Source organism: Conger conger, chromosome 19, assembly GCF_963514075.1.
Source record: "Conger conger chromosome 19, fConCon1.1, whole genome shotgun sequence".
Classification (NCBI taxonomy): Eukaryota; Metazoa; Chordata; class Actinopteri; order Anguilliformes; family Congridae; genus Conger; species Conger conger.
Window position 1 is genome coordinate 1,789,173 of NC_083778.1, and position 72,089 is coordinate 1,861,261.

Sequence of the window (72,089 nt, forward strand, 5' to 3'; positions counted from 1 at the left end):
TCTGTGTGGGTTTCCTCCGGTTTCCTCCCACAGTCCAAAGACATGCAGGTTAGGCTGATTGGAGAGTCTAAATTGCCCGTAGGTATGAGTGTGTGAGTGAATGGTGTGTGTGCCCTGCGATGGACTGGTGACCTGTCCAGGGTGTATTCCTGCCTTTCGCCCAATGTATTCTGGGATAGGCTCCAGCCCCCTTGCGACCCTGTTCAGGATAAGCGGGTTCAGATAATGGATGGATGGATGGACATGGAGTGTGAGAGTGGCGAGAAAACTGTATGTATGCACTGAGGAGCCCACATTGGCTGTGTACGTATGCACTGTATGTATGCACTGAGGAGCCCACATTGGCTGTGTACGTATGCACTGTATGTATGCACTGAGGAGGGCAGATTGGCTGTGTACATATGCACTGTATGTATGCACTGAGGAGCGCACATTGGCTGTGTACGTATGCACTGTATGTAAGCACTGAGGAGCGCACATTGGCTGTGTACGTATGCACTGTATGTATGCACTGAGGAGCCCACATTGGCTGTGTACGTATGCACTGTATGTATGCACTGAGGAGCCCACATTGGCTGTGTACGTATGCACTGTTCTGTTCCATTATATGCAAGCCCTGATCATCTGCAGTGTGAATCAGACCCATTCTGTAGCTGTTTCTGAGAGGGGTTCTCTCTCCCCCTCCACACATGTGCCATGGCAAAGAGCTCTTTTTATATACAGGTAGTCGTCAACTTACAACCGTAATTTGTTCCGACCGACCGGTCGTAAGTGGAACTGGTCGTAAGTCGGCCTATTTTAGAATTACCTTACATATATTATACTGTGTAATGATATTATAATCATCTTTAAGTCAAATTTTATCAATATTTTCTTTGTTCATTATTGTTATAACCATTGTATCACCAGTCTTAGTACTGTTATCATCTTTTTATGCCATTTCATATTTCTGTGAAATGGCACCTCCATCCTCATTCTAAATAGATTAAAAAACTAAACCATGCACCATACGACGAGCTGTAAAGAGCCAAAAGTACCACTGTCAGATCTGTGGGTCCTGTTGGAAAACTTGAAACACAAAGTAGATGTATTCCGCCATCTGGTGGCCTTGTGGCGCTATTGCAAGTGACTGAACTCGAGGTTGAGGTTCCTGGCAGAAGCTGAAGGTTCTCAAGAATTCACTGAACAGATCAAGAAAATAACAGGGCTGTATTGATTTATAGATTAGATACTCTATTGAGTTATAGATTAGATACTCAAAAAAAGTTTGCTCTGGCGGTGCACTTACATGCAGCAGCTCAGCGCTCTAGATACCGATACTTTTTGATCAGTTTACTGTTCGTTTTCCTTCTATTAAAGGCCATGTATGTACAGGCATATGTAAAATACAGCCGGCACGAACTGCTTGACATCGGTTTGCCGCCTAGAAGCTGTATTCTAAATCAGGACGACATTCCATCGGAGCTCGTCAGACCACCGGGACTTGGAGTATTTATCAGTGAGATGTCGCCCCTTCTATCTGCCACGAGAGTTTACTGTCGTCATAATAACTGCTGATTACATAGCTCCTGATGCTAACACCACAACAGCCTTGGGCTACTTGCTAACTGCCATTAGCAAACAACAGCGGGCCCATCCTGACGGAGTTTTTGTGATAGCAGGTGATTTTAATAAAGCCAACTTAAAGTCTGTCCTCCCCAAATTTTACCAGCATGTCCAGTGTCCCACGAGAGGTAAAAATACACTTGACCATGTTTACAGTAACATCAAGCATGGTTTTAAAGCATCACCTTTCCCCCATCTGGGCCAGTCTGACCACATCTCCTTGTTCCTGACTCCAGCATACAGACCACTTATCAACACGGTCAAACCAACTGCTAGAGAAATACAAGTGTGGCCAGAGGGGGCTTCGGAGCAGCTACAGGACTGTTTTAGTTGCACTGATTGGACTATATTTGAGGATGACAATATTGACACATACACCTCTTCTGTGTTATTCTACATAAAATGCTGCATGGACAATGTGACTACCACAAAACGGATCCGTGTGTTTTCTAACAACAAGCCGTGGATGACTAAGGCCCGCAACACTGCTTTCCGTTCTGGTGACACGCTACAGTACAGCACGGCCAGGGCGAACCTGAAGAAGGGTATCAAGGACGCCAAAGCAGCCTATAAGCGGAAGATTGAGGACCACTTTGACAACGCGGACCCCGCAGGGCATGGCAGGGGATACGTCACATCACCAGGCAGGACAACACCAGCAGCCTAACCAGCACCAGTGCCGTAATGGCGGAGCAGCTCAATCAGTTCTTTGGCCGCTTCGAGGTGGAAAGAACAGCGACGACCATCGACCCAGCTCTAGCCACCAACAGCCAGGCACTCGTCATCCAGCCTGCTGATGTGATACGCACACTCCGCAAAACCAACACACGGAAGGCAGCTGGCCCAGATGGCATCTCAGGGCGGGTCCTCAGAGACTGTGCTGCAGAGCTAGGTGAAGTACTCATTACATTACATTATTGGCATTTGGCAGACGCTCTTATCCAGAGCGACGTACAACAAAGTGCATACCCATAACCAGGGATAAGTTCGCTGAAAGACCCTAGAGGGAAGTACAATTTCAACTGCTACCTGTACAACGAAGATAAGGACCAGGGCCTTTTTTTTTTTTGAACAAAGAAACAAACAACAGAGCAAAAGTGACCAAACTTAACTATCCAAATACTGCTTACCTAGCCAACTAAAAATACCGATACACAAAGCAAATCACAAAGACAACAATTAAGGTTCACAGGGAGGTAGGGAGGGATGGGGAGAGGTGCTGCTTGAAGAGGTACGTCTTCAGTTTGCGCTTGAAGGTGGGGAGAGATTCTACAGTTCTGACCTCAACGGGGAGTTCGTTCCACCACCGTGGAGCCAGAACAGAATTACTTATGATTGTGAGTTGAGTTTGTATAGCACTATCTGACCCTCATTTCTGATACAAACATACAGAAATGATATCACTGGCACTGTGAGTGGAGCCTTGAAGTGCTGCCATAACACTGGGTGCTACGGTTGGGGAGGCCCTCTGACACTGATCATGTATCTGACAGAAGTGACCTCTTACTTACCTGAGCTTTGAGTTTGACTAGATTTAGTCAGGATGATTGCCAGCTTGAGAGAGGCTTTGTCTCCTCACCCATAGGGTGAGACGCCATACCAAACCCACACAACAGAATAAACCTCCTCACACTGTCGTCTACTATACAGAACAAATTACTGCACCAGAAAAAAGGAGAAAACACCCTCTCACACACCCAACTCCCAGCATGCAGAGAGAGAGAGAGAGAGAGAGAGAGAGAGAGAGAGAGAGGGAGAGAGAGAGAGAGAGTGGGAGACAGGGAGAGAGGAAGGGAGAGAGAGGGAGAAGGAGAGAGACAGAGAGATAGAAGGAGAGAGGGGGGGAGAGAGGGAGACCGAGAGAGAGAGAGAGAGAGAAGATGAGCTCCCTAAAAATTTCTTCAATTTTCAATATTCTTCACGGAAAAATCTTTGATTTGCAATCAAAAATGTACATCAATGTTTATAAATAATCAAAGAATAAAATGAAGCATATTTTGTCCACCAGATGTCAGTCATTCTCTAAATTATCTACTCTTATCTAAATCTCTAAATTATCTAAATCTCTACCCTTGTATGTTAGTTCACTTACCTGGCACGATTTGCTCCACACCTATCTGAGGTCACTGCACCACACCTATCTGAGGTCACTGCACCACACCTATCTGAGGTCACTGCACCACACCTATCTGAGGTTACTGCACCACACCTATCTGAGGTCACTGCACCACACCTATCTGAGGTCACTGCACCACACCTATCTGAGGTCACTGCACCACACCTATCTGAGGTCACTGCACCACACCTATCTGAGGTCACTGCACCACTGCGACAGCTGCTAAAAGCGCACAGTGACTTTGTTTGGGACGCTATCCATGATAGAGCGTTGCAGAAAATAAAAGATTTGATAACACAACAACCAGGCCCAGTACTCGTTTACCTCGACCCCCTGAAAGAGCGAACACTCCAAGTGGACGCTTCAGAAAGCGGCCTCAGGGCAGTTATGCTCCAAGACGGCAAACCAGTTGCCTGTGCCTCAAAAGCACTGACAGCACGGAGGAAACTATGCACAGATAGAGAAAGAGCTCTATGCTGTACTGTTTGGTTGCAGGCGTTTCCATGAGTACCCCTACGGCCGCAAGGTGACCGTAGAATCAGACCATAAGCCACTAGAATCAATTCTAAAAACCCACTAGCATCAGCCCCACCACGGCTGCAGCGAATGATATTGCAGTTGTAAAGGTACGACATCAGCATTATCCACCGACCCGGAAAAGACATTCCAGTCGCCGACACACTATCTGGGAAGTGCGTAGAGCACCATGACAGAGCTCCAGATGAAGGAATGGAAGCCCAGGTGCACACGGTCATCAGCAGTGTTCCTGTGAGCGACCAGAGGCTGACGGAGATCAGAGAGGCAACAAGCCAGGATCCCCAGCCCACCGCCCTGAAAAAGGCAGCCCAAGAAGGCTGGCCTGAGTCAAGATCACAATGCCCCCCCAGCATCCAAGAGCACTGGAACCACAGGGACCGGATTGCCCAAATTGATGGCATTCTTTTTAAAGGTGAGAAAATGATAATTCCTCAAAAGCTCAGAGAGAACATGATTGAGCGCATACATTCTAGCCATATGGGTGTAGAAAAGAGCAAAAACAGAGCTAGAGACCTTCTATTCTGGCCGGGGATGGGGAAACAGATTGAGGCAGCAGTAGAAGCCTGCAGCGTATGCCAGGAGCGCAGCAGTGCAGACCCCAAAGAAGCCCTGCTATCACATGCCATACCGAAGAGACCATGGCAAGTGACAGGCACAGATCTATTTACATGGAGCTCCAGAGATGACATGGTTGTAGTGGATTACTACAGCCGTTTGTTTGAGCTGGAGAGGCTATACAGTTGTGCTGCCACAGCCGTTATCACCAAACTCAAGTCAACCATGGAGAGGCATGGCATCCCCGAAACCATCATCAGCGATAACGGACCGTGCTACCGTGCACGCGAGTTTCAATCCTTTGCACAGTCATGGGGATTCACACACATCACCACTAGCCCCCATTACCCACAGAGCAATGGCCTCGCAGAGAAGACTGTCCAAACAGCTCAGCCAATGTCAGACAAAGCCAAAGCTGAAAGCAAGGGCGCTTACATCAGTCTCCTAGGATACCGCAACACCCCGATAGACAACCTAAAGTCACCAGCACAGCTTCTCATGAGTCGCAGGCTGCCATCCATCCTTCCATCCACAGCTAAGCAGCTGCAGCCACAAGTCGCCTGTCAGCAGAGCGTACGTGAGAGAAGAGAGGCCTGTCAGCACAACAAACGTACTGCAACAGGTCTGCCAGACCTCTGCCACCCCTGCCTGCAGGTACCCCCATCCGCTTTGGGCAGGAGGACGGCTCCTGGAGACCTGCGACAGTAACCCGTCCTGCAGACACTGGAGCTACCGCATCACAACCAGCGAAGGTCAGGCGTATCGGCCAAACCGCTCCCCCTCGGAGAAAGACTCTCTGAAGACAGCAGAGAGGACGTAAGCACAGCAGACGTCCAGCAGTCCGAGTCCAGCACCAACAACACACAGGGCCGTCAGTCTGAACTTGTGGATCCTCCAGGCTTGGACACTCGGTCAAATGACCACCAACAATCCGGTTACACGTTCAGGAATACACCCTGGACAGGTCGCCAGTCCATCGCACACGCACCATTCACTCACACACTCATACCTATGGGCAATTTAGACTCTCCAAATCAGCCTAAGCTGCATGTCTTTTGACTGTGGGAGGAAACTGGAGTACCCGGAGGAAACCCACACAGACACGGGGAGAACACGCAAACTCCACACAGAGAGGCCCCGGCCGACGGGGATTCGAACCCAGGACCTCCTTGCTGTGAGGCAGCAGTGCTACCCACTGCACCATCCATGCCGTTATTTGTAATGGATGTTTAAATTAATTAATTAATTTTAAAAAAATAATAATAAATTTAAAAAAAAACATTAAACATTTTAAAATGACTTCCTATACAACATACGGAGAATCCGCGCCTTTCTTACCCCCTACTTGACCCAGCTCCTGGTCCAAGCAATGGTTCTGTCCCGCCTGGACTACTGCAATTCCCTCTTGGCTGGCCTCCCAGCATCCGCCATCAGACCCCTCCAACTCATCCAGAATGAAGCAGCTCGTCTGGTCTTCAACTTTCCCAAATACTCACACGTCACCCCCCTGCTTACTTCCCTCCACTGGCTGCCTGTCATGGCTCGCATCAAATTCAAAACATTGTTGCTAGCCTTCCAAGCAGTTAAAGGGTCTTCCCCAGCTTATCTGCAAAAAATCATCAGACCCTACACCCCCCTGCCAGACCTCTTCGTTCAGCCTCCACAGGCCGCTTGGCACCTCCCCCTCTCCGAACCTCCACCTCACGCTCACGACTACTGTCTGTTCTGGCTCCACGGTGGTGGAACGAACTCCCCGTTGAGGTCAGAACTATAGAATCTCTCCCCACCTTCAAACGCAAGCTGAAGACACACCTCTTCAAGCAGCACCTCTCCCCATCCCTCCCTACCTCCCTGTGAACCTTAATTGTTGTCTCTGTGACTTGCTTTGTGTATCGGTATTTTTAGTTGGCTAGGTAAGCAGTGTTTGGATAGTTAACTTTGGTCACTTTTGCTCTGTTTGTTTGTTTCTTTGTTCTCAAAAAAAAAAAAAAAAAAAGGGCCCTCGTCCTTATCTTTGTTGTACAGGTAGCAGTTGAAATTGTACTTCCCTCTAGGGTCTTTCAGCGAACTTATCCCTAGTTATGGGTATGCACTTTGTTGTACGTCGCTCTGGATAAGAGCGTCTGCCAAATGCCAATAATGTAAAACCACGATGGTTCAGCTAAACCAACAGAAACACAAACTAAATGACACACAAAATCCACAGGATGAACAGAGATGGGACAGGTAGAGTGAGAGGAGGATGAACAGAGAGATGACAGGTAGAGAGAGAGGGTGAACACAGAGATGGGACAGGTAGGGAGAGAGGATGAACAAAGAGGTCTCATGTACTCATGGCCTGTATGTAGGAAGGAGCAGTTGCCTTCACAGCTAGCTATGGCAGGGTTAGGTGAGTGCATTCCCAGAATGCACCAGTTGTGTGCGTGACACGGACTGGGTTTAATTCCCCTTTAACCGTCCCTCGAGGGAGAGATTTCCCTACTAACTTTGTGACATGCAACAAGCAAAGTAAACAGGCGATCTGCAAGGGAGGATAGACGAAAAAAAACAGAACCGCCCAAACTATACAGGAAGCAGCCTCGGCTCTGAGTGCAAGCTTTTTCTTTTTCCGTCTGATATCTTATCTTTAATTTATTTCAGATTTTTTCTCCCAATTTGGAAGCCAAATGTACACCATCTAATCCAATTAGTCTTAGCTGGTGGATACACTGCCCACAACCCCGTCTCGTCTCATGCTCGTGACCGTGATACCGAGGCGCCGGGGGTGCTGTTGTATGCGGCGATCCACTGACCCTGCCAAGCCCCTCCCTCTGGAACAGCGAGCCAATAATGCCGCTCCACGAGAGCCGGCCAAATGAGGAATTTACTTTTAAATAATGAATAATAACCACCCCATCTCATTTTTAGTGACGACAAAAACACACCAAGAGGGTTTGAGGTTCTCTTAAACCCGACTCAAAAACAGGAACAAAGGCTGTTGGCTGAAGTATCAGACAAAGTTCAATTCTCGGTTCAAACATTTCAGCCCGAAAAAGCGCTTGAAAGGGAAGGGATTCGCTCCCCTCTTCCACGCATGGAACATTGCATTCTGGGATTTCTGGTAAATGGTTGGCATTTATATAGCGCCTATATCCAAAGCGCTGTACAATTGATGCTTCTCATTCACCCATTCATACACACGCTCACACACCGACGGCGATTGGCTGCCATGCAAGGCGCCGACCAGCTCGTCAGGAGCATTTGGGGGTTAGGCGTCTTGCTCAGGGACACTTCGACACAGCCCGGGCGGGGGATCGATCCGGCAACCCTCCGACTGCCAGACGACTGCTCTTACTGCCTGAGCCATGTCACCCCTTTTCTCCGGAAGCCTGCATTAGCCTTAGCGGGAGGGAGGGAATAAGGGAATATATTTGCTCTCCTTATGCAATTCGGAAGTGAACCCCACTTGGCGTGCGCTCCAAATTTCATCCTGGTATTCCTGGAAAGGGAAAAGACAGGAAGAAAGCTTACAAACTGGATTGAAATCCAGCCCCGGGCCTCAACCCTGCTGCTCACCAGCATTTCCCCTCCGCACAGGGCGGGGGCGCTAGTCATCCTGTAGTAATACAATTTGTCCATCTATTGGACTATATATTGTGTCATTCCAGTATAAAAATGAGATAAGAAGCATGCAAAATCCCTTTGTCAAACAGCAGCATTGGAAAAGCCAGTTCTGTAAATTCAGGAGACACAGACGGTAGATGACCAACAAAAAAATAAAATAAGAATTAAACATGCCACTAAGTCGTGTAATAAAAGTTCTTATTGGCATATCACCTGAATAAAAATTATAGGAAAAGACTCCTGGCAGTCATCTTGGCACAAAATATTAAACCAGGGGTGTCAATAATTGTGGAACCTGTTTTTTTTTTGGGAAATACATTTTCTATTTGAAAATTGTAAGATGCATCCACGTGTGCGTATGTGGGCATATATTCACTGAGCACTTTAGATAATCACATAAGTAGGTGTTCCTAATAATCAGCCAATCATGGCAACAGTGCAATACATAAAATCATGCAGATATGGGTCAGGAGCTTCAGATAATGTTCACACCAACCATCAAAATTGGGGGAAAAAATGTTGTCTCATAATTTTGACCGTGGCATGATAGTGTGTGCGTCTGTGTGTGCGCATGCACTTGTATGTGTGTATGTGGGTTTGCATGGGCATGCGTGTGTGCGTGTGTGTGTATGCATGTCAGCGCGCACTTTTGTGCACGTATGTGTGCGAGAGCTTTTCTGGAGCGCTTGAGCGTGCAAGTGTGTGCATGCGGGAGTAAGCAGGTCTGCATTGGTGCATGCGTGTGTGTGTGCGCGTGTGCGTGTGTGTGTGTGCGTGTGCGTGTGCGCGTGCGCGTGCGCGTGCGTGTGTGCGTGCGGGTGTACCGTGGCAGGCTGGGGTGAGGAAGGGGCTGAGGTCATAGTAACCCGGCTGACACACGCAGGTGAAGGAGTCCAGGGTGTTGATGCAGAGGGAGTGTGAGCCACACTCGTCAGGGTCTGTGGGGGTCAGAGGAGAAAAGCCCACCATGTACTCCCGCTCCACTGCATCACACCAGACACAATGAGCACACACAAACCTGCATGTGCATGCACAGACAGATCTCCCAGCACGCCTCACGCCTACCCTGCCAGTACAAGACCTCCACAGTGACCGTGATGTTGGGGTGGTTGAGCGAGGTAAAGTACTGCAGTTGCTCCTTTGGGAGGAGGCTCACCACCCCATTCTGGAGGGGGCCCTCAAGCCTGCCCTGCTGGATGACCGGCTGGCCTCTCTCAGAGAGCCGGTATGAGAGCGCCAGGCCCGCCCCAGAACTGCTGCTCCACAAGGCCATCGAGTCCTTCTGCCGAAACCAGAGATCCAGCACATCGCCAGGGCCTGAATGCACAACAAACCAACATGAACACACACACACACACCAGGCCTGAATGCACAACAAACCAGCATGAACACACACACACCAGGGCCTGAATGCACAACAAACCAGCATGAACACACACACACACACCAGGGCCTGAATGCACAACAAACCAGCATGAACACACACACACCACACCAGGGCCTGAATGCACAACAAACCAGCATGAACACACACACACACACGCACCCGCATGTTCAAATATTCAGGCAAATATGCGCAGACACAGGCCCCCCCTCCTCCCAGCCTCCAGGCCTACCTGTGCTGGTGGGGATGGTGGTGGCGCTCACGACCGTGCTGGCCCCACACAAAGCCTCCACCCTGCAGCTGAGCCCCGGAGCTCCCCCTGGTGGTACACCCGAAAGCTGGAGACGGACGAGAAGTTCCACACAGACCAGCGCACCGTGTAGCTGTGCGGCCCGGAGGTGGACTGGCGCAGGTTTATGATTTCAGAGTTTGCTAGGGGACAAGAAAAAATCTAAAATCAAATGCTTTGTTTTGGTTAAGCTTCCACAAAAGAATATCAAAGGCAAATAACAGAGAAAGGGTACCTCCACACAAACTCAGTCCGGCATATTCCATTAGGAGTCAGACATTTACAAATCACACGTGATTTCCTTTGGCTTTGAAATCCAATGATCCCAACATCAAGTTCAACAACAAGCGTGTGTGTGCGTGCATGCGTGTATGTTCCAGACCTGGTGTGTGTGCGTGTGTGTGTGTTCCAGGTATGGCTTGTATGTGTATGCGTGTGTTCCAGGTATGGTGTGTGTGTGTCCCAGATATGGCGTGTGTGTGTGTGTGTGTGTGCGCATGCGTGCTCCAGGTATAGTGTGCATGTTTCCAGGTACAGTGTGAGTGTGTATGCATGTGTGCGTGCGTGTGTTCCAGGTATGGTGCATGCGCATGTTCCAGGTATGGTGCATGCGTGTGTTCCAGGTATGGTGTGCGTGTGTGGGCGTGGGTGCATGTGCGCGTGTGTTCCAGGTATAGTGTGCATGTGCGCGTGTGTTCCAGGTATAGTGTGCATGTGTGTGTGTGTTCCAGACACAGGGGCCATGTGGCTGTACCAGAGTTTCCGTCGCTGAGGGCCATGGTGCTGGGGCAGGCGGGGCTCCTGCCTGTACCTCCTCTCCTCCAGGACGTGGCCGGAGCCATTTGTGTGGAAGACGGTGACCAGGAAGGAGGCCAGCCGGTCGCTCGGGGGATAGTCCCACCCCACCGTCAGGATGCTGCTGTCCCACGCCGTCACCCGGAAGTTTGCGGGCACGTTGGGATCTAGGCGTTCACACAAGGAGCTTAACACAGAGCTCCGAGCAGGCAACTCACAGAGCCAAGCTTAACCAAGTAATAATCCACACAAAGAGGCCGACCTGCTACGAGCTTGTGTGTATACAGTAGCTAAAGAACGTGTATGAAACAACCGCTGCTCATATGAACCTCCTGGTATCCGGGTTCATATCTGGGTGGTAAAGCCTAAATAACGGAGACTGATAAGAGTTATTGACACCTGAGTCTGAATTACAATTTTACATATGGTAAGTTCAAGATGTATATCCATACTATATGGTAGATATGCAGGGGTGTTATCCGGCCATCTTTTGTTTGTTGGTCTTATTTACTTCTTTTTCCATAATGAACTCAATAAAAACTTGAAATAAATAAGGCACGAGACCTGAGGAGTTAGGAGAGAGGCGTACCAAGCGCGATGATGAAGCTCTCCTTCTGATGGAAATACTCTGTGCCGTTTTCACAGGGAAACACTTCCTCTGTCCGGAAAGTCTTGAGCGCTTCCTGTGTGTGAGCGAGAGATGGAGGAACAGGCAGAGATACCCAAAGAAATAAAAAAAAAAAAAAAAAAAAAAAATGCATCAAATCTCAGTGAGATAGAAAAATAAAACAAATATTTAAAAGGTACAGTAGGTAAGATGTTGTGCTAAAACATTGTTACAAGACAAGTAAATCCCTTCCCATCATTGAAAAAGGCTCACTGACATGTTGACTCATGCTCTGCCTGCATTTATAGTCCTTAGATTCGGGTTTCAAAAGATGCAATTGACGGGCCGACACTCATTGTATAGCAGCACAATAATTCAGCGTCAGCGCGTTCACAGGAATGTTCAATTTTGGAATTTCTGACCAACTTCAGCTCTTGTAATTACTTAGTTATACCAAACATTTGGTCAGTGTGGATGATTGGCTGCAGCAGATGGTGATGTAATTGTGACTGTTGTAAGGGTAATTTTCTTAATTGACAATGTGTGTCACCATAAAGACAATCACATGATTACAAATAACCTTTTAGTGATAATCCTTAGGGAAAGACCCACCTCAACCAACACGCAGGACCAGCTACTTTAATATTAAGGAGCACATGATGGTAATCTCGTGTCACTGTATTGATTGACACATTGATGGTCTTTAGAGGAAGTTACGGAAGAACCAAGACCCGACATGCACACTGCTCTCCTCAGGACAGGAGCCCAGAATCCCGCTCTTGAGCAAGAACACTCGGCCCGACTTGTGCCGACTAGTGCCGACTTCTGCCGACTTCTGCCGACTTCTGCAGCCAATCACGCTTGCTCAAATGCAGTTTCGGCCCATAAAGCTCCGCCCCATTAACACCATGCACGATCGGCCCACTGTCCTTTGCTTTGTCTCCGAATTCTCCATTCTTGAATATAAAATGGTTTTAGCGGCTAGATGTCCATACTTAGCAGCAGATTGCTGATTCACCTCAGTCTTTCATTTGATCAGTTAAAAGCACAATGGGTCATTTCAGACTTCTCATGGTCAAGAGAGGAATTGCAGCAACAAACACATTCAAACCACAACACCGTTTATGCCTCCCCCTTCTCTGTGAATGTGCTGACGTTGAAACGCCATTGGCTGTTATTGTACGGCTATACAATGTTTTGGTATATACTGTACTTGTATATTTGAATAAATACATATGCATTCAAAAGCACTTATTGCACATTCTCTTATCCAGAGTGATCCATCCATCCATCCATTATCTTAACCTGCTTATCCTAAACAGGGTCACAGGGGGGCTGGAGCCTATCCCAGCATACATTGGGCGAAAGGCAGGAATACACCCTGGACAGGTCGCCAGTCCATCGCAGGGCGCACACACCATTCACTCACACACTCACACCTATGGGCAATTTAGACTCTCCAATCAGCCTAACCTGCATGTCTTTGGACTGTGGGAGGAAACCGGAGTACCCGGAGGAAACCCACACAGACACAGGGAGAACTTGCAAACTCCGCACAGAGAGGCCCCAGCCGACGGGGATTCGAACCCAGGACCTCCTTGCTGTGAGGTGGCAGTGCTCCTTCCGTGCCGCCTTATCTAGAGTGATGTACAACCATTTACACATAGTATCCATTTTTACAGCTCAGTATACACTCGGTGAGCACTTTCAGGTAGACCTGTACTACAGCTTGTTCATGCAAATATTTAAATCAGCCAATCAAGTTGGCAGCAACTAAATGCATAACCGTAAGCAGATATGGTCAAAATGTTCAGCAGTTTCAGACCAAATGCCAGAATGGGAAAGAAGTGTGATCCAAGTTACTTTGACCATGGAATGATTGTTGGTGCCAGACAGGGTGGTTTGAGTATCTCAGAAGCTGCTGATCTCCTGGGATTCTCACACAACAGCCCCTAGAGTTTACAGGGAATGGTGTGAAAAACAAAAACCATCCAGTGAGCTGCAGTTCTGTGGGCCGTGTTAATGAGAATTCAGAGGAGAATGGCCAGACTGGTCAAAGCTGCCATAAGTCTAATAAATAGCTAATGAAGAGCTCAGTGAGTGTATACGGAAGCAATCCAGGTCAATGCCTCACTCAAGGGTACAACATCAGTACCCTACCCGATAATCGAACCTGCGATCTTTGCGTTACATACCCAGTTCCCGTCTTTATGCAAGTATCGGTTCACATTCAGTGGCCTGCAATACTAATTTAAGTGATTCAATCTGTCAAAAAAAACCGAGGCATGGACCGCATTTTGGAAAACACGTCCAGCAGTTTCTTGACAGTGGCAACAACTGTCGGCCAGATTTAAATGTCAGCAATACTCACCGCAGTTCCGCTGGAGGGAAGATGCGCCGTTCTCTGTGTGCCACTCACATTTATGGAATCTGACAATAAAAAAATGGATAGCATTGGATCTGGGAGACAGGCGACTGGCACGCAATCTGGCGTGTTACACCTAGAATATTGAGCACTCGCTCACCTCTATCGCCATTGCCTTTCACCGAGTTAAAATGGTATTTGTATAGAAAATGAGAAACGTTAGCATTTCACAATTCAGTCATGCCAAACTTTACACTGAAACAGCTACGCCATTTATCTTTTTAAAGGGAAATTACACTTTAGTGAAACATTTTAATCCATGCCATTATTTCAACATTTATGAAATCTAATTTTGCCGTAAACTGGTTGAGAATAAACATTCAAGTTTAAAAAAGGTCTGTACGAACATCGTATACATGTGGACCAGGGTAATTTAGTGATTAAATAAGATTTTTTCCTAATTGCGATGATTGCGAGTCCTCCCCTGGAGCAATGTGTTAGTGTTACTGCTTATTAATACACAGCAGGGCCGATCCGCTTCAGGATATTGTGCCGTTACTCTTATTTAATTCGCTAAATAATGTCTTGAGCAGACATTTGTATATGGACCACGCTACAGCTGCAGACTGCAATTGCATCCTAAAGATTATACTGTGCTAGTAGAGGCACAGTATATAGAAGTAGAGGAGTGAACCAACATAATTTATAGGATCTGTCAGAAAAATTAATTAAGTTGGAATATTTAACATTTAACATCCAACAATTAACATTTGTTGGAACAAAATCCAGCTCTCAGACCAGCCCTCCAGGACCGGAGTTCTGCACCCCTACTTTAAAGGCTTCCCCAGTTTTCAGCTCACCCACCGCCACTGTGTATTCAATCACAAATGTTTTATGGATTAGAAATTAGTGATTTTATCAAATTCAATAATGGCTTTCAGGTTTTCAGCCTCTTGAATTCAACCAAGAAGTACTGAGGTTGAATGACCAACTTCACCGCAGTCCTGTCGCAAGTTAAGTGTAGCCTGCAATTGAATTCCGCACTTACCCGAAACAATCGAGAAGTTCCACACTTGTGCGATTCCTTCATATTCGGTGCGTAATTCATGTACATCGAATGGCGTTACCGACAAAGACACAAATTTGCCTTGACTTCCTATGGCTGTCAGCTCAGTGTTGTCCAGCCATACATTGACATCTGGTCTAATTGAGAACAAAGTCACCGTTCAAACAAAGAGATGGATATGCTTCAAGTTGCACATGCATTTTGAGCCGCGTAATACCTGTTCTCGTGGGCTCTGATATTTACAACCCAACAGACCGAGAAGACTAGACTGCTGCAGCTTCCTGAAAATTAAAAAGTTGGCCGTACTAACGTGGTGATTCCGGAATAGCCTAAGTGGATATGCAAACCAATTAAGGAATTGTAAAAACAAAGGGTATACGTAACAGACATTAAAGCCTGCGCAATGTAGAGCCGAAACGATTTTTCATTTACGTGTTACCAACACCAGTGTTTCAGTCCACTAATTCTTTCAAATCTACATACGTAGATTACAATTCTAATTGTAGGCTACTTCCACTGTGAATCACAAACTGGCTCATGCAACAACAACAAAAATAACATAGGCCTACTCGCCCGAAGAGGACGAAAGCAGCAGTGATATCGCAAGTGAGAGAACAAACGCGGATCCAAACCGCGTAGACCGCATTGGAGTCTGTATTATGAGGACGTATTTGACACAAAAATTTAGCTCAGTGTCTCAGTGAATATTTGAACTTCTGTCCCTCTGTGAGAAAGCGATAGCTTATGCGCGATCAAAAACAAAACATTCAGCTGTCGACATCATTTCGTTACACATAAGGTTAATAGCGATACCTGCAGATTGTTTGGTTCTAAAATCAGACCGAGAGTGGGGTAGACTAATTAGACAATTAGCTACACCTTACGATCCAAATCTTGATCACCCTTTTTCACTCAGTGAAAAAAGTAATGCCAGTGAAATGCAAGATTTCCGCACTTCAAATCTTGATGCTCATCTACATTGCGCAATATAAACATCAAACAAAAAGTTCGGAAATTTGTGTTTGGTAGATTATTTCTCTGTTGTAACAATGCTTCTTGGCAATACATTTTATACGGTTGGAAAGCCTGTCTATTTCCCTTTGAAATGGTGCCCCATTTGTAAGGAACATGCATTTGTGGGATGAGCAGCATAGCTGAGTATGTGGGTAGCGCTCATGTAAAATTAGCCAAATCTCCAGTGCCAAACAGCTTATTCTGCTGTTGCTATTGACTCTTGTTTGGTGTTGTTTGGTGGATTGGATGATTGAAGTCTATCAGTTAGAAGGAAGAAACAAGACATATTGGCAATTTTACAAGTTATTCATTGAACAAACAGTGAGGAGCCTCAGTAGCATGTGGAAGAACCATACACAGCCACAACAGCCTGGCACCTCCTCATGCTGGTCAGCAGCCTGGTCACACACTGCTGTGGGACGGCATTCCACTCCTCAACCAGGATTTGTCGCAAGTCAGCCAACGTGGTTGTGTTGGTCACTCTAGCATGAACAGCCCCGGCTGATCCCACAAGTTTTCAATTGGTTTGAGGTTTCCACAGTCTGGGTCCGAACTCCATCCTCCAAGATGACAACGCTCACAGAGCGGGGTTTATCAGAGACTACCTCCAGAACTTGGGAGTAGAGAGAATGGATTGGCCTGCCAACAGTCCTGACCTCAACCCAATTGAACACTTGTTGGATCAGTGACGTGCTGTATTGAATGCAATCAAAAATCAAATCAAAAACATGTATACTTGATATTATGGTCTTCAAGCTCTACCTGGTATTTCCTGAAAACAGTTTTTTATTTTAACAATTGATTTTTGAAAAGTGCCATGTATTGAATATGTCTACCATTTTGGAAGGTTTTGCAATCCCATAATTCTCAATTCCTACTATAAAAAGTTGCGCAATCAATGCCATATATACTTGATCATTTGCTTTCCAAAATATATGTGGTATTTCCTGAAAGTGAATACTTTTGCAATTCTATAATCCTACATTCGTACAGTAAAAAATCAAAAACATGTATACTTGATATTATGGTCTTCAAGCTCTACCTGGTATTTCCTGAAAACAGTTTTTTATTTTAACAATTGATTTTTGAAAAGTGCCATGTATTGAATATGTCTACCATTTTGGGGGATTTTGCAATCCCATAATTCCAAATTCCTACTGTAAAAATTCACAAAATCAGTAGCATGTATACCTGGCATGGTGCTGTTCAAAGTGTATATTGAATATCCAGGAAACAGTTTGATTTAAAACATTTTCTTTTTCTTTTGAGAAAAGTGCCATCTATTGAATACGTCTACCATTTTGCAGGATTTTGTAATGCCATAATTCCAAATTCCTACAGTAAAATTTCACTAAATCAATAGCCTTCTGATTTCGCCTGGGGAGTCAAATTTCCTAATCCATTATAACATTTCACTCCCCAGGTTAATCAGAAGTAACAAGCCTCGGTGTAATTTTAGACTCTGATCTAAGTTTACAGCCATTTTCATCAAGTCAGGATTCTGGGAAATTAGTCCATGCTTTTATTTCAAGTAGGCTGGACTTCTGCAATGCTCTTTACTGGTCTCCAAAAAAATAATTTGAAAGACTAGAATCAATTCAGAACTCTGCTGTGAGACTGAACAAAAATATGGAAGCGAGAGCATATCACTCCTGTTTTAGCTGCACTGCATTGGCTCCCTGTATCTTTTACAATAGATTAAGATCCTTTTACTTGTCTGCAAAGCACTGAATGGTTTGGCTCCTCCTCCTTTCAGACTCATTGTTGTTTCATGTCCCTTCATGAGCCCTCAGGTCATGTCAGTCAGTTCCCTGGGGTTCACAAAAGAAAATTGGGCTTTCTGCTTTTAATGATTACGCCCCTAAATTATACAACAGCCTGCCAATTAATATCAGACCAGCTAGCTAGTGCTATGTCTAGCAGGTCTTTAGAACTTTTGGTGGTCTTTAAAGTCATTATAGTATGTATTCCCAGGATCAGTGTCGTCTCACTTGAGGGAGGCATAGGGGAAAGGTGCCAAAGTGTTTGTCTTGTTTGTTATGTGGATATATTTCCACAGTGTTTGTTATTTTAATTTGTGTTGTGTCTGTAATTCTTTGTAATTGGCTTAATGTAAAGTAGGCCGGCAGAAGTTGCATCAGACTGAATGCTCCTTCCTTCTTCAGATTCAGATCTCGGAAAGGAAGAGTGAAGATGAAATCAACGTCCTGATTGGCTTTTCCTTCTGCACAGTCCAGAATGAACTTCTGCACAGAGACGGTTTTCCCAATGCCAACGATGCCCTCTGTAAGTACAGTTCTGATGCGTTTCTCTTGTACAGGTAAAGTCTTAAAGGTGTCATTGCAGAGGATTGGAGTCTCCTGGGTGGTTTGTCTCTTGGATGCTGTCTCAATCTGTCTGACCTCGTGCTCATTATTGACCCACTTCCCCCCTCTGTGATGTAGATCTCTGTATAGATCTCATTGAGGAGAGTTGTGTGGCCCTGCACTGCTAAACCTTCAAATATGTATTCAAACTTCTTCTTCAGATGGGTTTTCAGTTCCTTTTAATGGATTCATCTGAAGAGAGGAAATATAAGAAATAATTATTTTTTTTAAATAAGATTAACATTTCCCATTCAATAACAGATTAAGAAGAAAAAAAAGTTTATGCAGTCAGGTCACAGTATTTTACACATCACAGTGCTGCATTCCTTTAACAGTTGTGAGGGGAAAAATTCCCTTCTTAACATGCACAAATAAGATATCACAGGTGAGCATCGTCTGATGAAACAGATCCAGTAAAAACACAACAATAGCTATTCTACTATTTAACCTTCGTATTTATTTGCAAATAAATTACAGAAAGTGAGAAAGCTTACCGGCTTTCTGATTTGAATCAAACATAGTAAGACTCTTATACACACTTTTCCTGAAGGGGGGGCTCCAGCCAATAGCTGAGTGTAAATCATCCGCCATTAATCATTAATTTTCTTTCGGTATTGACATCCCTTCCGTTTTCCTTATTTTTGTTTTTCTTTAGCCAGGCATTGTGCCCCTCCCCTGTAGGGTTGGGGTATTCTCAGTCAGAACTTTAACCTTGCTCCTTAAAACCCTAAATCTAAGTCCCCCGACTTCAGACTCCTCTACTGACAAGCATGGCTGCTCATTCTCTGAACCACATATTTTTCTTCTTACGGGCGTTCTTACTACCACCTCGATGGCGTGTGCGAGGGGTTAACAATGCATTCCTTTCTAACCCATCCCCCGTCAATCTCTCATCAGGGGGGCCTAGGGCCGGGTCCTCGACAGGGCTTTACCAAAAAATTAAGAAAATTACCCTTACACAGTGTAACACACCTCTCTCACAGTATTACAGACCTCTCAATGATAAACAATCACAAATAAAACTAATGAGCAAAAAGTACATACTACTGCACTAATACAATAAAAATGAAGGAAAAAACATCTTAAAAACATGAAAACTCATTTCAGGTTTATGCTGTGGATCCTTGTGGTAAATACCATCTTCAAAGGTCACATATTCATTTTTAAATCTATTCTGTCTGATGGGACAGTGCTTTAGTTACTGCACAAACTCAGGACAGTCTGTCTGATGGGACAGTGCTTTAGTTACTGACTTTTGAGCACAAAGTCCCTGCATTGAATCCCATTCAGAGACATTTTATCTTCTGTGCAATCACTACTTGAGGTTATAATTTCATTTAAATGCCATTTTGTTGTTCATGATGTTTTCTAGATGTAAGATTATCAAGGTAAAGCATTATCATGAAAGTGTGAATTATATGAATCAGAACATTGCACTGTGAGATCTGTTTGCTCAACTCATGTCAGTACTCTAATGGACACACAGTAGTAATGAGAGAGAACTTACTGTGCTGCTCATCTCTCCAGTGAGTCAGTGAGATCCTTGAAATAAACACATGAAGAGGTGTGCTGTATCAGTGTGAAATAAACACATGAAGAGGTGTGCTGTATCAGTGTGAAATAAACACATGAAGAGGTGTGCTGTATCAGTGTGAAATAAACACATGAAAAGGTGTGCTGTATCAGTGTGTGAAATAAACACAGGAAGAGGTGTGCTGTATCAGTGTGAAATAAACACATGAAGAGGTGTGCTGTATCAGTGTGAAATAAACACATGAAGAGGTGTGCTGTATCAGTGTGAAATAAACACATGAAGAGGTGTGCTGTATCAGTGTGAAATAAACACATGAAGAGGTGTGCTGGATCAGAACCACTGAAACGATCAGATCCTTGCTTTATGGGATCCATGATCCTGTTCTGTAGAGATATAAATTATAAATTATGTTATAAATTATGAACTCTCTTGGAAAAGTTGAGTTCCTCTGCGCAAGACATACGGTTAATGCTAACTATGAACTGAGTGCTTAACATGCAGTTTGGAGTCAGGAATCTGGTCCTTCTGTGAGCCAGAGAGGGCAGGTAACACAATTAGTGGCAAGTCCAGCGTTATGGATGTAACATTTGGACACAAAATGACAAACAAAATCCCTCAGATTTAGCCTTCTCACAAGATAAAACATGTAAATTAATGTTATCAGAGCACCCACTTTGCTTAGGGGAAGGGGAATTTTTAATATTGTTAAGCCAGAAAAAAGACAGGTATTCTAAAAACTGAATTTTAAATTCAAAGGCAGAAGGTTTGATATCCATGTAATGCTATTATCTTTGTCTTGGCAATACCAGCATTATGGATGTAACACAACTGTGTTACGGATGTGACAATGCACATTGTCAAACAATCTCCTTCCCAATCAAATTAAAAAATCATAACACATTTGTTGGCATCTGAAATGGTTCTGAATATCAATTTTGACATTGAGAAAACCATCTGAAATGGTTTTGAATGTTTTAAAGATGGATGTCCATATTGTAGGCAGTGCACAAAGTGCTCCACACATTAATCAGCAAAATGATTTCCTCGTTTGCTGTCAGAATTCGCAAAGGCAATGAGACAAGGCACCATTCACACAGCACAACATCTGTGACCACCTCACTCAACTAAAGAGCTTTTCCGGCCAGTGGAGTTAACCACACACTTAATCAAACTCATATTGTCTCAGGAGGACCCTTCACTTTCTGTAATGGATGGTCACAGACATCTCTCAGATTGGCACACTGCCCTAGGCTGAACACCACAGCACCCAATCGTTTGTACACAGAAGAAACGTTAACATCGATCTAGGGCTGCACTGCATGATATATGGTATATTTGTCGTCATCGAGAATATGAACATGCAAGATAAACACTTTGCAAAAGACTGCTTGACCTGCAATGAATAGTATTCATTTAAATTGATGTTCTGTTAAATTGATTGGCTGTTCAGGTGCAATTTGGTCAAAAAGCAGGTGGGAAATTATGTATTTTATTCAGTGGGCAAAGGCTATTCATTGTCTGGGGACTATGTTAGCAGTGTACCTAAAGCTGAAAGACTTTGTGCACACTTTGATATTTGTTTACTTATCGCAAGTAACATCGTCATCACAATATTCAACTTTATCACATATCAGATATTTTCCTCATATCGTGCAGCCCTACTTCAATCCAACAAAATGTAAGGTAGTGATTCATAAGAAGAAAAAACCAAGCGAGGTTTTGAAACAGCTGGTTGAGCAGTTCAGACCAGTTCCATACTCAACATGGGTGAGTGATGGTGAGAGGGTGATAGTCGTGGGTGAGTGATGGTGAGAGGGTGATAGTCGTGGGTGAGTGATGGTGAGAGGGTGATAGTCATGGGTGGGTGATGATGAGAGGGGGATAGTCATGGGTGAGTGATGGTGAGAGGGTGATAATCGTGGGTGAGTGATGGTGAGAGGGTGATGGTTGTGGGTGAGTGGCAGTGAGAGGGTGATAGTCATGGGTGAGTGATGGTGAGAGGGTGATAGTCGTGGGTGGGTGATGATGAGAGGGGGATAGTCGTGGGTGAGTGATGGTGAGAGGGTGATGGTCGTGGGTGAGTGGCAGTGAGAGGGTGATAGTCATGGGTGAGTGATGGTGAGAGGGTGATAGTCATGGGTGAGTGATGGTGAGAGGGTGATAGTCGTGGGTGGGTGATGATGAGAGGGGGATAGTCGTGGGTGAGTGATGGTGAGAGGGTGATAGTCATGGGTGAGTGATGGTGAGAGGGTGATAGTCATGGGTGAGTGATGATGAGAGGGGGATAGTCGTGGGTGAGTGACGGTGAGAGGGTGATATTCCTCTGTCCACAGTAGATGTGACCAGTGTGGCCGACCGACTGAGCAGTGTTGTAGATTCTATGGACATCAGACTGGAAGACATTGAAACAGATGGCCTAAAAGATGGTAAACAGTAATAATAATAATACAACTGCAAGTGGTAATTAATGTGGTCCAAGCAGTACAGAAATATTTTTCCAGCTATCAGCTTATCCTCATAGAGTTCATGAGAACTTTGAACTTCATTTGCTCATTGGTATAAGAGTGATTCTTGCTATAGCTTCACCTATTGACTTCAAATTTCATAATGATTGGTGATGGCTAAGTAAGTTTAAGGGCTGCTGAAATTTGATTCCTCAAACAAGATCTGCTGCTGCAATCAGACAGTTAACATGTCCTTACAGATTTTCAGAACTTCATTGGGCAATTGCTTTAATTTTAACATTGGTATGCTATAGCGCCAACTACCAAATTCTTTTTACTGAACTTGTCTCCCTTTAGCACAGTGACCTATTGATTTTTATTCCCAAGTTTTGTGATAATTGGAGATTGTGCTCGAGAGTTAGAGCACATTAGAACAATCATGATACCAAAAATAAAAATTACTTACTGCAGAATAGAATTATTTAATTAATTAAATATTCTGAGATATTGGCCTGAAGATGCTGTGTACCACATTACATGCAAATTGCTCAAATACTCAGGGAGATGAGATCTTCCACAAAATCCTAAATATTGTTCAATATTTATCGCCCAAAATGTGTTGTCAAATGGCCAGGGCTTAGGAAGCTACCCCTGGCTAGCGTTGGGTAGACTTTCAGAACCCGCCCAAGCATCGCAGATTTCAATTGGTCTTCCATGATCCACAGTCTTGTAAACACCTCCTCTGCTTAACCTGCAAAGAGCATCCGTGATTGCTGCCTGAAGAACAGTTCACAACTCGAAACGCGTTGCAATGATAGTGGTCTGCATTAATTAAGCCAGTGTGTGTTCCTTAACCTTCTGAAAACGCTGAAAAGGGTGCATATTTTTTAGGTATTAAAATAGTTTTTTTTGCAGTATACAGTGGCTTCCCTCTTCATTTTGAGCATCCGTGCCCCATTGCTACGGATTTATGCGTTTCATTGCTTTGTTTTCTGACCGGATGTTGCTCATCAAATCGCGGAGCTGTTACGCGAGTCTGGAGACCAGCTCCACAGGAAGGTAAGCCATGGGTTCTGCTGCATGCTTCCTGTGGACACGTCAGGCCAAAACTTCACTGTATTGGAGGATTGATTGTTTGTTTTGGGGGGGGGGGGGGGGGTCCATAGCCTGTGCTCCACCAAATTCCCAAGGGTTTTGGCTTAAAGGTGCAATAGGCCTTTAATTGGATGGTTATTAATTAAAGATACAATTGGTACAATTTTTGTATTAAAACATTGTTTCAAGACCATTCTAAATCCCTTCCTATCATTAAAAAATACTCACTGACATGTTGACTCAACTGCGCTTATAGTCCTTAAATTCGGGTTTCAAAATATGCAGTTGGCGGGCCGGCACTCTGTATCAAAACATTGTGTAGCCGTACAAAACTTCAAGCTCATTGGTTGAAAATTGGTTCTAATTGCCACAGCCAATGGCGCTTCAACGTCAGCGTGTTCAGGCAGGCAGAGGGATAAATACTGTTGCAGTTTGAAAGTGTTTGTTGCTGCTCTTCCTCTCTTGACCGTTAAAAGTCCGAAATTACCTATTGTACCTTTAAATTTAGAAAATTAGGCTTTATTAGGGGCGCAAAACAATAGTATAGCATTCACTTTAGTTGAAAAGGTATAGAGCAAGGTGAAGAGAGTGTGCCAAAGGGTACTCTTGAGACTGAAAGGGTTAAATGCATATTGCAAGGGCCACGGTGGCGCAACAGGCTAAGATGCAGCAGACTTGCGGTTGCAGTTCACTGCAGAGGACCGGGGTTCGATTCCTGGTCCTGCCAAAAGCCAAGTTTGGCCGGCTGGCGTAGTTAGCTGCTCCAGAGGGAGGGCCTTGGCAGGGTTAGCTGATCACCGCACAATAAGCGCTTTGGACGCCTTGGAATCACGGACACGGTTAGAGAGATGAGACGTCTTGAAGAAGACATGCCGCTCTTCCTCAGCCTGCCAGGGGGCAGGGTATGGACGGGGTATCTAACACTAACACATTGGGATGGGCTTCGGGGCCACGTACCTGCAGGAAAACGTCTCAACGTGGGTGCAGCGCCACGGAGGATGGGTGGGTGCATTCCGCTCCTCGGACTCACCCACATTTTTACAGTGTTAAACGGGATTAGAATTGAACATTGCTTCCCACTAATTCAGCATCAGAGACGAGCATTATATACACTGCAACAAGTGTCTTAAGGCCTTATTTTTTCACTCAAGCAGAAGACATTAGCTTGTCCTAAGTTAATATTTGCTTGACAACTGAAATTTCCATTTTACACTGGGAAATCTTGTAGAAATTTTTGTTAAATTTCTATTCCGTTGGCAAATCACTGCCAATATTTTGAAAGAAATATTAATTGCCAATATTCTCATCTTATTTAACAAAAGTAAAAGATTTACTTTTCGTAAAGAAAGAAATAACATTCTCAAGTCCCAAAATATTACTCAAATACTTGTTATTTTTCATTCGTCGCAGTGTAAGATTTGAAATTTAATTTGAGCATAGTAGAATATAATATCCATCCATTATCTGAACCCGCTTATCCTGAACAGGGTCGCAGGGGGGCTGGAGCCTATCCCAGCATACATTGGGCGAAAGGCAGGAATACACCCTGGACGGGTCGCCAGTCCATCGCAGGGCACACACACCATTCACTCACACACTCATACCTATGGGCAATATAGACTCTCCAATCAGCCTAACGTGCATGTCTTTGGACTGTGGGAGGAAACCGGAGTACCCGGAGGAAACCCACGCAGACACGGGGAGAACATGCAAACTCCGCACAGAGAGGCCCCGGCCGACGGGGATTCGAACCCAGGACCTCCTTGCTGTGAGGCGGCAGTGCTACCCACTGCACCATCCGTGCCGCCACAGAATGTAATATATCATATAATTAATATTATTATTTTTTGGAATGTTGTTTCAGTTGAGAGCAGTGATTATCAGCATTAGTGTTCAGCTTTTAGAATGGTCTCAAACACAGAGCACCTCAGAACACCTGAAAGGGTTAAAGCCTGACGCTTGCTCGGCCCGTGTTAGAGATGAGCATGACATGGTGTATAAAATGTAAATTTGTACATGGCATACTAAGTCATTACTCCTGCTTGTCGATGCTTGGAAATAAGCATTATATTCTGCATTAAATTAATTTGGACAAAGCATAACACAGTTGAAATGAACTGATGATTGTCACGTTTCAGGTCTGTCTCGCCATGTTTTATGTTTATTCATGTTGTCTTAGTCACGTAGTGTCTTATCATGTGTTATGTTAGTCTAGGTTCGTCATGTTGTTTAGTGTATTTCTTGTTACGATTTATTTTCTCGTCATGTCTAGTTATGTTTCGTTACGATTATATTACCTGGTTATGTTGAGTGATTATCGTCTTAGTTTCGCTTTGTGTTATGTTTCGATGCATGTTTATTGTTACGTTACTGGTCGTTGTTATGCATACACTTTTACATGTTTTTCCGCAAACCTTGCGTTCCGCCTTTTCTCTCTCTCTCTCTCTCTCGTTCTGTCCTTCACTCCCCTAGTGTTTCTATTTGTCTATTTACTAAAACTACTAACGGTAGATCAGGATTGGGTAGAAACTAACAAGACTAATCATGTGTTCATGTTACCTTACGTTTCTCGTGCATGTCATTTACTAATTTACTAATGCTAGGGCAGGATAGGTTTATTACTAACGATTACTAATCTCCTTGTTAAACTTGTCATCCATCACACCTGTTTTCCATTTCCTTGCTACGCTCTAACTAATTGTCTACACCTGTCTACACCTGCATTTATAGCCCAGTCGCGCAACTGTTCACTGCGAACTGCCTCTGTTTCCCACGCAACTCTTGAGCATTATTTACTGTTTGATTACACGTTACGATCCACGCCTGTTTACCGACCATTGTTTATTGATTTCTGTTTTGTGACCATCGTTTGTTTTTTGACTTCGTCCTTGCCTACCGTTTTTGTACTTTTGCTTCGCTGATTGTTTCATGGTTTTGACTCCCGCTTCGTCCACGACTACGCCTCTGCCTGCCGTCCGTCTGTTCATCTGCCCCGCTGACAGCTCTCCTGCTACCGGACCTCCCTGCACGTCTACCGACTACGAGTTTGCCTCTTCCCTCGGCACCGTGCTTTTTGTTTGTTTACTTTTTGTTTGGCTGGATCTACGTGTATGGACTTTGCTTGTGTTGACTACTCTCCTGGGATTCGTCCCGAATAAAGCCCTGAGGGGTCTTTATATTACTATTGTTTCTGAGTCGTGCATTTTGGGTCCAACCCCCACGCACCCGTCTCAATGATATCTATATTTCATGAATTGTACATTTTAATTACAGATATTTGGGTCGTCTCATCGGGCTAGAAAAATGGCGAGGGTTATAATTAGGGTTGAGTTTATGAAAACGGAAAGCATTTGGGTGGAGGCCAGAGCACGGTCATTCTTAGGGTGGGAGTGAACGGCTTACCGCCAGGGTTTGGACAACCGAAATGTTTTCACTATCGGGTTAACGATTATTAGAGTTTTCCATCCATTTCATCCTTCTAGTGCTAGAATTAAGGTAAGGGTTAGAATCAGTGTTTGGAAGAGGTTAACTGAGGCAAGATTCTGGTCACCGTGTCATTTGACATTTAATTTGCGTAAAGCGAATTACTCACTCGTTGCTGCTCAGTCACTGTGTTTGAGGTGGAAAATAGGCTAGTTTATGAGATACGTATTTGGCAGCAAAATGAAACATTCACTCCATTACAAACACTTCACTTCTAGGAGAATGCATTTTGCGATAAAGACAAAGAGGAGGTGGAGTGACGCGGAAGACTCCGGACACACGCGCAGAGTGGCCTGGAGCTACCTGCTGTTCTCAGGGTGTCATTTGTAGAAAAACATTACATGTCAGTCAGAAGCTTCCTTTTTCCAATCAATTAATCAAATGGCTTCCAGCTGAGAAATTAAAGTCTCGGAGAGTCGAGTCTCGGTGAAGAAACCCGACTCGCAATGTCCATTAAACATTTTTTTAGGTATTCGATGCGTATTTCAGAACTACAGCGGAGTTCATCTGCTTAAGCTAAATGCTAATGGAACGAGCAAACACTATTTTTGGTTCATTATTTTCATCATTCTGGTGACAATCACATCACAGTGACAATGGCAACCAAAGGCAGTCACTGTCATATGTGAAGGCTTAATCTTGATTATAATAATCATAATAAATTAGTGAAAACTGATGATGAAAGCCATGTGGTCACAGTTTTGAGAGGTCAGTTCGATGAGCTGAAACTTTGATTCATGATGATAAATGTTTTGTTTGAGGAGCTTTTTAATTGTATTGTTCTTTGAGGCAGACAAACATCAGTCACAGGGACTTTCCACAACCAGAGGGACCTTCCTGAAATGGACATGACTGATCTCAGACCAGTCTCACAACAGCCAGAGGGTCTTTCCTGAACTGGACAAGACTGATCTCAGATGAGTGTCGCATCAGCCTTGACCAGCAGGTGATGCATCATCTTGATAATGCATTTAATATTACATTTCTAAAACACTCTGTCGTGAAGAATGGTTTCCCAGTTTCAGATCAAAGCTGGTCGGAAGTACAGCATCTTGTTTGGTGTGTACTGGCTTTCCCCCCCCCCACCAGTGGAAATGTGCTAATTTTCGTTTGCAAAGTACATGTTTAATGAATTTTCTCTTAATGTTTTATGCTAATTATTTAAGGGTTTCCATAACACATAAATGGCGCAATGTACCAAAATTGGTAGTTGGCGAGCCCATTGTAGTAGACCTGCAAAATGGCATTGAAATTGGTTTGGAAACGGGCAAGATATTGATGGTCACAATTGGCTATTTTGAATGGTGTCAACCAACACAAACATATAGTGACCTATAATAAAGTAGAAAAAAAGATCAAACTGTCTATAAGCCTTTATTTGAAAATATCATATTGAGGTGCAGCTGTTAAAAGACTCGTATTGCTTAAGGCAAAGAAATACATTGTGATCATTTTAGCAAAACATAATATTTCATTTTCATGAAATGCTGTCAATGAAAAGCTTCAAGAAATATAGAATCCAAATATCAAAAACTATGGTATAAAAAGGTAGTAAAAATTTCTGTTATTGAAAATATATTTATTTTTACATTTACATTTACATTTTTGTCATTTGGCAGACGCTTTTAATCCAAAGCGATTTACAAGTGCATAGGTTCTTTCACAAGTCAAAGCATCACATCCATAACTAGGAAAATACACATGGAATGCTGTTCTAAACATATAGTTGTCATCATATTTTGGGTTAGACAAGGAGGATAGGGATATCAGAAAGGGGGGGCGGGGGAAATCAGGAGGGAGGACTAAAGGTAGAGTTTGAAAAGGTGTATTTTGAGTCTGCATCGAAATAGGGGGAGAGATTCTGCTGTCCTGAGAGTGGTAGGCAAGTCATTCCACCACTGAGAAACCAGAACGGAAAACAGGCGTGAACGTGCAGCTCGACCACCAGGTGCACGTAGAGAGGGACCTACATGCTATTTATCACTGGGAAAAGATTTGTAAATGCACACAGGAAAAAGTTTGAAACATTTTCCTTGTTGCTAGGCATCCCTTAGCTGCATGTATGCTGTGCGATCCAAACAGGTGGGCGGATGCTTCCTCAGACAAAATCTCAAAATGCTCCTCCTCTTTCAGGTGGCTCCTCCCCCACATCATCATAGTTCATCCCACTGGCAGCCGGAGGAAATGGAATCATGAACTTAACATCAAAACGCAGAATATAAACGTAACATTAATAATTAAATAATCACATGGCCGCAGTCAGCCGCGGAAACCGCCTGAGCAGAAGACAGTGAATTTGGTGATGTCTAATCAATTGTACATTGCTCTGGATAAGAGCGTCTGCTAAATGCCATTAATGCAATGTAATGTAATGTAATGTGACTGAGGTTGTGTTTTGCTCCGACATTCATCTACAACAAGAGAAACTCAATCTGAAAAAGCCTCTGGGTCCTGCTGGGTGGTGATGACATCATCATAGTACTCCGGTGCGTCTCCCTCCACCAGCTCCCCTTAGACAGAAGCAGCAGCAGCAGCTGGTTAAACTGGGAACACTATACAGCCCTTAAAATGGTCATATGGGCTTCGCTGGTTAGAGTGTATGGAAAAGTGGAAGTATAGCTACGAATATATTTTATCTGGCATGTAGGCCTATGACAATCTGGCAACAAAACAGAGAAATAAAGGGGTTTAAATACAAGTAACTAACTATAATCCAAACTAGACACAGGTGGGAACAATGACAATAGACAGGAAGTACAGTGGAAATGCAGAGGCCGTACCACTGTGCCCAGTGTGGGAAGAGTTTCAGTCAGGGAAGAGTCAGTCAGTCAGTATAGTAAGTGAAATAGAGTGGAGGAGATGTGCAAGTCATTTGGCTGGTATAGCATAATATCCCTGTCCTGTTAGCCTAGCTCTTGATAAAGATGACATTGGAATATACATTGGCTTGGTAGCCTACAGGAGATTCAAATACTTATTAAGATGAATGAATATAAATGTGAAATTGACATTAACAAGTGTCTCAAAGGAATGATTGGAATGAAAAAGTACACCCCTAATCCCATGATTAGCCTAATTTTATGAAAGCGCAGTTCAGATAGCTATGGAGTCCCCTCTAAAAAATATTTTATTTGTCATTTTTCATCTTTCCCCATTTTACTTCATTTCATATAACTGATGGTAAAAGTCAATGTTAGATCTTTCCTCTTAGTTTGGAAAAACAAGTTTGCTGCAATTTTTTCCCTACAGTCTCAAATATGAAACATGCAACAAATGTGTTTAGCAATTTGAAAGTGCCTCTGCTTGTGATTGCAGTGGGTCTATCCTGTCTTTGGTATCCATTTCAACTCATTGAAATCCATTTGACTCATTTCAAAGTCAAATTATTTTCTTTCAAAGCATCTAGTATCTAAAATAAAACTTATGGTCAGCATGTTGAAGCTTAACTTTTACTGTCTAAAGCAAACCGTCTGGTTTTAAATAACCATGAGCTTTCAACAAACCCACAGCAGTACTAATTCAATAACGCTACACATCAGCAGATTATCCCGGATTTTTTCATTAATTATTATTATTATTAGTCCAAGCAGTTATAATGTTTTACCTTATACTGTTTTCCGTGCAAATGTCACCGTGCAAATTACAGAAATAAAACATTTATGCTCAAAAATGAGTGAAGCCTACATGATTTAGTACGTTTTTTGGAATGTGTAGTTTATTATTCTGTGTAGGTACAAACCGTGCGTTGGTGCATGTGCACAGTTTGAAGCGATTGAAAATTATAACTAATCCTGTTATACATACCTAAAGCAGTTATCCATAGCTCATATTCATTCTACAATATATTATATATAATATACAATATAATATACAATATAAATTGGCTTAAGTAATCAATCAAAAATAATTACATTTATCGGTTACACTTTTTGAATATTCCTACAGTTTACATGATTAATTACATTTAACATTTTGTCATTAATACCAAATAATGTTTTACAAACTACCGAAAAAACATTATCTCCTTCTAGACTACGAATGGCTTCAAATTAAGAGACCCGTCTCTGTAAAATTATCAACAGGAATGAAATAGTTCTATTAATTTTAATGGAATAGCCTAATTTCTGGACTAATTCAATTCATTATTTCATATTTAATTGTTAAAATTGTTAATAATCTTGTAAAGGGAAATTTTACAAGGTTTGTTTAAACCAAATTATTTGCTTTCATTTTATTTCATTGCACGCACACAATGTCGGATCAGAGTTCCGACTCCTTCACTTGGCCGTCTGGCAAATTAATAAACAATTTGCCCAGTCCCTAGTTTTCATTGGAAATATACGTACATTTTAACATTTTACATTTTACATTTAAAAATAAAATTACCACACAAAGAAACATGTGGCTTTCTCGCTTGCTTCGTCCAGCCATTGCTAAGTGAAGGTGCGCGCCTCGGAGACGCGCTTTATAGCACGTGTGTGTGAAATTCACACAAAACGTTTTTAGCCAGCATGATCACTCTGACATCACCTACAATACATTTGTGGAGAGAATAGTGCTGTCATTAATCCTGAAGGATACCAAAGACAGGATGGACCCACTGCAATCTGCACACAAGCAGAGGCAGAGCAGACTTATACTTATTCTCTCAAAGGGATGAAGCCAATCTATAACTCAATACAGCAACTAATCTATAACTAAATACATCAACTAATCAATAAATCAATACATCAACTAACCTATAATAAAAAAAATGGTTGGCATTTATATAGCACCTTTATCCAAAGCGCTATACAATTGATGCTTCTCATTCACCCATTCATACACACACTCACACACCAACATTGATTGGCTGCCATCCAAGGCGCTGACCAGCTCATCAGGAGCATTTGGGGGTTAGGTTTCTTGCTCAGGGACACTTCGTCACAGCCCGGGCGGGGGATCAAACCACCAACCCTCCGACTACCAGACACCTGCTCTTACTGCCTGAGCCACATCGCCCTATACATCAATCGATCAATACATCAACTCATCTATAACTCAATACAGCAACTAATCTATAACTGAATACATCAACTAATCAATAACACAATACAGCAACTAATCAATAACTCAATGCATCAACTAACCTATAACTCAATACAGCAACTAATCTACAACTCAATACCACAACTAATCTATAAATTAATTCATCAACTAATCTATAATAAATTCAGGAAATAATCTGTAAATCGATACAGCAACTAATCTATGAATCGATGCAGCAACTAATCTATAACTCAATAGAGTATCTAATCTATAACTCAATAGAGTATCTAATCTATAAATCGATACAGCACTGTTACTTATTTCCTTAATCTGTTCAGTGAATTCTTGAGAATTTGAGCTTCTGCCATGAACCTCAACCTCGAGTTCAGTCACTTGCAATAGCGCCACAAGACCACCAGATGACGAAATGCATCCACTTTGTGTTTCAAGTTTTCCAACAGGACCCACATATCTGACAGTGGTACTTTTGGCTATTTCCAGCTTCTGGTTTTCATGGTTTAGTTTTGTAATCCATTTAGCATGAGGATGGAGGTGCCATTTCACAGAAATATTCTGGGAGATGCACTGAAGATGCTCATGGTTTTCACACACACAGAGCACACACACACTCACTCATACATACAGACACACACACACACACACATACACACACACACACACATACGCACACACACACACACATAGTACAAATACACATACACACACACAGTACAAATACACATACACACACACACACACACACATACAAGCACACATCCACAGAGTACATTAACACACAGCCTGCAAGCCCACAGCCACACACACACACACATACACAGACACACAAACACACACAAACACTCATACATACACACACACACACACACACACACACAGAGAGCACACAGTGCAGAGTGCACACACAACACATACTCATACATACAGACAGATGCACGCATACACACACGGATGCACAAACACACACACACACACAAATGGACGCACACATACTTATACACACTCAAGAACACAGATGCACGCACACACACTCTCATACATAGACGGACACAGAAATCACACACACACACACACACACACACACACACACACACACACACACACACACACACACACACACACAGTCCACCTGATCACATGGATAAATGGTTTGCCAGGCTACACTCCTTCAGTGTGTGTAGCAGGATGCTGGCCCTGGGGAGGCTATGCTCCTTCAGTGTGTGTTTCTTATACTAGAGTTAATTTACACTACTGTAGATCAATGTCATTCATTGAACTGTGCAGATTTTAGCCCCATCCTGATCTACTAATTTTGAGCCCAAACATAATCCCATACAGAATATGAAATAAGTACTACTGTAGCACAGGAGTCCGCAGTAATAAATAACCGCAAGATGTTCAATGTTTTTATAATTCAGGTTTAATCACATACAGATTTTACAGGAACAGGTTCAAACAAAGTAATCATGGCACAGTAAATAAAGAAACTCAATACATTACTGTTCACAGTAATGAAAGGAAATAAGTACACTGCAGTGATCATTAGGCATTCTCCCTTTGAGCTGCATTCACCCACACACACAACTTTGTACACTGGAACTCTTGTGAAAATTAATCAAATCAACTGGAAAAACTAGAAATGCAGTGAACTTTGATACAAAGATGCAGGTACAGGAGAATTATTACCTCAAAAGCCTTTTACCATCTTTCACCAGAATCACACTCTTAATGTTATACTCATGTTTTAATCATCTAATGTATATAAACACACCATGACTATATACAATATGATTTTATTAAAATATACAAAAATAAATGTGTGTGTTTGTCTCTACTCCAGTTGGCAGAAGGACACTGAGGAGTCATACATTCCAAACCCAGCACAGAGGGGTGTGTGTTGAGTGAACTGTGTGTGGAGTGTGTGCAGGAGGGTCAGTGTGTCAGAGTCAGAGATGCTGTAGAAAGACAGAGAGCCAGCTGGACGGTCCACACACACTCCTACCCTGTACACACACACTCCTGCACCAGCAGCATCATCACACACTCCTGCTCTGTGGTAGGGGGAGGGGGGGCAGGTAGGGGTGTGGGGTTCTTATTGTGACAGACAGAGTAACTGTCTTTATTGCACCACAGACTCCAGGAGTTTTTATTCCCTCCAAACCTACAGTCATAACCCTGTCCTTTCCTGATGATTCCTTTATATGTCACTGCTATATCAGCCCCTCCCCTCTCAGAAACACTGCACTCAGCCTCCCAGTAACAGCGCTCACACACACTCTCTCTGCACAGAACCTGGAGCACAGAATCAAATCTCTCTGGATGATCAGGATATGGCTCCTTTCTCTCCGGTGTGTGTGTCACCTTCCTGTTCCCCTCAGACAGAGACAGCTCTCTGTGCGCTGTGTTTGGATCCAGTGTGAGCTGACAGCCGTCTGCACACCAGAGACATTAATGACATTAATTATTATTCATATTCACCTCATTATGTGAGTGAGACAAGTCTCTCACTCTCTCTCTCACACACACACACAGCGCAGTGTGTATCGATGAAAAGTGTTCTGTATCGATAAAGACTCACATTCCCTGGGTCCTGGTTTGATCCTGTTCTCTCCTCCATGTTCCACACTAAGAAACACAGAACAGTGTGAGTGTGTGTGTGTGTGTTTGTGTGTGTGCGTGTGTGTGTAGTTACAGCAGTGTGTGCGTGTACTTACTGCAGTGTGTGTGTGTGTGTGTGTGTACTTACAGCAGTGTGAGTGTGTCCAGTTTAGCAGCAGACAGCGCTCTCACTCATGAGTCTCCTGGGCGATTGCATCTCAGGTCCAGCTCTGTCAGGTGTGAGGGGTTTGAACACAGAGCTGAAGCCAGAGAATCACAGCCTGTCTGTGTGACAGCCTGCAGAGAGAAGAACACACACACCTTACAGCACATTCACATAACCTAACAGAGCTGTGTGCATCACACACCTTACAGCACATTCACATAAACTAACAGAGCTGTGTGTGTCACACACCTTACAGCACATTCACATAAACTAACAGAGCTGTGTGTGTCACACACCTGACAGCACATTCACATAAACTAACAGAGCTGTGTGCCACACACCTTATAAAACATTGAGACTGTTCCCCAAAATGTAAGTAGTAGGCCAAAAAGATTATCCATCCATTATCTTAACCCGCTTATCCTGAACAGGGTCACAGGGGGGCTGGAGCCTATCCCAGCATACATTGGGCAAAAGGCAGGAATACACCCTGGACAGGTCGCCAGTCCATCGCAGGGCACATGCACCATTCACTCACACACGCATACGCGCACCTACGGGCAATTTAGACTCTCCAATCAGCCTAACCTGCATGTCTTTGGACTGTGGGAGGAAACCCATGCAGACACCGGGAGAACATGCAAACTCCGCACAGAGAGGCCCCGGCCGACGGGGATTCGAACCCAGGACCTCCTTGCTGTGAGGCGGCAGTGCTACCCACTGCACCATCCGTGCCGCCTCAAAAAGACTATTATTTTATTTTTTTCTGATGCAATTTGGAGGCTTCTGGTGCATTTTAATGCCTTACATTAATCCCTAATACATGCCTTTATACTACAGCACACCTCTTGATACTACGTTCAAATATGCCAACGTCACATACAATTTAATCTTGTACTGCCATTAAACAGAAATTTCTTCAGAAAGAAAGAAGAAAATATGGTTATGATAACTCTTTACTTGAATAAACAAAGTATTTTACAAAGCGTGAAATAAAAGATACATGCTTCACTTTAATGATATTGAACAATAACTCTAATATGACTATGAACAAATTAAACTATTGCTAATTGTTAATAGCTATTGCTATTAACAAAGGTCCCAGGAAGAGGGGGAGCAAACCAGCCCCAATACACTATCGTATCTACCCCAGGTATGATGCTCTTTTCTGTATATTAATCCTTAAATCAACACCAAACCTATGCCCAGCCAAAGAGCTCTAATGTCATCTCATCTGACCACAGTAGACAAGGCCATTAAGGAAATAGCTGCTTTATTATTGCTCCCAATACAGCCATTCATCCTGAATCAATTCCAAATAGTCTTTTGGCATGGAGGCAGTGTGTAATAGTTGACATAATGAAATCCTGATTGTAGCAATTATTTGTAGATTTGGAAACTTGGTGACCTGAAGATGGAACCAAGTTGTGTAATTCTCTAACTCTGGCCACTGGATCTACCTACCTGTGGATGCGGATGAGATACACCCTCTACTGGTGCATAACATACACTAGCCCCCACTACTGTGTGACTTCCTGTGTGACTTCCTGAATTAGTTTTCACTGCGCCCTTGGAGGAATTTTAGCAGGCCAGCCACTCCCAGGAAGATTCCCCACTGTTTCAAGTGTTCTCCATTTGGAGATAATGCCACTCATTGTAGTTATGAGTCCCAGAGCCTTAGAAATGGCCATGTAAACCTTTCCAGACATGATTAACTTTTTTTAAATCTCTTCTGAAATTTCCTTTGATCATGGCAATCCAAACCTATGAATTTGTCTGAATTAAAGCAGTCCTGCAAAGAAAAGGGGGATAATATTCCTCCACAGCGTGAAAGATTGATATCAAATTACAGGAGTGCAAAAGGTCGCGCAACCAGCTGGTAAGATTAAGGGGACATTTTACATTATTGGCATTTGGCAGACGCTCTTATCCAGAGCGACGTACAACAAAGTGCATACCCATAACCAGGGATAAGTTCGCTGAAAGACCCTAGAGGTAAGTACAATTTCAACTGCTACCTGTACAACAAAGATAAGGACAAGGGCCTTTTTTTTTTTTTTTTTTTTTTTTTTGAACAAACAAACAAACAAACAGAGCAAAAGTCACCAAAGTTAACTATCCAAACACTGCTTACCTAGCCAACTAAAAATACCGATACACAAAGCAAGTCACAGAGACAACAATTAAGGTTCACAGGGAGGTAGGGAGGGATGGGGAGAGGTGCTGCTTGAAGAGGTGCGTCTTCAGCTTGCGCTTGAAGGTGGGGAGAGATTCTATAGTTCTGACCTCAACGGGGAGTTCGTTCCACCACCGTGGAGCCAGAACAGACAGTAGTCGTGAGCGTGAGGTGGAGGTTCTGAGAGGGGGAGGTGCCAAGCGGCCTGTGGAGGCTTGTGGAGGGACAATTACTTTTGCACAGGGTGACCTGGGTGTTTAATGACCTTTTTCCTGAAATAAATTTTGCAAAATAAGATATTGATTTCAGACTTAAACTGCAATAAAAACAGTTGTGCCCTACGTGGGATCAATATCAAATTATTTCATGTTGGTTTTTAGTCACAAGGTTTCATGGTTGGGAAGCTATTTAAATAATATTTGAATTTCATGAGTAAATAAATCTACACATTTTTGAACGAATTCTTCTCTCAATATACACTGTGAGCACTGTATTAGGTATTTATTAGACTTCTACTGTTGTAGCCTATCCACTTAAGAGTTATGATGCGTTGTGTGTTCAGAGATGCTCTTCGGCATACCACTGTTGTAATTTGTGGTTATTTGCGTTACTGTCACCTTCCTGTCAGCTTTGACCAGTCTGGACATTCTCCTCTGACGTCTCTCATTAACAAGGCCTTTCTGACTGCAGAACTGCAGCTCATGGATTTTTTTGCTTGTTTTTTGCAGCATTCTTTTTAAACTCTAGAGACTAGTGTGCGTGAAAATCCCAGGAGATCAGCAGTTTCTGGGATACTCAAACCACCCTGTCTACCACCAACAATCAATCCACAGTCAAAGTCACTTAGAACACATTTTTTCCCCATCCTGATGGCTGATATGAACATTAACTGAAGCTCCTGACCCGTATCTACATAATTGTATGCATTGCACTGCTGCCACACAATTGGCTGATTAGATAATTGCATGAATAAGTCAAATAAGTGTAATAAAGTAAAAATTTTCCTAATAAAGTGTTCAGTGAGTATATATATATATATATATATATATATATATATATATATATATATATATATTTTTTTTTTTTTTAAAGACACTAAGTTGTGCATATATAAAGAGGTGTCCCCTGTGTCGGATTAAAATGGAATTATTGGCATTGGCTTTGAACAACAATATCTATACAAGTAAAAATATCTATACAATCTATACATAAGTGCCATTACAGTCTAAGGCTAATGATGGTAATGATTAGTGATTAGTGTAATCATTTACATGAATTTCCCGGGGGATCCAGGAGTTGTGCCCGCATCTCCATGTCCTCCTGATCCTAAACACATCATTTGAACGCTCTGAGCGCTGTGGTTAAAAAGCTATTAACATTTTTCAGACAACACCGCACCGTCCCTAAATATGAACAGTCCGAGCCACATGAAGAAGAATTGTTGCGAACATATAAATATTATTTAAAATAAATCATGGATAAATAAAAGGTTGAGCCATGATGTTGGAAGGTCCCACCTCATAACACATCATTGTTACCATCGTAATTACGAAGCTATTGACGATATTTTTCCCTAATATTAAAAGTGAGTCGAAAGATCAAACAAAGCGTTGTGCTGTGAAATAGGCATTTTGATGGCCGCTATTGAACCCCGAAAATCGAATATAAAACTTTACCGCACCGTTCAACATTAGGCTACCGATACAAAATTACATTCACTTAAGTTAAATCCACGGATGTTATCATTTGCTGAAATTACATAATCAAACCAATACGTAGGCAAAGCTACTGAATTTGCTGAATTTTTATTTGCAAAAAATTCCCGTTGCTGTCAAAACGTAGCATAGCCTACAAGAGGCCGTGACTTCCGTCATTTATCCAACGATCCAAAATACATTATTGCCATTTGGCAGAGACTCTTATCCAGAGCGAGGTACAAACTAAGCAGGGGACAATCCTCCCCTGGAGCAATCGGATATTATTGTGGCTACAACGGGATTAGAACCACAGACCTTGCGTGTCCCAGTGATGCACCTTAACCTTACCTTACCGTAACCACTACGCTACAGGCCGCCCCAAAAAATAGAAATAAAACATCAAATATATTGAAAAAAAGGACGAAATCTTTTTTTAATTACATTTTGTTTCTATACACATGGGATTTTAAAATATAACCTAGCATACACTTTGCCTAAATCGACAGTTTCCGATTTACTGAATTAAGCGTGTTATTGCGATTCAACTAAAATTCAAATTCAAGTTCCCAATCCTCCCCAAACCCCTTAACTTTTTAGCTTCTATTCTATCAATCCCACTGCGCACAGTCTACTTACTCCGTACTTTTATTCAATTGTATTTCTTATTTGATCGCCTCTTCTTTGTCGTCCGCGTTCAAAATGACGATGACCTTGAAATACTTCGTTTTTCTTTTGGATTCTCTCCCACTTTTTTTCACTGGTTCAAGGAGGCGTTTGCTACTTTTTATTGACTGAATCATTTATTGTGTTTAATTATTCAGAAGAGAACATTTTAACATACATGTTACATGTATTTGGTATTCTTAACAACTCGAGAATTATAACCTTTTGATGTTGGGACTTAAAGTAGCGCAGATCGCAGATGGTTGTCACACGGGTTGGTTGTCACGCTGCTTATATCTCGCTCCATAGAAGGCGCTGTACGAAGATTTTGGTATCTAAATGTTCAGTTTCGGGGTTTTCCCAAATGGCCATTTAATGAATAAGCCACACATCATTGGGTTTAATGTTTCTCATGTCAAAAAGTTAAATTACAACTCATTGATGTTTTTCTTCTATACTTCTAAGCTATTAATTAATCTTCAATCAATTAACATTGACAACTGAAGGGAGGGCTATCATTTATATTGTAGAATCGTGACCACATGCTGTAACATAACTAAAGAAACCCCAATTCCAGGAAAAGTGCAGTTGGGTTGTCACATTTACTTAGTAATTTTCCATGTCAAATCTATTGCCTAAAATAAATCTCTATCCCTACACATTTGAAATGTTATCTGGTTATGTCCATCAAAGACATGTGCTTTTTACCTAAGTAGTACCTTACCTCATTGAGACTTTTGCTATGAAAGGTTGGTGATAAAACTGTTTAATTTAAGCAGTCAATGTGTTCTAAATAAACATTTTTGTAATAGATATGCCACATTTCTTCAAATGGTGAGTACAATATTATTTTTTTACTGAAAACTGTTTTATGGGGCTGATTGTCACATAGGCAAAGGTTGTCTTTGCCTGTGGAAGTGGGGGGTTTTATTTGTAAAGGGCATTTTTGATATTTTGGTTGGGTCTGTGGGGCACATATGTAAATGTCTTTTGAAAATATGGGTTGGGGCAGCAATGAGAGAGGTGTTTGGGTGGGACCATTGTGGGCCCACGGCTGATGATGTCCCATAGTATTATAGCCTGTTCTGTTCTTGAGGGCGCATAGAGAGGAGGTCACAGTCGAGAGGCTACAACGCCTTGTACAGAACTGTGTTGGAGAAACCTGCAAGGGAGGTCAAGCTTGAGGTTGGTAGGAGAGGGGTGCAGTGGCATTTTTGACCGCTTGAGGATTCTAACAGATCAAAGGATTTAAAGTCTGGCTCGCTAAATGAACACAACAAAAAAGTGCTACGTCTATGATGTTATGGATAAGATATGACTCAGCAGATAATATTGGTTGTTGATAATATGGCAAGTAGCATTGAACAGTTGTGAATAGTTCTATGGATCAAATTTGACTCAAACAAAGATGAATCTTTAAGTTTAGGCACCCACCCCTACTCTTCCTCCCTGAGCACAAGTATCTTCTTCCAATATGGATTTGTACTCCCAATCCCTCTGGCACCCTCCCCCCACAGGAACTAAAACTAGCAGAACATGGACACAGACACAAACACACACACAGAAAATAAACTTTAACTTGAACGCACACACACACAGTCCTCTCTCTCTCTCTCTCTCTCTCTCTCTCTCTCTCTCTCTCTCTCTCTCTTTCTCTCTCAATTCAATTTAAATTTAAATTCAAGTTGGTTTATTAGCTTGACAGAGCATGACAGTGTGTATTGCCAAAGCGTATATAAAACATTAATTTCACATTGTGCAATAATTTAATTAGCAGCATGAACAATTATAAACAAATGAACACAAAATCATACATTAAAATAAGAACTTAGAATAAAAATAATAATAGTAAATAAAAATAAAAAGTACATAAATGAGAAACAAAACAAAAAAACAACTTTGCTGTGCTTCCCTAAGACATATTCCGCCGCCAGTTGACAGCACTTTTCCTCTCCTAAGAGGAAGGGGAGTTTTTTTCTATCTGGCAGATGTTTAGTCTTTTGTCAGTCACTGTGGTCAGAATCTGCCATGGTGTGCTGTCTATTTAGGGCCAAATAGCATTGCATTTTGCTTTGTGTTTTTGTCTGTATGTCCCAATATGTGATGCAGTTTTGTTTGTGCCGTGTTATGGAATGACCTCCCGGTGGATGTCAGAATGGCAGAGTCCCTGACCTCCTTCAAGACTTCAGACTGAAGACCCATCTCTTCAGGCTACATCTTTCCCTCCCCAACTCACCACCATGATTAGCCTTAGACTGTAATGGCACTTATGTATAGATTGTATAGATATTGTTATTTGTATCGGTATTGTTATTTTTTGTATTCTAGCTGCAATTGTGGTATGCTGTTATGTTCCACGTATGTATGTCTGTTTCCCCCCTTAAACTCTAGATGAAGCCATCAACCATTTCCATTCGCTGTCCCTGCTGTCCATCATCATTGCCCTGGTCCCGCCTCCACCAATCACGTCCCTCTGCTTATATAAACTGTGTTGGCTGCCCTATAGGGGGCGATGCTTGACTTGGCTATTCATTCGCTTGATAACCCTGTTTTGTGTATGTGTGTTCCTCCGTTCTCCTACTCCTGTGAATGTGGTTGTCCGTGTGTAGGCCCTGGGACAGGTAAGACGGAGGCCTCTATACACTGTTGCTGCACGTAGGGTGAACCATTGTTTAGACACCTTAGGAAAGGGGTGATTGCCACCTATGTACTTTTGATTATAGAGTAGATGTATATATTATTTTGTTCAGTGAACAGTTAGTATGTATTTTGTTTTTAGCTCTCTTTGGTTTTGTTAATTTAATTGATTTGGCAACACCCAGGTCCCTTGGCCTCGTACCCCATGTGTCTTTGTCTTGTGAGTTTTTGTTTGAAAACTGTAAATAGCACCGCCACTGTAATTTTTGTAAATACACTTATTGCACCTCAAACCTGGTTTGTTCGATCATTTTTCACTCCAATAGCGGCGGCGAGCTGTGGAGTTGTTGTTGTTTGATTTCTGTCAGTCTCTGAGAGGTCACTGACAGGTCAGCAGCATCACTCACAGGGATGCTGCTGAGGACCATATGCACCTGGGCCTCCATACCTTCATGCAGAGCCCTGTCCTGGCATTCGATTGAGTCAGCCACCGGTATCTCTTTTCTGTGGCAGTGTAGGATGTGGATGTTATATTTTTGCAGTTGTAAGATCATCCGCTGCAGCCGTGGTGGTGCTGCAGTTAGTATGAGTATTGCCTCCAGTGGCTTGTGGTCTGATTCTACAATCACTCCCCTGCCATACATGTACTCATGGAGCTGTTTACAACCAAAGAGGACTGCATAGAGCTCCTTGTCTATCTGTGCATAATTCACTTCTGTGCTGTCGAGTGATTTAGGCACATAGGCAACTGGTTTGCCATCTTGGAGCATGACTGCCCCAAGGCCACTTTTGGAAGCATGAACTTGAAGCTGTAGCTCTTTCTGGGGGTCATAGTATGAGGGCACTGGGTCTGGGTGCTGTGTTATCACTCTTTCTGGGGGTCAGAGTATGAGGGCACATTCACCCATTCTGTGGGTTCCCTGACCATGCAGATTATGTTGTTTTTCTCCATGCTGTCGAGCTCTTCCTTAAGTCTGCTTCGTAGGGCGATGGGGATTCTGCATGGTGCTGCGTCTGGGGCGACACGTAAAGTGCCCGTGCCTGGGAATTGGCCGAAGCCCTGGAATACGTCTGCGTGCTCCTCCAGTATGCTCTGTGAGCCAGTCTCATTTTCCTCATTCACAGCCATTACTATTTTGACGAGGTTCAGGTCACGACACATTTTCATTGCTTGGACTGGCGGGGTATTGGTGTGGATAATGTAGAAGCTGAGCTGTCCTTGTATCCACAAGGCAAAGAATAAAACAAATTGCGCAGGCAGGTCTCTTGGTGGCGCAGCCTGTAGAGCACTTGCCACATATTCATTGCGAGCCGCAACATCGGCGGTTCGTATCCAACCATTTGTTGCACATCTTTCCCTATCTCTCGCCCCCATTCTTCCTGTCTCTCTATACTATACTGTCCAATAAAGCTGAAAAAATATATTTAAAAAAAAAAGTTTTGCAGGTGACATAAAAAACCCATGGGGGATTATAAAGCATCTCACCCAAATGCAAGCAATAATAAAATAAAAATTAGTCATTATAATGTAACATCAGATAAAATAATACAAGACATGATAAATATAAATTATATATATATGCACAAATACAGTATATACAGTCTTTCCGCTATACCTGTGCACAAAACCAAAACAGTAAAGTATGACAGCTTAAGTATTACACAGCAGAGGTACACCACTGTCCACGTACAAAATTTTAGGCACCTGCTGCCTTCATGAAAGACAAAAAAACTAAATCAAAGCACAAGTGCAATATTTACCCTATCACTGAAAACAATACATTTCATTTAATTTTGGGTATGACGACAGAAGGTATAGTTAGTTTTAGTTCTTAAATATTGGCAGAGAGGGAGAAGTATTTATCAGGTGCTGATGAGCGTTCCACAACTGCACACCACAGTACTTGAGTAGAAACTGACCCCTAGTGGTGAGGCTCTTAAGAGGATGTAGCTGATTAAATTGCCGGGTACTATACTGGTGGACTTCACTCTAATAATTTTCAAAACACTCTGGTAAAAGATCTCCCCTACATTTGGTCTTGTAATGTCATAAAATACAGTTCCCTCTCTATGAGCACCTTGCGGTCGAGCTGCACGTTTACGCCTGTTTTCAGTTCTGGTTCCACAGTGGTGGAATGACTTGCCTACCACTGTCAGGACAGCAGAATCTCTCCCCCTATTTCGACGCAGACTAAAAACACACCTTTTCAAACAGTACCTTAGTCCTCCCTCCTGATTCCCCCCCCCCCCCCTCCCCCGCTTTCTGATTTTCTTTTACTGTCCACAATGGAGTTTGCCAAAAACTTACCTGAGGAAGCCAAAAACCTTTTGGGAGAACGTCTTGTGAACAGATGAGACTAAAGTAGAGCTTTTTAGTAAAGGATATCAATGCAATGTTTACAGAAAACAAAATGAGGCCTTTAAAGAAAAGTCCCTACAGTCAAATATGGTGGAGGTTCCAGGATGTTTTGGGGTTGCTTTGCTGCCTCTGGCACTGGACTCCTTGACTGTGTGCATGGCATCATGAAATCTGAAGACTACCAAAGAATTTTGGAGCGCAGTGTAGGGCCCAGTGTCAGAAAGCTGGGTCTACGTCACAGGTCATGGGTCTTCCAGCAGGACAATGACCCAAAGCACACTTCAAAAAGCACTCAGAAATGGTTCTGAAGTGGCCAGCAATGAGTCCAGATCTGAATCCCATAGAACATCTGTGGAGAGATCTCAAAAAAGCAGTTTGGAGAAGGCACTCTTCAAATCTGAGTGACCTGGAGCAGTTGGCAAAAGAAGAGTGGTCCAAAATTCCAGTAGAGAGGTGTAGAAAACTCATTGCTGGTTACAGGACCAAAAGTAATGGGACAACTGGCTGCTCAGCTGTTCCATTGCCAGGTGTGTGTTATTCCCTCATTATCTCATTTACAAGGAGCAGATAAAAGGTCTAGAGTTCATTTCAAGTGTGCTATTTGCATTTGGAATCTGTTGCTGTCAACTCTCAATATGAGATCCAAAGAGCTGTTACTATCAGTGAAGCAAGCCATCATTAGGCTGAAAAATCAAAACAAACCCATCAGAGAGATAGCAAAAACATTAGGTGTGGCCAAATCAACTGTTTGGAACATTTTTAAAAAGAAAGAACGCACCGGTGAGCTCAGCAACACCAAAAGACCTGGAAGACCACGGAAAACAACTGTGGTGGATGACAGTAGAATTATTTCCTTGGTGAAGAAAACCCCCTTCACAACAGTTGGCCAGATCAAGAACACTCTCCAGGTGGTAGGTGTATGTGTGTCAAAGTCAACAATCAAGAGAAGACTTCACCAGAGTGAATACAGAGGGTTCACCACAAGATGTAAACCATTGGTGAGCCTCAAAAACAGGAAGACCAGATTAGTTTGCCAAACAACATCTAAAAAAGCCTTTACAGTTCTGGAACAACATCCTATGGACAGATGAGACAAAGATCAACTTGTACCAGAATGATGGGAAGAGAAGAGTATGGAGAAGGAAAGGAACTGCTCATGATCCAAAACATACCACCTCATCAGTGAAGCATGGTGGTAGTGTCATGGCGTGGGCATGTATGGCTGCCAATGGAACTGGTTCCCTTGTATTTATTGATGATGTGACTGCTGGCAAAAGCAGCAGGATGAATTCTGAAGTGTTTCGGGCAATATTATCTGCTCATATTCAGCGAAATGCTTCAGAACTCATTGGACGGCACTTCACAGTGCAGATGGACAATGACCCGACGCATACTGCGAAAGCAACCAAAGAGTTTTTTAAGGCAAAGAAGTGGAATTTTATGCAATGGCCAAGTCAGTCACCTGACCTGAATCTGATTGAACATGCATTTCACTTGCTGAAGACAAAACTGAAGGGAAAATGCCCCAAGAACAAGCAGCAACTGAAGACAGTTGCAGTAGAGGCCTGGCAGAGCATCACCAGGGATGAAACCCAGCGTCTGGTGATGTCTATGCGTTCCAGACTTCAGGCTGTAATTGACTGCAAAGGATTTGCAACCAAGTATTAAAAAGTGAAAGTTTGATTTATGATTGTTAGTTTGTCCCATTACTTTTGGTCCCTTAAAAAGTGGGGGGCACATATAGAAACTGTTGTAATTCCTACACCGTTTACCTGATTTGGATGTAAATACCCTCAAATTAAAGCTGAAAGGCTGCAGTGTTTCATTTCAAATCCATTGTGGAGGTGTATAGAGCCAAAAAGATGAGAATTGTGTCGATGTCCCAATATTTATGGACCTGACTGTATAAGACAATCAGCAGTTAGGTTGTTCCAAGCAGGTTGGAGAACTTGCCACAGTCTCTTCTGCAGGGTGGCTCCTTGCTTCTGACCTCAGGCAGCTTTCATCAAGTTTTTATATTAAAAGTAGTCAGTCACTTACAGTAATATGTTACTTTTTAAAAATTATATACAAAAATTTCTGTAAAATAAAATCTTTTGGAAAATGAATATTTGGATGTGTTCTTTAAACTAACACACACAAAAAATAAGCATTTATATAATAAAGTGTAGGGTGCCTAAGACTTCTGCACAGTACAGTATGTGTGTGTGTGTGTGTCTAGGGGTATGTGTGTATGTTAGTGTGTATATGTGTAGGGGGGTCTGTGTGTTAGTTGATGTGCATATGTGTGTAGGAGATTTTGTGTTTGTGTGTGTGTGTGTGTGTATGGGGTATGTGTGTGTGTGTGTGTGTGTGTGTGTGTGTATGTGTATGGGGTACAGTCATGGACAAAAGTATTGGCACCCCTGCAATTCTGTAAGATAATGCTCAGTTTCTTCCAGAAAATTGTTGCAATTACAAATGTTTTGGTTTTGATATCTTTATTTGTTTGGCATGCAATGAAAAAACACAAAAAAGAATAGACAAAAATCCAAATCAGATATACTTTTACACCTAAATCAAAACTCAACTTAATATTTGGTAGCACAGCCTTTAGAAAAAATAACTGAAAACAATCGATTGTTCCAGGATTGTTTTCAGTTATTTTTTCTAAAGGCTGTGCTAAGTTGTGCTAAGTTGAGTTAAGTTGGCGTTCTTTCTTTTTAAAAATGTTCCAAACAGTTGATTTGGCCACACCTAATGTTTTTGCTATCTCTCTGATGGGTTTGTTTTGATTTTTCAGCCTAATGATGGCTTGCTTCACTGATAGTAACAGCTCTTTGGATCTCATATTGAGAGTTGACAGCAACAGATTCCAAATGCAAATAGCACACTTGAAATGAACTCTAGACCTTTTATCTGCTCCTTGTAAATGAGATAATGAGGGAATAACACACACCTGGCAATGGAACAGCTGAGCAGCCAGTTGTCCCATTACTTTTGGTCCCTTAAAAAGTGGTGATGTAAATACCCTGAAATTAAAGCTGAAATTCTGCAGTTAAAGCATATATGTTGTTCGTTTCATTTCAAATCCATTGTGGTGGTGTATAGAGCCAAAAAGATGAGAATTGTGTCGATGTCCCAATATTTATGGACCTGACTGTAAATCTTTGCACACATTGTATTTATACTTGAATTGTTTCAAGAAATTAAATGTTAACTTTAAGAATTATTATTATTTGAAATAAGGGAGAGTTCCTGTGTTCAGTAAGTAAAGAGCTGAATAAAGTGGAGGCTGGATCTTGGTGGTGTGTGGGTATTTTTCCTTTACTTCTCCCCTCCTGCATGTGCCAACCCTTGGGTACGTGCTCATCTTACGACCACATACAGAACCCTGCTCACAGTTTGCACTTGAGAAACAAGTTACAGGAATTGGCATTAACTAACAATGTCAAAATGTTGTTGACATTGAACAAATGTAAGGGCACGTAAAGCTGATGAGGATGGAACCACAGGAACAGTGTGGGGGAAACTGGCCGATGCAGCTGCACCACAAAACAACCCATGTTTTTGTCTTGCCATGGGAGCATTCAATGATCCTGAGACCCACAACAGTACCGAACTCTAAAATGTATTCGCAGGGAACGAATTACTCTGCAACTGCAATGAAATTTATATTTATAGTTCAAAAGGATCTGGATAACATGCCACGAGACTACGGATAATCCTGCCACTACGTGCATTGGTCCCTTCTAAATAAATATATAAAATAAAACGGCAATTTAAGTAACGAATGCTTAAAAATCCACAAATGCTAAATATTCCGTTCATATGCTTTGTTATGTTCACCTTCATCTGATGGCTGTAGAAATATTCTCATAGATTGGTTAAAAGTTAATTATTACAACTCTGTATAGTTTCACTCACCACCGTTCCACCATGGGTACACTACCTGGTCCTCCTGGGAAATCGCGCGGCCGTACAACTGCGTGGAAATTGGCGAGGTTCCTGACATGCCGGAATGGGATGAGTAGACTGCGTTTCCCGATGAACTGCAAAATGTAGCCCGTTTGCAATTCGTGTAGGCTACTATTTCGGAGAAGTTACTGCAGAACAACTTACTAAATAAACTTCATATAGGCTGCCCCGGCAAAGACAGCTTCGATGTTCAAATTCGACTTTCAAATTCACTCAAAACGTTTTTCCTAGAGAAGAAGAGAACACGTTTAGTGTTTAATTCATTACGTTCCTTGTCGGCCTCTTATGATTTACCCCAAGTGATATTTCATTTTTATTCTGCTCTGTTACATTTCATCTGCATTTTTGCAGTTAGGCTTGTGTGCATTCATTTTCAAAGCCTCATAATTCAGCTACCGAAGATAAGATACTTCAAATCGGTTACATACGATATTCATAAGGGTGAAATTTACACTAATTGTAGGCATCATCATCATCATCATCATCATCATCATCATCATCATCTCCTAGTTAGCGAAAGAATGCCATTTGCAAAAACACATTTTCCAACTATAATTGCAAATACAATTCTTGGAAGCAGCAACTACACATTTAACAAACACAGGAGATCTTGGTTTTCCAGTTTAAAATGTAATTTTATCTAAATTAATTTATCTATTTAAAAAAAACCCACTCATTTAATGGATTCAATTTTTCACCTTTCCCATTTTATTTCATTTCATAAAATGGATGTTCAATGTATGTTCCTCTTATTTTGAAAAAATAAGTTTGCTGCATTTTTCTTTCTGAATTCAGAAGACCACTTTTTTGACAGAGAAATTGACTGAAACAATTAAATATCAAATATTAAACAAATAAAAATATGTCAAAACAATACAATTCTTTATTGGTTTTTCGAATATCACGCTTTAGTATATGCAGAGTTCATACATCCTGCAGAATTATGCTGTCAAATAAAATGGCGTTGTACAGGATTCACGCAATCAGTTACTTAACAATTGTCAATCAATCAATAATCCTCTGCATTTCTTTTTAATAAACACATTTTTAGGAGATTAATACTGCTAAATAAATTAATAATATCAAACATTCTAGGATTTCATGAGCCAATAAATCTTATGACCAGCATGTTGAAGCTTAACTTTTACTGACAAAAGCAAACCGTCTCCTATTAAATAACCAGACTTTCAACAAACCCACAGCTGTACACGTTCAATGACGCTACACATTAGCTCAGGTTATCCAGGATGTTTTCATTAATTATTATAATTTATCCATGTAATGCAATGCAGTTATAATGTTTTTCAGTCACTGTGCTCAACACTAAATACCGGGTCACAAAGTCAAATTACACAAATGAAACATTTGTTATTAGCCATGGATACTACTTTAAATTATGCATTCTTGATTAATTCTGATTCATGATTCTGACCATGTTGTTGAATATTTCAAGGGAATATAGCCGATTGCAAAAAACAATGAGGCAAAACACAATTGTATTATCTATTTCGTCAATCAATGGCAGTGCAGTGCCTGGCCTGATCTCCTGTGGTGACAAGATTTCCATTTTGGCGGGAAAAAAAAGAAAAAAAAGAAAAGAAAAAGCGGTTAGAAGGTCGTTTGACTTTTCGCCTGTTGTTCACTTGACAGCAATAGACGTGTGACAGCACTACAAATCTGTAAGTTTTATTGAAAATTATTTTATTTAACATAACGTGTCCGCTTCCCTAATGAATGATCGTGAAAAATGTTAGCCAAATTAAATGTCAAAATAAGCGAATAAACTGCTCACGTTTTGTCTGGCGACAAACGTCAGGCTAGCTAATTCGCTGATCTGAAATTCAAAGATGTAGCTAGCTAACATTAATGTCATGAAACTATTATAGCTAGCGAACACAATTCACGTCAGTAATTAGTAAACGTTATATTGTTAAGGTTAACCTTCAGTCCCTATATTACATTAGTAGCTAATTTAGCTAGCTACCTAACTATTTAATCTGACATTTAGACAAATACGAATAGTGTTACCGAGTAAAAGCAGACCTTGGCAGGATTTTTGGTTGTGTCGTTTTCCAAATGTTGATGTTACCCGGCTAACACTTAACATATTTTAAACCACAGCCAGAAAGGTGCCAGAGATGGATTCGGACGATGAGGTAAGAACGTAACGCTCACTTAAGCGATCAGTCAAGGTGACTGGCGTTGGGGTGGGAAGCAGACGTTAGCGATCTTGGTGCTTTCCCGTAACTTAGTATCTTGAAGTTAAGCCGCCTCCATAACTGTTTAGCACATATCGTTTACTAGCTAGATGTGAAGATTACATTCGCATTTTAACACTACCAAAATATATATGAATTATTGTGAATTATATTCTATTCACATTCTTTAATAAGCTTACGTAGGTCACTTACAAGGTTTTATCGATCATGGCTATATCGCAATAATTCTTACCACTTGTCGTCGAATCTAGCCAACATTCAAGATGCGAAACTGTTAACTTGGTTGGAATCGTAGTTCGGGATGCAGAAATGTCCTTGGCTACAAACGTGACGACGAAATATATTTGACAAGTATAGTTGAAGCCAAACACCTGTAGATGGTGCTATTGCATCGTATGTGATGATTTCACACAACAAAATGGCAGTTCTCTCCGACAGAATCAAGACCTCCCACAATTATTTCGTTCTCATGAATATATTAGCCTCCTGATGATAGATTATGTCTTCGTATTTAGTTTAATTGTCATGAGCAAGACCAATTTGCTTTGTACATTTACTGATTATAGAATTCAATTTGACAAGTTGAGATTCTCATAGAATCTTCCTAGCTGTGTCAAGGCTCTACACTCACATGTGCTCCTAAGTTGAAACATGTAGGTACACACACTAATACATCTCTATGAAGAAATCTGTTTCAAAATAATTGATCCTGTAGGCACACATCACTTTTAAGAAACAAATGCTACGGCTATAGCAACCAAACTTGTATTCCAGGGAAAGCAAATAATTGGTGTATGATCTTTTACTGCATGTTACATCTATAACTCCTCTTCATTCTGGTCCTGTTCCAGGATAAATTAGAGGAGCTCAAAGTTTACTTCTCCAAGTCTGAGTGGACCAATTTGCAGAAATGTGAGAAAGTGCGATTCAAAAGGATCAAGAGGAACCATGAAGTTATGCTAGCCCTCGGTAAGAGGCTCTTTTTATTTTACACAGTGCAAGGTTGTACTTCCTGATGAGTACCGAAACACTTCATTCTGCCCTCTACTCAGTTGAAAAATGTTTTTCAATATTCATAAAATACAATGTTTTATTACATAAATTGTGAAGTGTCTTTTGTTTTTCCTTTTTCAAGAAAATTATCCTCACCTCAGATGAGTGTGACTTTGACCACATGTGAACAGGACGTTGCAGTTGAAAGGCTTGCTGTTTGTCCTTGTGCCTAGAAATTAGATAGTACCTAGGTCTGAATTTCTGAACCTGAGTTACCTACCTTTCTTCTTGGTCTTAGGGCTGAACTCCCCTACTCCAGCTTTCATGAGGGGGCCTCAATCTCGGAAAGCCATGCTGGCAAGGGCTGCAGAGCCAAGCAACTCTGAAGATGAGGAATGGAACCCTCGTCTGGAGAGTAATCATTAAGCTCACAAGCAAATATCTGTTTTTCCACTTCCACAAATGTATGGTTCTAAAATAGCAACTACACACAGCACAGCAGACATCTTCATTAACAGCGATTTCTCTGGGGTATTTGAGTGGTTACAAACATGAAACTGAAACGATGGGTCAAAACAAAACAGCTATTGCATGCAAGCAACACAGTGCTTACAGATTGACACATCAATACAACAATCATTTGTCCAAGGTTCATTAGTTCCCAATATTGCTCCAGAAAATCCCACTCAGAGTGGCTCAAGACTCAAAACACAAAATAACATTTGATATTTAGCATGTTCATCTGTTGTATTTTGCCCACAGTTGCGTTGCTCTGTGACTTTCAGGACGATCGAAGAAAGAGCATTTGAAATCGCAGAAGGGGCAGGCAAACGTCTACATCCGTGGTGAAAAGCTCCGCAGCACGCAGAAAGTGTGCTACACTGAGGAAGAGGAGCCCAGAGATGAAGATTATCTCTGTGAGCCAGGCGGAAACAAAGGCTGTTTCTATTTCTCTCGGTTCCTTTGTGATTGAGGTCCAGCTATGGATAAACTCTCCCTTCTCTTAGATTGTGACGAGTGCCAGTCCTTCTTCACTGATGAATGCCCGGTCCACGGCCCCCCTTCGTTCATTTCGGACTCTCCAGTGCCCGTGGGGACCCCCGACAGGGCCCGGCTTACCCTGCCCCCCGGTCTGGAGGTCAGTGTCTCCAGCAACCCTGGAGCAAGCCTGGGGGTGTTCGCCAAGGGACAGACAGTGCCCAGGGGAGTGCACTATGGACCCTACGAGGGAGGGCTGACTGAGGAAGACGTAGCCATGGAGAGCGGCAACAAGTGCTCTTCTAAAGGTACTAATCCCTTCTCTTAACACCAGAACAGCCAAGACTGTGGAACTGGCAGCTTGCGGTTTTATTTGCATTCTTGTTCCACCGTTGAAAGATCAATATGGCCTTCTTAAAATTCTGAATTGGAATTTATTCCCGTAAAGCATTTCCCCTACTTTTTGGGCAATGATTTTGGGGTGAACCTCTGGAAAAGGGAACATGGAAATTGTGGTTTGCTATGGTTTTGTGGATGGGGACCAATTATTGGCTTGCCCAAATTGCTAAGCTGGTGTGGGCATTAAAGGCATTGGTTCCTCAAATGGTTTTTGGGGCCTTCTTCTCACAGATTCTCACAGATCACAGGTTTTGGTGTCCTGCAATTCTGAATTGACCTGTTTCACAGCATTGTTTTAAGACTAGAAAAATCTGACTTAAATAGGACTTTGCCCTAATCAATGCCCATGTTAACCCTAACCTATGTGTGTCTTTGTACTATTTTGAGAAATCAACAACCAGAATTTTGTTGATTTCACGTTGATCTAAAATTTCCTTTTGGGATTTGAGAATCGTGTCAGACACGCCGGGGAAAAATGTTTTGGTGCTAAAAACGCACCAACTGTCCAGTTCTACATATCGCTCTGAACTCATTCTCCCTTTCCTCCACCAGGGGGCGATGATATTCCTTCTCAGTTCTTCCCCTGTACTCAGTGTTCGCTCTCCTACACAGCAGAGATCTACCTGCACAAGCACATAAAGCACTCTCACCATGAGGAATATGTGAGACTGCTCAGAGCAGGATCAGTCACACCAGAGAGTCTCCAGCTTTCCACCAGCTCCCACAGGCACTGTGCACCCTCTCAGACTGTCCCAGATACAGTCAGACTCCTCAGCCCAAAACAGGTGGACACCAGCAGCAAGAGAGCACCTGCATGCACCCAGTGTGGAAGAGTTTAAGTCAGGAGAGAAGCCTTAAACGACACCAGCGAACTCACACAGGGGAGAGGCCGTACCACTGCGCCCAGTGTGGGAAGACTTTCAGTCAGGAGGGAAGCCTTAAACTACACCAGCGAACTCACACAGGGGAGAGGCCGTACCACTGTACCCAGTGTGGGAACAGTTTCAGTCAGGAGGGAAGCCTTAAACGACACCATCGAATTCACACAGGGGAGAGGCCTTACCACTGTACCCAGTGTGGGAAGTGTTTCAGTCACGGTTCAGACCTTACACGACACCAGCGAGCTCACACAGGGGAGAGGCCCTACCACTGCGCCCAGTGTGAGAAGAGTTTCAGTCAGGAGAGAAGCCTTAAACTACACCAGCAAACTCACACGGGAGAGGCCGTACTACTGCGCCCAGTGTGGGAAGAGTTTCAGTCAGGAAGGAACCCTTAAAGGACATCAGCGAACTCACCCAGGGGAGAAGCCGTACCACTGTACCCAGTGTGGGAAGAGTTTCAGCCAAGGGGCACACCTTAAACTACACCAGCGAATTCACACAGGGGAGAGGCCGTACCACTGTACCCAGTGTGGGAAGAGTTTCAGCCAAGGGGCACACCTTAAACTACACCAGCGAACTCACACAGGGGAGAGGCCGTATCACTGTGCCCAGTGTGGGAAGAGTTTCAGTCAGGAGAGAAGCCTTAAACTACACCAGCAAACTCACACAGGGGAGAGGCCGTACAACTGTACCCAGTGTGGGAAGAGTTTCAGCCAAGGGGCACACCTTAAACTACACCAGCGAACTCACACAGGGGAGAGGCCGTATCACTGTGCCCAGTGTGGGAAGAGTTTCAGTCAGGAGAGAAGCCTTAAACTACACCAGCGAACTCACACAGGGGAGAGGCCCTACCACTGTACCCAATGTGGGAAGAGTTTCAGTCAGGAGGGAAACCTTAAACGACACCATCAAACTCACATGCTCAAGGGCACGATTAATTAATTATTTAATGGGGTGTTTGAATGAAACATGGTTGATGTTTTAAAGCAAGTTCTCACTTTGTGATGGAACATTTTTAAGGTGTTCAGATACATACCTTCTCTACCAACTGCATTTTGTTTGTTTTAAAATTCTAATTCTGTTTGATCAAATATAAAATCTTTCATCTTAAAATATGTGATTGGTATTAAATATTTGCATGCTTTGTATTTCGGGGTTAAATTGAAGCAGAGAGCAGCAGTTAAGTAGGGTGCTTGCTTCATATTGTTGAATTATTTATTCCGGCATATGAAATACTGTTATACTTGAATGGTTTTAAGAAATGAAATGTTAACTTTAAGGTTTAGAAGTAAGGGAGAGTGGCTGTTGTTCAGTAAGTAAAGAGCTGAATAAAATGGAGGCTGGATCTTGGTGGTGTGTGGGTATCTCCCCTCCTGCATGCGCCAACCCTCAGTAACATGCTCATTTTACCACCACAAATACGGAAACAACCTGGTCACAGTTTGCACTTGGGAAACACTTTACAAAAAAGTGACAGGGATTAACAAACAAAGTTGTTAACATTGTGAACAAATGTAATCGCCACTCTAAGCTGAATAAGCTGGAACCACAGGAACGGCTGAGATTGACTCAACTGGCTACGCTGAGTTTCCCGCTGAATAATTTCTCAGCCCGAGAGACCGGGGATTTACTGTACTTACTGTAGTCTATGAATGAAATAAGACATTTGATTATACACACAATTTACTGTTTGAATCACGTTTATTTTACTTCAAAACATTTAACTTGTAAAAATAAACAAAAAAACAGGATTAAAATGGTACTGAATATAATTACTGACCAATCGGAAAAGGAGCACTCAGGATGAATCAAAATGAGTTACAAACAAATGCTAGACACAGGTCATTGGCTCCAGCCTGGACTGATTTACTCAGACCAACAACGTGCACGTGTGTTGACCACAGCTGCAAATGTCAAAGCAGCCAAAGGAAAAATGGGTATGTATACCTTCAAACTAATCATATCGGATCAGTCTTTGGGCAAGAACATAGTCTTAAAGGCTGTTCTCAGCTGAAAACAAGGATGACACACTGGCTTATATATAATACATATTATATGTAAGATAATATATAATACAGAACCTGAGTAGTGCCTTCCAAACAAGCACAATGTTAGTGTTCTTTGTACATGCTACTTCCTTGCAGGCTATCACTGAACATAAAGCCAGGTTGATCAAGGTTGGCAAACGGGTTGTTCATCCCTAAACATCTCATTTTTATGTGAATTTCCTAAAATAATTTCAGAAATTGATGACATTGGAATATGCATTGGCTTTTGAGCCTACAGGAGATTCAGTGCTACAAAACCAAATTCACATTAATATGAATGAAATTAACATTAACATGTATCTCAAAGGAATGCTTGTTCAAACAAACATCGTGTGTATTATCAAGGCTAGAAACACACAAAGAGTTCAGGTCCGGGAATGAAAAAGTACACCCCTAATCCCCTAATTAGCCTAATCTTATGAAAGCGCAGGTCAGATAGCTACAGAGTCCCCTCTAAAAAATATTTTAGTGAAAATCCCTGTTCTCGGTTTTGCAATCCGGACACCCAATTCTGTAATCCATGCGCTCGGTTTGGCAAACCTTAGACTTACGCTTTTCACTGTTTACAAAACTGACGGTGCAGATTGGGAAACTGAGTGCATGGTTTTCAAAACAGAATGTTTTTGGTATGTGTGTATGTACGTGTATGTGTGTCTGTGTGCCTGTTTATGTGTGTGTGTGTGTGTGTGTGTGTGTGTGTGTGCTTGTGTGTTTATGTGCATGTATGTTTATGCGTATGTGTGTATGTATGTGTGTGGTGGGGTCTCCTGCTCACCTGTGAGTGAGCAGTATGTCCTGGTCTGTAGTCTCTCTCACAGGAAGGGGCTGAGCCACACCGTGCTGCTGCAGAGCTGCAACCTTGAGGAAGCTCTGGAACCTCCATCTTACGGGCTGTGCATGCCCGTATGCACACATGAATGTATTCACATGCCAAAGCAGCTGCAAGTTCCGTAAATATTACGTGTGTGTATTTACTTTACACAAATAATGTAGCGAACAGTACGCCAAGGCTGTGCAACACTCAGCTTTTGACGTTAAAGGTACAATAGGTAATTTCGGACTCCTAAAGGTCAAGAGAGGAATTGCAGCAAAAAACCACCTCAAACAACAACACTGTTCCCAAAGTCTATGAATATAATGTGTAATGTAAAGCGGGATTATACAGTTCAGTGTTCTCGTGCACTGTTTTGGAAAGCTGATGGTGACAAACGCAACAGAGCCTGCCGTCTTTTTGTAGTGTTCGATCAAGAAAATGTTCGCGGAACAGGTGACTTACGAAATCTTGTCTTGAACACTGCAGAATGCCTCCTGTAAGAGGCCTGTGCCGTATGAATACTGCTGTACTTTTAAATACTTCTACAGAGACTGACACAGTAAGTGCCACAATTATTGGCACCCTTGATACAAATTTAAAATTAAAATGCTGCAGGTAATAAACAACAGAGATATCACACTATAAATGATATACTTTCATTTTAAGACTTCTACTTGTTTTCTTCTGAAAAACGTAGGTGCCACCTCTAAAAAACAAACAAACTATCATTGACAAGAAAATAAGTACAATGTCTATTTAATTTTTAATCTTATTCAGTCCGTCACTTTCTGTTTCACTATAGAGTCAAAAAATTAGGTAAAAAGAAAGCACAATCTAAAGATAATTTATATAAGATACTCGCTATTCAAAAGATAAATGGAAATTGACTGTCTCAGCGGTTAAGCACTTAATAAGAAAAATACAAAACTGCATGGAAAGCTTGCTAACTTGCCAGGAAGAGAAAGCAATTGCACATTGTCACCATGGATGGTGAGCATAATGTTGAGGGAGGCCATGAGAAACCCAAGGACCACAGTTTAACAATCGCACATCTTCAGGTCGCCAGTCTCAAAAAGATCCATCCATTATCTTAACCCACTTATCCTGAACAGGGTCGCAGGGGGGCTGGAGCCTATCCCAGCATACATTGGGCGAAAGGCAGGAATACACCCTGGACAGGTCGCCAGTCCATCACAGGGCACACACATCATTCACTCACACACTCATACCTATGGGCAATTTAGACTCTCCAATTAGCCTAACCTGCATGTCTTTGGACTGTGGGAGGAAACTGGAGTACCTGGAGGAAACCACACAGACACGGGGAGAACATGCAAACTCCACACAGAGAGGCCCCGGCCGATGGGGATTCGAACCCAGGACCCCTTGCTATTTGAAAGGATGACCTGAAAAAAGCCATTTCTGAATACAATAAACAAACCCAAAAGTCATTGGAATTACCACTACAATGACTGCAAAACTGTTCAGGATAAGCGGGTTCAGATAATGGGTGGATGGATGGATGACTGCGAAACTGAATATTTGGCCCATACACACCATCGACACATTTGGCGGCAAGAAAATAATTCAAGGAGAAGCGTGTCATACCTACTGTCAAATATGTGTCAAACATGGCACTGTTATATGGTGACTTTTCCAACAGGCCAATGACTCCAAACTATTTTTTATACCAGGGGGTGCCAATAAATCATTGGGAAACATGTTTTTTGGGTGAACTCTCAACTCTCTCTCAACCTCGAATACAAATAAGTTTTCATCTTTAATATTTCCCCATTTTACTTCATTTTTTTGCTTCATTTTTTTCTGAATTCAGCATAGTGGATATATAATATATAAATAGTGGTCACTATTTTTAAAACAAAGACATTTACTGAAACTCCTACTGTCTCAAATGTGAAACATGCAAAAATGTGTTTACCAATCAATCACACTCATTTAAAAGTCAAATTATATTTTTTCAAAGCACCTTGAATGTAAAATAAAACTTATGGTCAGCATGTTGAAGCTTAACTTTTACTGACAAAAGCAAACCGTCTGGTTTTAAATAACCATGAGCTTTCAACAAACCCACAGCAGTACAAATTCAATAACGCTACACATCAGCAGATTATCCCGGATTTTTTCATTAATTATTATTATTATTATTATTATTATTAGTCCAAGCAGTTATTATGTTTTACCTTATACTGTTTTGCCAATGTCCATGCAAATTACAGAAATAAAACATTTTATGCTCGCAAATGAGTGAAGCCTACATGATTTAGTACGTTTTTGACAAGAATGCCTTATCGTTTTCTTGGAATGTGTAGTTTATTATTCTGTGTACGTACAAACCGTGCGTTGGTGCATGTGCACAGTTTGAAGTGATTGAAAATTACAACTAATCCTGTTATACATACTTAAAGCAGTTATCCATAGCTCATATTGATTCTACAATATATTATATATAATATAAAATATAATATACTATATATTGGCTTCTGAAAGTATTAAGTAATCAATCAAAAATAACTACATTTATCATTACACTTTTTGAATATTTCTACAGTTTATGATTAATTAAATTTTTCATTTTGTCATTAATACCAAATTATATTTTACAAACTACAGAAAAAACTATATCTGCTTCTAGACCAGTGTTTCTTAACTGGTGGGTCGCGTAGGTGTCCTGGGTGGGTCGGGGAGGGATGGTGTGTATAAAAAAAATTAATTAATTAAAAAAAACGCATTCTTTTCATGCAACCGCTTAATGTTGACCCCAGAGCCACAGAGAGCCTCTGGGGGCCTACTAGTTGACCCAAAACCTTTATTTTGATGTCAGGCCCATGCCTGTTGTTGCCATGGAAATCATTTGAGCGGTAAAACGTGAGCGAGCTGTCATGGCGAAATGAAAATACGACCCCGAGTATGGCTGGCCCACATTGCCTATCTTGTTGATGTGTTCGAGCACCTAAACACACTGAACTGATCTTTGCAAGGGAAGGGGCATAATAAGTTTGAGCAGTCCGATAAAGTGAATGCGTTTAAGAAGAAGATCGCACTGTGGGAAAACAGAGTGTCCAAAGACAGGCTGGACAGGTTTCCCAACGCCCATCATGAAATACTTCAGCTGGACACTGTCCCGCACAAAATGCCCTGAAGAGCAGCATTACGGCGCACCTCAGGAAACTGCAAACGCGGTTTCATGATTACTTCCCAGAGACATCGAGTGAACATGAACAGTGGGTGCGCGATCCCTTTGGAATCGACCTCGAAAGCGTTGTGTTGCCATGTAATGAAGAGAATCCGCTGGTTGAGCTTTCATGCAACCAGATGCTGAACAAGAAATTCGGAGAAATAAGCCTCTCTCACTTCTAGTACAGTATCACGGCTGAGTATTCCTCCTTGGCTATCCGTGCAATTAAAATCGTACTGCCCTTCAGCACTACTTACCTCTGTGAAAGTGGATTCTCCACTCTGGTCCAGCTCAAGTCCAAGCAAAGAAACAGGTTGGACACTGAACATGATCTACGTGTAGCTCTGTCTACCATAGTGCCAGATTTTGAGTCTCTGATCAGATCTAAAAAGCATCCCCAGTTCTCTCATTAATGATTCTAAAACAGCCTAGGCCTAATTTGCTAATTCTTAACACAGCCTGTTCTGGTCTTTTCATTGTTCAGTGGTCATTGTAAAAGGAGGTAGGCCCACCTCATATTATTTGCAGTGTTCACATCCAGTTCATACAGTGTGATGTCAAATCTAAATGGATGAAATGTTTGAGTATTTTCCCAATGATTTAATATTTTAATACAAATGCCAATGTAATATCATATGTGCAGTAATATTTTTGAGAAATAAAATAAATTGTGACCTAATGACCATAGGGAATTGTGGGTCCCAAGGCCAGACCAGTTAAGAACCACTGCTGTAAGGTGTGTGACACACACAGCTCTGTTAGTTTATGTGAATGTGCTGTAAGGTGTGTGACACACACAGCTCTGTTAGTTTATGTGAATGTGCTGTAAGGTGTGTGACACACACAGCTCTGTTAGTTTATGTGAATGTGCTGTAAGGTGTGTGACACACACAGCTCTGTTAGTTTATGTGAATGTGCTGTAAGGTGTGTGACACACGCAGCTCTGTTAGTTTATGTGAATGTGCTGTAAGGTGTGTGACACACACAGCTCTGTTAGTTTATGTGAATGTGCTGTAAGGTGTGTGACACACACAGCTCTGTTAGTTTATGTGAATGTGCTGTAAGGTGTGTGACACACACAGCTCTGTTAGTTTATGTGAATGTGCTGTAAGGTGTGTGACACACACAGCTCTGTTAGTTTATGTGAATGTGCTGTAAGGTGTGTGACACACACAGCTCTGTTAGTTTATGTGAATGTGCTGTAAGGTGTGTGACACACACAGCTCTGTTAGTTTATGTGAATGTGCTGTAAGGTGTGTGATACACACAGCTCTGTTAGTTTATGTGAATGTGCTGTAAGGTGTGTGACACACACAGCTCTGTTAGTTTATGTGAATGTGCTGTAAGGTGTGTGACACACACAGCTCTGTTAGTTTATGTGAATGTGCTGTAAGGTGTGTGACACACACATAGCTCTGTTAGTTTATGTGAATGTGCTGTAAGGTGTGTGACACACACAGCTCTGTTAGTTTATGTGAATGTGCTGTAAGGTGTGTGACACACACAGCTCTGTTAGTTTATGTGAATGTGCTGTAAGGTGTGTGACACACAGCTCTGTTAGTTTATGTGAATGTGCTGTAAGGTGTGTGACACACAGCTCTGTTAGTTTATGTGAATGTGCTGTAAGGTGTGTGACACACACAGCTCTGTTAGTTTATGTGAATGTGCTGTAAGGTGTGTGACACACACAGCTCTGTTAGTTTATGTGAATGTGCTGTAAGGTGTGTGACACACACAGCTCTGTTAGTTTATGTGAATGTGCTGTAAGGTGTGTGACACACACAGCTCTGTTAGTTTATGTGAATGTGCTGTAAGGTGTGTGACACACACAGCTCTGTTAGTTTATGTGAATGTGCTGTAAGGTGTGTGACACACACAGCTCTGTTAGTTTATGTGAATGTGCTGTAAGGTGTGTGACACACACAGCTCTGTTAGTTTATGTGAATGTGCTGTAAGGTGTGTGACACACACAGCTCTGTTAGTTTATGTGAATGTGCTGTAAGGAATTACCACTACAATGACTGCAAAACTGTTCAGGATAAGCGGGTTCAGATAATGGGTGGATGGATGGATGACTGCGAAACTGAATATTTGGCCCATACACACCATCGACACATTTGGCGGCAAGAAAATAATTCAAGGAGAAGCGTGTCATACCTACTGTCAAATATGTGTCAAACATGGCACTGTTATATGGTGACTTTTCCAACAGGCCAATGATCCAAACTATTTTTTATACCAGGGGGTGCCAATAAATCATTGGGAAACATGTTTTTTGGGTGAACTCTCAACTCTCTCTCAACCTCGAATACAAATAAGTTTTCATCTTTAATATTTCCCCATTTTACTTCATTTTTTTGCTTCATTTTTTTCTGAATTCAGCATAGTGGATATATAATATATAAATAGTGGTCACTATTTTTAAAACAAAGACATTTACTGAAACTCCTACTGTCTCAAATGTGAAACATGCAAAAATGTGTTTACCAATCAATCACACTCATTTAAAAGTCAAATTATATTTTTTCAAAGCACCTTGAATGTAAAATAAAACTTATGGTCAGCATTAGCTTAACTTTTACTGACAAAAGCAAACTGTCTGGTTTCAACAAACTCACAGCAGTACAAATTCAATAACGCTACACATCAGCACAGATTATCCAGGATTTTTTCATTAATTATTATTATTATTATTATTATTATTATTATTATTATTATTATTATTAGTCCAAGCAGTTATTATGTTTTACCTTATACTGTTTTGCCAATGTCCATGCAAATTACAGAAATAAAACATTTTATGCTCGCAAATGAGTGAAGCCTACATGATTTAGTACGTTTTTGACAAGAATGCCTTATCGTTTTCTTGGAATGTGTAGTTTATTATTCTGTGTACGTACAAACCGTGCGTTGGTGCATGTGCACAGTTTGAAGCGATTGAAAATTACAACTAATCCTTTTATACATACTTAAAGCAGTTATCCATAGCTCATATTGATTCTACAATATATTATATATAATATAAAATATAATATACTATATATTGGCTTCTGAAAGTATTAAGTAATCAATCAAAAATAACTACATTTATCATTACACTTTTTGAATATTTCTACAGTTTATGATTAATTAAATTTTTCATTTTGTCATTAATACCAAATTATATTTTACAAACTACAGAAAAAACTATATCTGCTTCTAGACCAGTGTTTCTTAACTGGTGGGTTGCGTAGGTGTCCTGGGTGGGTCGGGGAGGGATGGTGTGTATAAAAAAAATTAATTAATTAAAAAAAACGCATTCTTTTCATGCAACCGCTTAATGTTGACCCCAGAGCCACAGAGAGGTGGCTCTGGGGGCCTACTAGTTGACCCAAAACCTTTATTTTGATGTCAGGCCCATGCCTGTTGTTGCCATGGAAATCATTTGAGCGGTAAAACGTGAGCGAGCTGTCATGGCGAAATGAAAATACGACCCCGAGTATGGCTGGCCCACATTGCCTATCTTGTTGATGTGTTCGAGCACCTAAACACACTGAACTGATCTTTGCAAGGGAAGGGGCATAATAAGTTTGAGCAGTCCGATAAAGTGAATGCGTTTAAGAAGAAGATCGCACTGTGGGAAAACAGAGTGTCCAAAGACAGGCTGGACAGGTTTCCCAACGCCCATCATGAAATACTTCAGCTGGACACTGTCCCGCACAAAAATGCCCTGAAGAGCAGCATTACGGCGCACCTCAGGAAACTGCAAACGCGGTTTCATAATTACTTCCCAGAGACATCGAGTGAACATGAACAGTGGGTGCGCGATCCCTTTGGAATCGACCTCGAAAGCGTTGTGTTGCCATGTAATGAAGAGAATCCGCTGATTGAGCTTTCATGCAACCAGATGCTGAACAAGAAATTCGGAGAAATAAGCCTCTCTCACTTCTAGTACAGTATCACGGCTGAGTATTCCTCCTTGGCTATCCGTGCAATTAAAATCGTACTGCCCTTCAGCACTACTTATCTCTGTGAAAGTGGATTCTCCACTCTGGTCCAGCTCAAGTCCAAGCAAAGAAACAGGTTGGACACTGAACATGATCTACGTGTAGCTCTGTCTACCATAGTGCCAGATTTTGAGTCTCTGATCAGATCTAAAAAGCATCCCCAGTTCTCTCATTAATGATTCTAAAACAGCCTAGGCCTAATTTGCTCATTCTTAACACAGCCTGTTCTGGTCTTTTCATTGTTCAGTGGTCATTGTAAAAGGAGGTAGGCCCACCTCATATGATTTGCAGTGTTCACATCCAGTTCATACAGTGTGATGTCAAATCTAAATGGATGAAATGTTTGAGTATTTTCCCAATGATTTAATATTTTAATACAAATGCCAATGTAATATCATATGTGCAGTAATATTTTTGAGAAATAAAATAAGTTGTGACCTAATGACCATAGGGAATTGTGGGTCCCAAGGCCAGACCAGTTAAGAACCACTGCTGTAAGGTGTGTGACACACACAGCTCTGTTAGTTTATGTGAATGTGCTGTAAGGTGTGTGACACACACAGCTCTGTTAGTTTATGTGAATGTGCTGTAAGGTGTGTGACACACACAGCTCTGTTAGTTTATGTGAATGTGCTGTAAGGTGTGTGACACACACAGCTCTGTTAGTTTATGTGAATGTGCTGTAAGGTGTGTGACACACACAGCTCTGTTAGTTTATGTGAATGTGCTGTAAGGTGTGTGACACACACAGCTCTGTTAGTTTATGTGAATGTGCTGTAAGGTGTGTGACACACACAGCTCTGTTAGTTTATGTGAATGTGCTGTAAGGTGTGTGACACACACAGCTCTGTTAGTTTATGTGAATGTGCTGTAAGGTGTGTGACACACACAGCTCTGTTAGTTTATGTGAATGTGCTGTAAGGTGTGTGACACACACAGCTCTGTTAGTTTATGTGAATGTGCTGTAAGGTGTGTGACACACACAGCTCTGTTAGTTTATGTGAATGTGCTGTAAGGTGTGTGACACACAGCTCTGTTAGTTTATGTGAATGTGCTGTAAGGTGTGTGACACACACAGCTCTGTTAGTTTATGTGAATGTGCTGTAAGGTGTGTGACACACAGCTCTGTTAGTTTATGTGAATGTGCTGTAAGGTGTTTGACACACACAGCTCTGTTAAAAAACGCAAATAAAAGTTCAGTGCGGCCACAATAAGGACGTGTGAGGACGCGCCAATGAGCCGCGGCATCACAGAGAGACTTCATCATAAAATCTCTCACTCACATAATGAGGTGAATAAGAATAATAATTAATGTCTCTGGTGTGCAGACGGCTGTCGGCTCACACTGGATCCAAACACAGCGCACAGAAGGCTGTCTCTGTCTGAGGGGAACAGGAAGGTGACACACACATGGGGGAGAGAGGAGCCATATCCTGATCATCCAGAGAGATTTGATTCTGTGTTCCAGGTTCTGTGCAGAGAGAGTGTGTGTGAGCGCTGTTACTGGGAGGCTGAGTACAGTGTGTCTGTGAGGGGACTGGTTCATATATCAGTGACATATAAAGGAATCAGCAGGAAAGGAGTGGCTGATGACTATTGGTTTGGATGGAATAAAAACTCCTGGAGTCTGTTGTGCGATAAACACAGATACTATGTCTGGCACAATAGGAACCACACACGCCTACCTGCCCGCCCCTCCCCCTACCACAGAGCAGGAGTGTGTGATGATGGTGCTGGTGCAGGAGTGTGTGTGTACAGGGTAGGAGTGCGTGTGGACCGTCCGGCTGGCACTCTGTCCTTCTACAGCGTCTCTGACTCTGACACACTGACCCTCCTGCACAGATTCCACACACACTTCACTGAACACACACCCCTCTGTGCTGGGTTTTATGTGGAGAAGGGCTCAGTGTCCCTCTGCCAACTGTAGAGTAGAGACACACACACACACACACACATAACACACACACACACACACACACACACTTCACTCAACACACACACCCCTCTGCCCCACACACACACACACACACACACACCCCTCCAACCCACACACACACACACCCCTCCACCCCACACACCCACACACACACACACACACACACACACACATACCCCTCCACCCCCCACACACACACACACACACACACACACACACATACCCCCCCCCACACACACACACACACCCCACACACACACCCCTCCACCCCCCCCACACACACACACACCCCTCCACCCACCCCACACACACACATACTCCTCCACCCCCCCCCCCCCCCACACACACACACACACACCCCTCCACCCCTCCACCCCCCCCCACACACACACACACACACACACACATACACCTCCGCTCCACACACACACACACACACATTTATTTTTGTGTATTTTAATAAAATCATATTATGTATATAGTCATGGTGTGTTTATATACATTAGATGATTAAAACATGAGTATAACATTAAGAGTGTGATTCTGGTGAAAGATCGTAAAAGGCTTTTGAGGTAATAGTTCTCCTGCACCTGCATCTTTGTGTAAAAGTTCACTGCATTTTACTAGTTTTTACAGTTGATTTGACCACACACGCCTACCTGCCCGCCCCTCCCCCTACCACAGAGCAGGAGTGTGTGATGATGGTGCTGGTGCAGGAGTGTGTGTGTACAGGGTAGGAGTGCGTGTGGACCGTCCGGCTGGCACTCTGTCCTTCTACAGCGTCTCTGACTCTGACACACTGACCCTCCTGCACAGATTCCACACACACTTCACTGAACACACACCCCTCTGTGCTGGGTTTTATGTGGAGAAGGGCTCAGTGTCCCTCTGCCAACTGTAGAGTAGAGACACACACACACACACACTTCACTCAACACACACACCCCTCCGCCCCACACACACACACACACACACACACACACACCCCTCCAACCCACACACACACACCCCTCCACCCCACACACCCACACACACACACACACATACCCCTCCACCCCCCCCACACACACACACACACCCACACCCCCCCACACACACACACATACCCCCCCACACACACACACACACCCCACACACACACCCCTCCACCCCCCCCCACACACACACACACCCCTCCACCCACCCCACACACACACATACTCCTCCACCCCCCCCACACACACACACACACACACATACACCTCCGCTCCACACACACACACACACACACACACATTTATTTTTGTGTATTTTAATAAAATCATATTATGTATATAGTCATGGTGTGTTTATATACATTAGATGATTAAAACATGAGTATAACATTAAGAGTGTGATTCTGGTGAAAGATCGTAAAAGGCTTTTGAGGTAATAATTCTCCTGCATCTGCATCTTTGTATAAAAGTTCACTGCATTTTACTAGTTTTTACAGTTGATTTGATTCATTTTCACAAGAGTTCCAGTGTGCAAAGTTGTGTGGGTGAATGCAGCTCAAAGGGAGAATGCAGAATGATCACTGCAGTGTACTTATTTCCTTTCATTACTGTGAACAGTAATGTATTGAGTTTCCTTATTTACTGTGTCATGATTGCTTTGTTTGAACCTGTTCCTGTAAAATCTGTATGTGATTAAACCTGAATTATAAAAACATTGAACATCTTGCTGTTATTTATTACTGCGGACTCCTGTGCTACAGTAGTACTCACTAGTACAGTAGTACTCCATATTCTGGTTGGGATTATGTTTATGCTCAAAATGAGTGGATCAGGATGGGGCTAAGATTTGCACAGTTCAATGAATGGCATTGATCTACAGTAGTGTAAATTAACTCTAGTATAAGAAACACACACTGAAGGAGCATAGCCTCCCCAGGGCCAGCATCCTGCTACACACACTGAAGGAGCGTAGCCTAGCAAACCATTTATCCATGTCATCAGGTGGACTGTGTGTGTGTGTGTGTGTGTGTGCTCTGTGTGTGTGTATTTGTATTAACAATTTGTGTCTGTTTGTGTATTAGTGTGTGTTTGTGAGTGCATTTGTGTGTGTGCTCTGTGTGTGTGTGGTTTCTGTGTGTGTGTGTGTTGTGAGTGTGTGTTTGTATGTATGAGTGAGCGTGGTGTGCTCTGTGTGTGTGTGTGTGTGTGTGTTGTGTGTCTGTGTCTGTATGTATGAGTGAGTGTGTGTGCTCTCTGTGTGCAAAAAAACATGAGCATCTTCAGTGCATCTCCCAGGAGATTTTTTGCACACAGAGAGCACACACACATCCTCATGCTAAATAGATGAAAAAAACGAAACCATGCACCATACCAGAAGCTGGAAATAGCCAAAAGTACCACTGTCAGTCTGTGGGTCCTGTTGGAAAACTTGAAACACAAAGTGGATGCATTCCGCCATCTGGTGGCCTTGTGGCGCTATTGCAAGTGACTGAACTCGAGGTTAAGATTCATGGTCGAAGCTAAAGGTTCTCAAGAATTCACTGAACAGATCAAGAAAATAACAGTGCGGTATCGATTTATAGATTAGTTACTCTATTGAGTTATAGATTAGATACTCTAGTGAGTTACAGATTAGTTGCTGTATCGATTTATAGATGAGTTACTCTATTGAGTTATAGATTAGTTGCTGTATCGATTTATAGATTAGTTTCTCCATTGAGTTATAGATTAGTTGCTGTATCGATTTATAGATTCTTTGCGGTATTGAGTTATAGATTAGTTGCTGTATCAATTTATAGATTAGTTACTCTCTGGAGTTATAGATTATTTGCTGCATTGAGTTATAGGTTAGTTGCTGTATTGAGCTATTGGTTTGTTGATGTATTTATGATAGTTTAGTTGCTGTAATGATTTATTGATTTGTTGCTGTATTGAGTTATAGATTCGTTGCTGTATTGAGTTACAGATTAGTTGATGTATTGAGTTATTGATTATTTGATGTATTGAGTTACAGATTAGTTGCTGTATTGAGTTATTGATTAGTTGATGTATTGAGTTATAGATTAGTTGCTGCATTGAGTTATAGATTAGTTGCTGTATTGAGTTATAGATTGGCTTCATCCCTTTGAGAGAATAAGTAGAGAATCATCAATGCCGTGCCTATGCTTGTGTGCAGATTGCAGTGGGTCCATCCTGTCTTTGGCATCCATCCTAAATGACAGCACTATTCTCTCCACAAATGTATAGCAGGTGATGTCAGAGTGATCATGCTGGCTCTTTACCATGATTGGACAGTAGTGTTCTTTTGATCTGGTCACAGTGTAACATCAATCAGAGGAGAGGCACTGATGGACTGTATAACCGCATAGATGTGACGGGATAGAGGGCAGACAGCAGTGCTGTGGTGAAGGTGCGCAATATTAGGGACACAAACTTCACAATAGTGCTTAGCTGGGGCTTTAATAAGGCCAAACTAAAGTTTTCACAAAACACACAACATGAAAACTGAAATAAACCGTGCTCCATTTTGGAGCTCCGTTTCACTTTCAGTTCCCTGCCTAAGCCTGGATCACGAAGCAATTTGCCTGGGCAGGTTTCTTCAAGCAACACACAAAAGCACAGGTAAGTGCCATAGCACACATGAATCATAATGTCATATTTAACAGTCAATTCATGTTTTCACAGCTATCTTATTTCTTCATTCAGCTTGACAGTGGCTTTCACAGTCCTTAAATCCAGACCAGCTTCACAAAGGTCCAGGCCATGTCTTTGGTCATGCAGGGTCAGTTCAACAACCCGTTCCTCCACCACAACAGGTCAAGTTCAAATCTGACCATAAAAGCCCCACCCCAGCATTTCCCCCACAGCTACTTCACATCTGAGTGTGGAGTGTGGTGTGCATCTTTACAGCTGAATTCCTCATTTGAAATCTTTCATGGCTCCATCTGTTGGAGCCATTTTGCCACCACATATCTCCCTCTAACACCTGCCATACAGGTATCCATAAGACATGCTAACATGCCATACAGTAACAACTTACCAGCATCCATAAGACATGCTCACATGCCATATAGCAAGCCAAATGATCGACACACTAATAGCAATGTCCATGAGGTAGACAGGAAAACATGTCAGAGGACATTCTTCCATTGTAACAGACTTTAAAGGCCCACTATATAATATAATGCGAATGGTTTACATTGAGCAAAAAGTCAAAGCCATGGTATAATCATAGAGAATTATTCCCTTGTAAAAATCACTTGAAAAGGAAAAAATAAATATTTAAAATAAGTACCGTCACTAGTTGTGTGTTCATCTTCATCTCCCGTATTTCATTCTTATTCTAGTTACCTGTTACCAAGACGCCAGTGCAAGACGTTAAATACTATGAGTATCATGATCCACTGAGGTACTTAGTTGCCATCCATAAAATACAACTGAATGTGCTGTGGAAATTACATAGTAGGTCTTTATCGCCAAGTCAAATTTATTATCCCACAATGGGGAAATTAATTTGCCTCAACACTCCAATACAGAATGAAACAAACACAACACAAAGTAATATAATACACCATACCTGGGAAATAAGAAAGCATTACTGGGCTATGACTAATGTTGCTCTGTGTGAGAGCTCATTACACAGACGGACCTTATTCTGGGATAAAGGAGACCGCAGAGCGTTTAGTCCTTCTCCTGTGCTGCAGGAGCCCCCGCTGTCCCTATGGCTGTGCCTGCTCAGCTGGCTCCAGTCACCAGCAATCTGTGTGACCTTATTTTCCATGAGTTTAACATCCAGCTCCTCAACAGAGATCTGCTCAACACCAACAACCCGACTAGCCAGTCGCACGACTCGCTCCGGTTTGGTCTGGTCTTGTGCTCTCATGTCTCAAAACAAACATGTGAGATGCTTTGGAGAACTGATTCATAAAATGCTTCCATTATAGTTTTCTCTATGTTAAGTCTCAGTGTCCTTAAAAAATGACAAACGCTGTTGTACATTAGCTGTATTCTGACTGTGCAGATTACACGAAAGGGTTGAGCTGACCCTGACCTGTTGGGATCTCCTTAAAAGAAAATAAACACTCCACAGAATAAGGTTGCTGTTCACTTGCAGCTCAGTCAGTTTCTTGGCCAATACAGTGCATCCGGAAAGTATTCACAGCGCTTCACTTTTCCCACATTTTCTTATGTTACAGCCTTATTCCAAAATGGAATAAATTCATTTTGTTCCTCAAAATTCTACACACAACACTCCATAATGACAACATGAAAGAAGTCTTTTTAAATTTTTTTGCAAATTTATTAAAAATAAAAAACTAAGAAAACACATGTACATAAGTATTCACAGCCTTTGCTCAATACTTTGTTGATACACCTTTGGCAGCAATTACAGCCTCAAGTGTTGAATATGATGCCACAAGCTTGGCACACCTATCTTTGGGCAGTTTCGCCCATTCCTCTTTGCAGCACCTCTCAAGCTCCATCAGGTTGGATGGGGAGCGTCGGTGCACAGCCATTTTCAGATCTCTCCAGAGATGTTCAATCGGATTCAAGTCTGGGCTCTGGCTGGGCCACTCAAGGACATTCACAGAGTTGTCCTGAAGCCACTTCTTTGATATCTTGACTGTGTGCTTAGGGTCGTTGTCCTGCTGAAAGATGAACCGTCGCCCCAGTCTGAGGTCAAGAGCGCTCTGGAGCAGGTTTTCATCCAGGATGTCTCTGTACATTGCTGCATTCATCTTTCCCTCAATCCTGACTAGTCTCCCAGTTCCTGCCACTGAAAAACATCCCCACAGCATGATGCTGCCACCACCATGCTTCACTGTAGGGATGGTATTGGCCAGGTGATGAGCGGTGCCTGGTTTCCTCCAAACATGACGCCTCCAAACATGACGCCTGTGGGACCTTATATAGACAGGTGTGTGCCTGTCTATATAATCATGTCCAATCAACTGAATTTACAACAGGTGGAGTCCAATTAAGCTGTAGAAACATCTCAAGGTTGATCAGTGGAAACAGGATGCACATGAGCTCAATTTTGAGCTTCATGGCAAAGGCTGTGAATACTTATGTACATGTGATGTCTTAGTTTTCTATTTTTAATAATTTTGCAAAAATTTATAAAAAACTTCTTTCATGTTGTCATTATGGGGTGTTGTGTGTAGAATTTTGAGGAAAAAAATGAATTTATTCCATTTTGGAATAAGGCTGTAACATAACAAAATGTGGGAAAAGTGAAGCGCTGTGAATACTTTCCGGATGCACTGTATATGAGACTGGATTATGTGGAAAGCACAAGTACAATTTTATTACAGGAGTCGTTGTGTGTATTGTCTGAGTGTTTCGTTGCGTTACAGGAGTCGTTGTGTGTTTTGTCTGAGGGTTTTGTTATGCTATGGGAGTCGTTGTAATGTTTCTGTATTTGTCCTGTTTGTATTAATGTTTATTCTTGTTATTTATTCATTTTCATACATCCTTGGTTGTTGTTTTCCATTACAGTTTCTCATT

General features: G+C 42.2%; 1 long non-coding RNA gene and 1 pseudogene across 1 annotated transcript; one reads left to right on the forward strand and one right to left on the reverse strand.

The window, feature by feature from the left end:
• Window positions 1-11,514: 11,514 nt before the first annotated feature.
• On the reverse strand, window positions 11,515-15,079 carry LOC133118992 (uncharacterized). Its single transcript, XR_009706469.1, has 3 exons — window positions 14,905-15,079; window positions 13,863-13,921; window positions 11,515-11,567 (listed from the first exon to the last, which is right to left on the reverse strand). It is a non-coding gene; the product is annotated as an uncharacterized LOC133118992 (long non-coding RNA).
• A 35,216-nt stretch (window positions 15,080-50,295) lies between these two features.
• Window positions 50,296-54,569, forward strand: LOC133119277 (zinc finger protein ZFP2-like; annotated as a pseudogene).
• The last annotated feature ends 17,520 nt before the right edge of the window (window positions 54,570-72,089 follow it).